The sequence below is a fragment of the Amblyomma americanum genome, chromosome 1, assembly GCF_052857255.1.
Source record: "Amblyomma americanum isolate KBUSLIRL-KWMA chromosome 1, ASM5285725v1, whole genome shotgun sequence".
Lineage (NCBI taxonomy): Eukaryota > Metazoa > Arthropoda > Arachnida > Ixodida > Ixodidae > Amblyomma > Amblyomma americanum.
Genome location: NC_135497.1, coordinates 460,243,769 through 460,315,857, shown reverse-complemented (window position 1 = coordinate 460,315,857; position 72,089 = coordinate 460,243,769).

Below are 72,089 nucleotides of genomic sequence, written 5' to 3'. Positions count from 1 at the left end.
GACTAATGGCAGCGCCTGTCAGGTTGCAGTAACGAAAGCTGCATTATTCTATAGGACGGTATCTGCCGTCGTCTTCCGACAAGGGCAGCCAGTTCTCGAGCAACTGCGTGAGCCCACAGCACCGCGTCAACTCCGAGCATCGGCTCCGAAACCGACGAACAAACTAGCGCCGAGGGCCGGGAGACGCCGCGCAGGTGCAGACAGCCAGACGAAAAGCCGCCGGCGCTTTCTCTCGACAGCGAGAGAGAGAAATACTTTACTGCTGCATTTCACGTCGGAACCGCGTATGTGCGCGAGCGTATTCGGCGCGACTTGCGCCCCGAAGGTAGCGGAGAACGGCGGGCCCATGGGCGGGCCGAAGTCCGCCTGTCCCAGAAATAGAATCTTGCGCAGCGCGCCGGAGCGCTCGTTAAACACGTCCGTCCGCCGCGAGCGCTCTGGAAGCCACTGCCTCTTTTTTTAGAGGCTCTTTTTCTTCGCTTATTATCCGCTTATAGCATGCGCTGAAATAAACGCTCCGTATGTGTGTATAATGATGAATGGAATTGCTTTCCATTATCTTTATGAACCACAGTTGAGCAGTGAGCAGTTCGCGGCCGCACGCCGCTGGGAAAAACTCTGAATTCTAGCGACATTCAAAGCGGGCATGCATGTGCAATTTTTATTTCTAGCAAGACCATGAAAACGCCTCTTCACGTCGGTACTGAAGTACCGTACACGTATAGCGTACAGCGACGTTAGTTCAAATGCGCAGTGCCCCCGACGAACCCATTGATGAAAAGTTCACCTGCAGTTTTCTACAGAGCACCAAAAAACGCATAAGCGCAATCAACAGAAGTGTTGAGACGCGGAGACTTCACACAACCTCGGTACGCATTCCGCCAAAGCTGCAAGACAGGCGCTGCGCTACATCGGAGCACGGACGTTCACTAAAAAGCACCACGATCCAAGCTGCTTGGCAGTCTGGTAACTGTGGAGGGCCTATTTCCCAAGAGTCAGTGCGCGAAATGGCCCTCTGCAGCGGCGTCACAGGAGGATGGCTTGCAGAGGCTGAGCGCGTGACGTCATGCTCCCTCCTAGTTTTTTACTTCCTCCATGCTCACTCCATAGATCGCCATATTGCAGTTCAAGCTGATCCAGTCAGTCGGTGAGCGATGTTATCCACATTTTCACATAACGCAGAGTACTGCACAAAATAGTCAAATATTAACAATTTTAAACAAAATCGCAATACCTAATTTTAAAAATGTATTAAAAAATTTTGTTGCTGTTAATCACTTTTAAAAAGTTTTACTCTCGGAAAATAAATTGATTCCTCAGTTTCGTATCACCACAATTGTGTTTGTGTCATGGCGCGCGCAGTCAGCGTGGTCGGCGTGGTCGTGGTGGCGTGGTTCTTGCGCTGCAGTACAGTGCTCTAGGTGTAGTACTAGGATACCTGTTTGCGCGATGTCTTCGAGTGCGCCTGATTTTGCGTACGTAAGGTATAAAGACAATATAAGCTGTGTGGTGGTGCCCATCACGGATGTGAAGGACTTTGCACCTGAAAATGCCCAAGAGTTTTGATTCGCGAATCTATCATCAGGTGATGTGGAAAGATGCCGAAGGAGAAGCAGACTTTTATCCGGCCCGCATTTTCATGCTTGGAGCTAATTACTTGCACTTTTCACTGTTAACTTTGTGTGATATGTGTGTGCCTGATGCAAATGTTAAGCATTAATTGTGAAGCTGTTATAGAGCCTACGTCCGCGATCTATGCTTGGAAGCAGAGCACGTGGTAACATCTTTGTGCGCAAAGCAATTAATGAACGAACGTAGTTTTATAATGGGAATAGGTAAAATGATTCATTCTTTTTTCTGCTCGTGGAGGATGACTGCAGCTTACGCACTTTTTCAGCGTTGATGATCTGGATAATAAAAATCTTCAGGAGTATACATTTATAAAAGTGCTGTATTCGCAGCGCAGTACATGACTCCTAGAATGCAGTATATTGCATTTTGCTATTAATTTGATCGCATTGCGTAATTACGAAATCAAACATAGCAAGTTCCTGTGATGCTTTATGAATCGCCAACAACTGAACAAAAACAAGCATTCCCATGTTGCAGTTTTCATGACGCACAAATTATTGTTTCTGTTGTGACTGCTTGTATCCAAACTCGCGCAGTTACTGCATTGAATGCTCATCCATAACTTGATTCCACAATGAGCATCTTAGTGTGCAGCTTAATGGATTTCGTTTGTTTGTTCACACATTAAATCTTATTCCTTGTTATTTGCTTTTCGATCTGTAGATTCTCTGCAGTAATGCAATCTGTGTCGTGCTTCTATTTGATTGCAGGGATCCCGCAAAAGAAATGGAGCCTTCCAGCTAGGAACTGCAACAAGATTTGTTTCAGGACTATTTATTTATTTATTCTTATACCTACATGCCCATGGGGCATTATTGTAGGGAAAGTATTTTCATGCAAATACCAATAATAAACTGCTACAGTTAATAGGCTGCTTGCCTCCTGACTGTTTAATAGCCATCTGGTGCCCGACAATCAGAGCAGCCCAGTGAGAATCGGCCATAGAGTGGACCAGTTGGTGTCTACCATTTCGAATAGTCCAATTGGTTTCGGCCAACTGGAATAGTCCAATTGGTTTCGGCCAATTGGAATAGTCCGATTGGTATTTTCCAATGGTGTCGAAAACACATTTGGAAATTTCCAATTGGTAATTTCCAATTGGAATCCAATGGTTTTTTTTGACTGGGAAGGGAAAAATCCCACTAAGCACAACCTCCCCTAAATAAACTGTTCAAACAGTAGTCATTATTAATATTGCATCCACTGCTCTGTGTCTAATCTGAGCTCGATGTGGCATCCACATGTCTTCTGCAATCTATGATCTGGTAGGTCCTAAACATAAGTGATATTGCTTCTGAAAGTGCAAGCTTCTCTCACTTATGGTGACTTCCAATCGCAGAATTGGAGCACTTCTGGAGCAAAGTTTCCTGCTCTTTTCGGAGCAACTGCATTCCAAACGCAGATCTGAGGCACGGATCGCGTCTTCCAATCGTAGACAGGGAGCGGTTGCCGCGCCGAGATTGCTCCGTGGAGCAGTCGGGACTGCTCCGCCGAAATCGGCGGATCCGGCCGGAAGTTTGCGTGACGTTCTTTTTCAGCGGCGCTAGCGGCACCCTACATGCTCTGGCCTGCATGCTCTGGCCAGAGCAAGTGTACTCCAATCGCAATTTCAGGTCGCGCGCTCTCCGCCGGATTCAGGCGCTCTGTCACAGAGAGTGCAGACCGCTCCGGGCCTGCGATTGGAATTCACCATTAGAGACCTGCTTTCCATGCGTGGTTTATGTGCTTGCTCCTTTTATCCAATGCATAATGACTCTTTTGATGTTGTGTAGTGAGCCCACTTTGATGGCTTGGAGCTTATCTAGTGTCCTCAGAATAAAAAAAAGGCGGCTACTTCTCTGAACATCAATATATTTTTTCAATAGTTACTTGCACCACCCCATAGCATCCAAGGAGTTAAAAATGTTGAATAAGAAAACAGTCTACTCATTGAAATTATGGAAGAAAGCACCATTGGATAATATATGAACAGTACTTGACACTGAGCTGTTCTACTCAAGGATAGGAATGGAAAACATCTCCGTTTAAGGAAAGCTCTTTTACCTTGAAATTCTTGAATATGTAATTAAGTTGTTGGTTGAGTATATTTCTCACAGTTTACAGCAGTTTTAGCAAGTAAATATTGTAGAAAGATTTTAATCAAAGATTTTCCCCGTGGTCGTTCTGCTGCTGTTTCTATTTCAGTTTGAATTTGCTCTGTCATTCTGAGTTGCTATCTTTAATTTCCCGGTGGAAATCAAGCAGCACTGTTGTGAATTTTTTCAATTTACTTATAAGTGGCCATGTATGCAAGTCCCAACAAACACATCCATACTCAAGCATAGGTCAGACTTGACTATCAGCTGTATTCTGAAATCACTTTGCAAATGACCGAATCTCTACTGTAATAAACCCGGAGCTGATGGCTGCCTCGTTCCAAATGCAATTCACATGCTTAATCCAAAGCCTGAGATAAAAAGCGCTCCTAAACATAAATTTCTTGCTTGTTCTTAAAGTAATAAGATTAACTCTGTACTTATCGAAGTGATTACAACACTTTCTTGTAAAGGTGATGTGAACAGTTTGCAAAGCTTTTAGCAAAGTAGGTGAATCATACACAATTTGTGAATTACACTGGCGGAATATCATCAGGACCAAATACCTTGGCCCAATTAACATATTGGAATAATATACCAATCTCGTTAACTCAAAATCTGACCTTCAGCATGCGGTCTAGCTTTGCAGGCGGTGTGAATCTAACAGTATGTGAGCAAGGCGGCATGCAGATGACGAATAACCACTGCAAAGTTTTGTTTGACATAAATTATTGTTTATTCAAAAACTAGTGCAGGCATGAGGTAAATAAATTAGTAGAGGAGGAGGCCCTGAGTAGAAACTGTCAGGGGGACCTCCTGTTATTAATTGTATATATGACACATATTAAAGGGACACTGAGGAGAAATTGAAGATGGCTTGTATCGATAGAATACCAGCTCCTGATCACAAAAACGTCGCTCTTACTGAAAACAAAGCTCTAGTAAGGTCGAAAATAGCAAGAACTAAAATACAAGTATCGCCGCTACAGGCCAATCTCGCAAGTACAAGCGTGGTGAGGGCATAGGACAAGAGGCGCCACCTTGGAGTAATTTTCCTTCCAACAACACCGCGTATCTCTGAGGCTGCCAAGGGAAGGTTGCGCGGTTCAATATTGAAGTAAGTTTTGTTTTAAAACCGATAGTGCACTTTTATCACGCAAGAAAGGCAGACAAAAGACAACATGAATGTTGGAAGCAAAGAAAACCGATGCTTGGCGGCGCCACAGGCGGCCAGGAGAGCTTCGATTTTTTATGACGCTTCGCGTCTATGAGCTTTGCGTGCCCCGCGGTTTTGTTCTTGACGCGCCTCGATTTACAAGCGCCGAACAGCAGAGGAACTCCAAGTGCCGCTTCAAGTGCTAGTTAACCTTTGAAGGGGCCTGTTAAGGCTTGTCAGATGATCGCCACGGTCGATGAAAAACTATGATGGCACGATGTTCGGTGATCGTACAAGGCAGCACTTGTGTCTTCGCATGCTCGCCCGACGAAACGTTCGCGGCTGTGCCAGTCAACTTCAAACCACTTAACGGAAATCGTTTATTAGGGACGGGAGACAAGGTACAAGGCAGTTCAGAAAAAAAGATGATGGCCTAGCTCTGTTACCCATGATTTACATAGCGAAATCACGGAGATTTCTGCATCGGAAGGGTGCATTCACTAGATGCGCCTTTATGGACGGCTGTAACTTGAGCCGTCGTGGCAGAGTGGTAGCGTCACCGCCTCGAACGCCAAAAAAATTCTGCACAGGACTTTTTTTTTATTCAGTTAGTGAGTGGGCGGGGGGTTTCAGTGGCTCCCGTAGATGCCGCCACCGAATACGTTTGTTAGCGGTTAAGCGCAGGCTGTAAAGGCGCATTTATGCTCCGGCGTAACGCGCGCGCGCGCGCGCGCTGCACGGCGACGTCACGTCGCCCAAAGCGAGACCCTCTATGCTCTAACTGCGCTTGACCGCCGACGCGTTCAGCGGCTTCGGCGCACTCTGACCGCACTGGCAGGGAGACTTGGAGCATGTCTCTATTTCGCGCCGAGTGCGCCAGCCGGCCTGACTGATTCGGCTCCGCGGCGAGGTGCGCGTTGTGACGTAATTCAATGGCTTTGGCAGATGGGCGGAGCTGTTCTTTTCGAGCTCTCGGCTAATTTAACCCATTCACATTACATATCTGAAGGTACATGCAAGTGGGCGAGAGAGCCCGATCTAGTGGACCCGTTGGATCTAGCGGAAGCCGTTGAAGCGTCGTGCGCCGGCTTTGGTTTCAAGCAGCCAACTTTAAACGCGACCGCCCTTGAGCACCCATCCGTTTTTTGTGGCAAAAAATAAATAAATAACTTGGCCCTTGCAACCGTGGGAGACCGCGACGCCACTTGCTGCACCGTGAAACCGCGCCGTTCAAGGAATCACAATCCTCCGGCCCCAAAGCCCCGGCCAGCCTCCGGTGGGCGCAAGGCGCCGACCTTGTCCTGGCCCCTCGCGACTCCCCGCACTGGTGTTATGATATTTAGTTTGCAACGGCTGCTCACTGAGGAAGGGGGAAACAACCCGCCGCAGCCTAAACTAACCTTGCTCCCTCAAAAGCATCGCACGCTCTGTGGGGCTGAGGTCGCTGAAATGCAGGCCGGAGTTTTGGCGAGAACTACGTCGTCGGGTTCGGGAACGGGATCCATCGTACCGCTGGCAAGACGCCGGTGCAAACGTAAATGAAGCGACCCCCGATAGATGCCTTCAACGTGCGGCGGCGGCAGCTTTCATTTCGGCTGCTGCTAGACCGCACCGCAAGCCCTCAGAAATCACGGAGTCTCCGTTTACGTCACGTTTCACGTCACTACGTGCTGTGGCGTCATAAGAGTTCTCCGTGACGTCATAAGAGTTCTCGAGTTTGAATCGGAGCGGCGGGAATAACTTTTTCAACTTCGAATTCAATTTTCTTTAAATAAATGCATTGTTCGCTCCCGGACAAGCGGCAACAAAGCCATGAAATGCCGAACCATTACATTTTGCTAAAAAAAAAAAATTGATAGTGTCCTCCTCAGTGTCCCTTTAAACATATGCCAAATAGCAACTGCATATCGGAAAACAGGTGCAGCAGGAATTAACAATCACAACAAAAAATTAGATTAAGCATGCTCAATTTTACAAACTCATTAAGTAACATGGCAAAAAGAGAACACAATGCTATACAAAAGCACTCAAGCAATAAAAGCCATACACAATAAATACAGGGTTCATTGGCATGGCAAATGAAGGTAATTAAAAAGTACACACTTTTTCAACCCTTTATGGAATGATGCTTCTGTACTAGATGATGTGATGATTGCTAGTAGAGAGTTGCAGACAGTGATTGCTGAGAACAATGAATAAAAACGAAACTCTAGAATATCATCACTTTTCAAGCCAGGTATAGAGCTGTTGTCCGCACCAAAAAAAAAAAAAATTCCGGGCGTAGTGTACAGTGTACCGTGCAGAGACTGTAAAACCATGTGCATGTGGGTGAAAGTGGATACTTCGTTGAAAGGTTGAAACAACACCAGTATGATGTTGCAAACAAGAAAGCTTCGTCAAATGCACTCGTCGAAAATTCTGAAAGCAAGCAGCATCATTTAGATTGAGCAACGCGTGCATTTTGAAAACAGAAAAGAATCTCCAGAGCTGTCTATATCTAGAATCCTTGATGATTCAGACAACCAAACACACTCTTAATCGCACTGACGGGGCACTTCCTAGTGCATACGCCCGCTGCCTAGGGCACATTTTCAAGCTTAAATAGCCATCCTTACACGTCTGCCCCTGTTTGTGAACAAGGCTCTCGTGTGGGAGCTGAAACTTCATTTAGGAGTTCATTTTATTTTGCTCGGTGTTCTGCCTTCTCCACGTACAGCCCCGACCAGACAGGTTTCCGTCCAACCCTCGACTTCATGCAGCAAGCATATAGTTTCTAGAAAGCCCAACAGGGAACCTAAACTCAAACGTCAGCATGTGTTAGTTCATGCTCTAGGTCATCCTGCTAGGATTGCAGCCACGGCAAAAAATGTGAAGTTGCTTCCCTGCATGTTTCACAAAGCATTATCTAACATTGTCTCTAATCCTAAGTTTCAGTGTACTCCAAAAATGCAGAAAGATGACCCTGAGAAACTGCCAGAAAGCACATGTTAGGTCCAACTGGTTTGCAGCATAAGAATCCAGTTGTCTAAAAGCTTCCTGCTACATTTTATTCCATTGCAAGGAAAGTAACTTCAAACACTCTGTGGACTGCAGTTACTAGCCTGCTAAATATACCTATTAACTGAAACAGGTGCAATCAGACTCCACAGCCTTGGCAAAAGAAAAATAGGAAATTGGAAAGGGGTAGGTAATGCAGGCAGCACTGCAGCAAAAACCCTCTTATAACCAAAGAGTAGACATGAAGGTTCATCGTGAGAGGCACTGAATGGAACTGTAAAGTGAGAGTGCGATTGATTTTTGTCCTAAGTCTGTGTACACAATGCTGTATCAAAAATATCGTTACAATAGGATGCATATATTCTTAAATACTGTATAGAAAATTCCTGTTGACAGTGTCAGCATGGAGCCTCTTGTTTTGTTTTGAGTTTCAGATTGCTAACTGTTTTAGGGCAAGGATAATATTGGGGAATGGAAGATGCTCTTGGAATGCATATTCAGAATGTAGTCCAAAGTGTTTAAGGGAAACACTAGAGGTGAAATTCATTTCAATTAGGCTGTAATTACTCATGAGTTTCTACTTGATCGCAGTTATACGGTTGCAGAGCAAAGCTAGACAGCTTTCTCAGAAGCTTTGCAGCTGAAGGAAAATTCTTCTTAGTCTGGGAATAAAACCAGAGACCACTGCTTGCCTAGGCAGTCACTCTACATTTAAGCTAACCAGGATGCCTAGCAGATGTCATGGTGAGGTCAAATTGATCAACAACCTGAAGCAAGAACGGTGTTAGTCTCGCTCTGAGCTGTCGATCAGTTAGCTCTCTTTACCTAAATGGTTTGAAGCTTCTGACACCATGAGACACTAGGCAGGAAATAGTTCGGGATAGCCCTTGGCCTTTTGCTTCTGACAGCCTATGCAAAAGTTCTCGAGGCAGCATGGTCCCATTGCATTAAGTGTATGTCTCCTCAGTCTTCTTTACGTGCTTGAAATTAATCCGGAGCCGTCCACTAAGGCGATCCTTGTAGCCGGCGGGTTGTTTTTGGATGTTAAACCCTACAATTTACAAATTTTCCACGTGCGGTACGCTGGTGCTGTAGATGGGGCAGAGAGAAAGTCAAGAAGAGAGGCAATTCAGTGATCTTTACGCTGCTCAGAAGTCATGTCGCAGGTATTGAACAAAGGCGCAGCGGATTCGAGGGCAGAGAGGCTGGCAAGCTCGGCCAGTAGCGGGGAGCGGGATAAGGCATCAGCATCATGGTGCTTGCGGCCCGACCGATATACGACACGTATGTTATATTCTTGTAGATGGAGAGTCCATCGAGCCATGGCAGGCGACCGGAGGGATCTTTTAGCGAAGAAAGCCTACATAGGGCGTGGTGGTTGGTGACCACGTCAAAAGGACGGCCATTATGATAAAGTCGAAACTTGTCAAGGGCCAGACAATGGCCAAGCTAGGCCACCTTAGCCAAGCACTCTTTAGTATACTTCATACATTATCTGGCGACTGACTAGCGAGGTGGAGCTGCAATAAACGTTTTTCCAAGAACTCTCGTCCCGCAAACTTTTGTGTCCGATAGTACATATGTGAATAATGGCGTGTCGCGTCCGCGAAATATACGGTGCGGCACTGCTGTATTCTTGTAAACGCGGCTTTTCTCAGCCTGCAATCTTTACGCGTCCAATTGTGAAACGAGATATGACGCCTCGAGAAAAGGGGTTGAGACTGCATAATTATAATAGCTTCGCCATATCTTTCATGTACCTCCATGAATGCCAGCACCTCCGTTCAGCCGCTGCTGTAGTTATTGTGCTCGGCTCCTGACCCGAAATACGCGGGTTCGATCCCGCGGCGGCTGTCGCATTTCGATGGAGGCGTTAATGCTAGAGGCCCGTGTACTGTCCGATGGCAGTGCACGCTATTGAACCGAAACCAATGTTGTTTCGGTTACGAGAGAGCATTTGATTCGCGAAAGAGTATCTAGACCTACGGTGTACATATGTAGCTTGTAAATTTCTGCTTGAAATACTTCTCATGCCTGGCAAATCTGCCGCTGCCGTGACGCAGGCGCTGTCGCGACTCTGACAGGAAAAAAATGGTGCCGGTTTTATGAATAACATTTTCACGCCTCAAAATTGAGACTCAAGTTGGTGCAGCTGTAGGTCCACGCGCTTCGATGACAAAAAAAAAATGGTGAAGTTGCCTTCCGAGTGCATTCCTTGCAGAGTTTCGGGTTTGATTTTACGGTTGGCAGTTTAGTCTAAAATCTGTACTTTCGTTATTTTTGCTGTCAGCTTTCATTGTTTTTATGGTGCTATTGTGGTGTCATTTCTTTAAAATTGTGAGCCATGTTTCCAGCGCATTTCGTATCAGTTGCAGAAAAAGTTCATTTCGTAGGTAGCGTTGTAGCGCCATCTGCCTGGGACGACCTGCCTATCGACATCAGCATCATCCTGCGTGCCACGGGTCGTTTGTATCTGTGGCTGGATTGGTGCTGTTCTTGCGTTTGTTGTAACGCTGAGTGCATCTTTAAGCGCAAGGAAAAAAGTTATGCTGCAGTGTTCAAGTATGACACGTTGGAGCCAGTTCAGGTGAGCTTTCCGTGCTGCGCGGCTACCTACCCGGCCTTCGTTAGTACTGTACTAATTTTTGGGAAAACAGCAGTTGAGGCACCTTATGGTCACTTTTCTTTTCCGAGGCTTTTACTGCTGCGTAATCCTATCGGACAGAGTCGAGTTCATACCGCGTAAATGTATGTACCACCAGCAGCAAAAGTTATTGGGCTGCGTGTTCTCGGGGAAGAAAAGTTATTGTGGGGCTTCCTCACAACCTAGTGCTTTAAAAATGCTACCAGCGTGTGGCGAATGCAAGTCCCCTCGTTCAGACACTTCGAGCGATTGGCTTAGGTGGCGATTGGCTACTGTGCCGGAGCTCCCGGGTTCGAACCCGACTGCGGCGACCGCGTTATCGATGGAGGCCAAACGCAAGGTATTGAATGTTTTCACTCCAGCACCCAAGGTCTTCTACCGGTATGTCGACGACTGTTTTTGCATATTAAGGAAAGAGGACGCGTCGCGGTTTCTACATGAACTAAACAGTGTCGAACCAAGCTTGAAGTTCACGGCCGAGTTTGAGCAAGAAAACCGCCTTCCCTTCTTGGATGTCCTGGTCGAGTGGAGGGACAATCGCCTTTCGTTCTCTGTGTACAGAAAGCCTACGCACACAGCCCAGTACTTAAATTTTCATTCAAATCATCCAGTTGCGCACAAAGCCTCCGTCGTCACATCACTGACCAAACGTGCGACACGTGTCTGCAAAAGCCGAGAAGATCAAGAAAAGGAGTTAAAAAGAGTGCACGAAGAACTGTCAGCCAACGGTTATCCGAGCCGCTTCATATCAAAGCTACAAGAACGAGCTGCACATCCAGCTACCACTGATTGTAGGACGTATCGAACACGAGCAGGCATTCCATACATGCCTGGTATCAGCGAAGCGTTGTCTCGTGTGTTCTCAAAATACGACTTACGCGTGGCCCACATGCCTGTCAGCAAGCTGCGGAATCAGCTAATGAATGTGAAAGACCGACTACCAAATGAGCAGTTTCCAGGAGTCGTCTACAAAATACCATGCCTGAACTGCAATCATGCCTACATCGGTGAGACAGGGAAGTTCTCAAGACGCATAAAGGACCACCAACGTGATGTGAAAAACAAAAAGCATGCCACAAATGCGCTGGCGGGTCATGCACACGACACTGGCCACCAGATTGACTGGGGCAATGCCTCCATCTTATCTAAGGAAAGAAACCTGACGACGCGCCTTCTGCTGGAATCGCTATTCATCCAAACATCACAAGCAACATTAAACAAGAACGCTGGCCCCATGCCAGGCATCTACGCCCGATCTTTACGTCACATTCTCCGGATATAAATTCGCCACCGCTCTTGTCCTGCTCACTGTGAACAAGAAACCCGTACGGGTTTCGAAACGTCTTTCTTTTTTCGACTATGGTCAGTGACTGCTACTTCACTTCATTGCATCACCATGCCTGACCAGGCGGATTTCCGTCGAACTCGTGACTACATGAACTTTCGGAGCATTTACGGACAAGACGTGGTCACCATGATTCGTCGCTTTGTTTCACTAACTTCAAGAGTCGCAGCCTTCAAGACCCATCTAGACTTCAACCTGACATGCAGGTGGGAGAACCTGGTACCCAAGTCTCTCCGTCTCAAAACTCCCGTCCACTCCGTCTGGGGCCACCAGATCATTCAACACGCCGAAAGAAAACTGGTACTTGCACGTGTTCAGGAATGCCGGCAGAAGATAAAGCGCCTCGAGACCGACTCGTTTTTCGCGCGGAGACAACTCGAATACATTGTCCAAGAGCGCTTTCCGGACGTACAACTGCACGCCAACTACACGGCAGCAGTAAGAGAACGGCATTGCAAGGCGTCGCATGAGAAGAAGATTGATGCTCTTCGGATTCCAAGGAAAGAGAACAAAAGACAGGTTGTGGTGAACCTCTCCTCCTACAAGCCAAGCGCAGCTGAAACCTCTGTCCTCTGCCGCGGTTTGAGCTTTAATACAGATCGCCCACCAGAAAAGAAAAAGGTAATCTGTGCGGTTGAGCGTGCGGTAAGCCTGCTACCTATGAACGTCCGAGATGAAGCCCGCACTCGCGCCATTGGCGTTCTCTCGAAGTGGCGGCATAAGCCCCTCTTCTCTGTGGCTGAGAAACGAGCCATACGCGACCTCAGAAGGAACCCGGAGATTGCCATCTTACCGGCAGACAAAGGGAATGCTACCGTCCTGCTCAACCGCAGTGAATACAATGCCAAGATGATCGGTTTACTGAACGACGGCACCTACTTGTCTGTACCACGCGATCCTACGGCCAGATTGCAAACAAAAAATTGCAAGAACTGCTGGCGGGCCTATTTAAGCTCGTGCCCCCGGATAACAAGAAACTTTACTACCGCCTCCTATGCACAAATGGTTCGGCTCCTGCTATATACGGTCTACCGAAGATCCACAAGCCTGCAGTCCCCCTACGCCCGATAGTGGACTTCACAAGGTCTCCACTGTATCGACTTTCGGGGTACCTCCACGAAGTGTTCAGCCCTTTATCCGGAAAGACTAGGACGTACATCGGGAACTCTTCAAATTTTGTTCAGAAACTGCATGACTTGGAATTGGACGCAGAGGACGTAATGGACTCCTTCGACGTCACGGCACTCTTCACCAGTGTCCCGGTTGACCTAGCCGTTTCCACGTGCAAGGAAGCGTTGGAGAATGACCGCAATCTGGCAAGTCGTACGCCCTTCGACGTTCCAGAGCTGAGCACACTGCTACGGTTCTGCCTAAGCAATACGTATTTTTCCTTTAATTCAAAGTTCTACAGACAGACCCAAGGCACTGCGATGGGCGCTTCCATATCGGTCACCACAGCAAACCTCGTCATGGAAGCACTAGAGGACAAGGTATTGAATGCTTTCACTCCAGCACCCAAGGTCTTCTACCGGTTTGTCGACGACTGTTTTTGCATATTAAGGAAAGAGGACGCGTCGCGGTTTCTACATGAACTAAACAGTGTCGAACCAAGCTTGAAGTTCACGGCCGAGTTTGAGCAAGAAAAGCGCCTTCCCTTCTTGGATGTCCTGGTCGAGCGGAGGGACAATCGCCTTTCGTTCTCTGTGTACAGAAAGCCTACGCACACAGCCCAGTACTTAAATTTTCATTCAAATCATCCAGTTGCGCACAAAGCCTCCGTCGTCACATCACTGACCAAACGTGCGACACGTGTCTGCAAAAGCCGAGAAGATCAAGAAAAGGAGTTAAAAAGAGTGCACGAAGAACTGTCAGCCAACGGTTATCCGAGCCGCTTCATATCAAAGCTACAAGAACGAGCTGCACATCCAGCTACCACTGATTGTAGGACGTATCGAACACGAGCAGGCATTCCATACATGCCTGGTATCAGCGAAGCGTTGTCTCGTGTGTTCTCAAAATACGACTTACGCGTGGCCCACATGCCTGTCAGCAAGCTGCGGAATCAGCTAATGAATGTGAAAGACCGACTACCAAATGAGCAGTTTCCAGGAGTCGTCTACAAAATACCATGCCTGAACTGCAATCATGCCTACATCGGTGAGACAGGGAAGTTCTCAAGACGCATAAAGGACCACCAACGTGATGTGAAAAACAAAAAGCATGCCACAAATGCGCTGGCGGGTCATGCACACGACACTGGCCACCAGATTGACTGGGGCAATGCCTCCATCTTATCTATGGAAAGAAACCTGACGAAGCGCCTTCTGCTGGAATCACTATTCATCCAAACATCACAAGCAACATTAAACAAGAACGCTGGCCCCATGCCAGGCATCTACGCCCGATCTTTACGTCACATTCTCCGGATATAAATTCGCCACCGCTCTTGTCCTGCTCACTGTGAACAAGAAACCCGTACGGGTTTCGAAACGTCTTTCTTTTTTCGACTATGGTCAGTGACTGCTACTTCACTTCATTGCATCACCATGCCTGAGCAGACGGATTTCCGTCGAACTCTTGACTACTTGATGGAAGACGACGACATGCAATGCACAGCGCGAGCTTGTGTTTCAGTTTAACGCGAGCCGGGGTCGTCTGCGGCAGCAGCATAGTGCTCTCGTGCACAGGCTAGCGAAATTGATCTGCTCGCGCCGCCGCGGGTTCGAATCCCAGTTGCGGCAATATTTATTTTATTATGTTTACCAAGGTCATCCTCAAGGTCAAGCTTCACACTAACTCTGTGAGCCAGTTAGACCTCGTGAAGTAGTACTTTCACACTAAAATATTAGCCCTCCTGAGCCAAAATGACAGTGACAACGTTTACAATTGCTGTACAGTTGATGCCTTCATAACCGTATAAAGACGCTCCATAAGCACGTTTCTGACCAGTCCTGCTCGATTCAGCACCTCAAATGAGTGTGAACGCGGCTACCAGTTCAGTTTGACATAACTGGTGTGAACAGAGGTCATCAACATGCTTCATCAAAGCATCTGTATTCGATAGCCTCTTCTCTCTCTTTTTTTTTTACTGCAAGCGTTTTTCACTACCACTGCCTGCTCATAATGACAAATGCTACAACTGGTTACCATGTCTTGTATTTGGCAACAGCATGGCAAGACAGCCTAATACATTTGTAGCGAAGTCTGCCAAACAAGTTGTGGTACTATGTATTGCTGAACTTGGCATCACCGTATGCTGATATTGTGAAATAACATTGAGTGGCCGTTATGTCTTGCGTTTTTCTCAGATCTGTCTGCTGTAGGTCAAAGTTTGGGCACATGAGCGCAAAACAGATTTGTTGAAAATACTTTTCATGAAAACAGTTATTTATGGTACTGAGTACTGTGTAACGAGAAAGTATCTGCTGAGACTATGTTCAACTGTAAAAAATGTCTGAACAGTGAAAAGTAAATCATTCATAGTGTCGTGGCGCAGGGGTTCACTCGAACCCGGGCTCCGTTGGGTAACGTGTCCGCGCCTTCGGGTTGAAGAAATATGGAACTTCAAGCTTGGGAAAACGAAAAACAAACGGGTTTACTGGCACTTTTCATGAAACTTGATTACATAATTTAAAAGGAAACCGAAAGAGCAAACAGTCAAGAATTAAAAGTTCATAGCGTCGAGCAACTGGATGAGCCTTGTCGTCAGGGCCCAGAGCGATCGTTCGAACTCAGGACACTCGTTAAATACACTGAGGTTCCGCCGCTTTCACCACACGATTGACAGATCGGAAGAGTCGCCGCACATAGCACGCTGAGCCCTGTGGGAATGGGCGAGGAGGATACGGAGGTCCGCTGCTCCTTCGTCCTCGGGAATGCGCTTCTCCCCGCTTCCTTTCGTCATCTTGTCCATCGTCGGTCGCGTCTCACGGTCCGACACAAAGGGAGCGTGCGTGGGAGATTCCACGGATAGTTTCCCCGATACATCTTTTTTCGTTTTCGTAAGGTCAACGAGGGGTCAAACAACGCGTCCCTAGCAGGGTTGTAACAATAGTTAACAGCAAATTGAGAATAATTAAAGGAGCATTACAAAAAACCTGTTTACTTATAAGAACAGATACCACAGTGTCCCCAAAAATATTTGGGAGGAATGTATGCAAAAGGACATAGCAAATATGTTTGAAGTTTTCTGCCAGCACCTCGCCTCCCCCCTCTTCCCCCCCCCCCCAAAAAAAAAAAAAACTTGAAGCATGTTAAGAGTAATTCAAGAATGAGTAGAAGTGTATAAATTCATTCTAAATATAGGTTTTTTAAAGTATTTGCAAGATATCAAGTTATCATGAGAAGTACTGAATATAGAATATTCAATCTGTGGTAGAAGAAGCACCAAAAGATATTGACAGAAGAACTAGGGGGCTGTGCTGATCCTGTGCCATTGTCTTGTGGTGCTGCTGTTGCCATGGTATACCAACAACTCACCAATGTACGGTTCTCCTCTGTTGTATGCTAGCTATGTGCATGTTTGACAGAGTTTTCCATTGCCACTTTTGTTAAATCCTATCATCAGGAAATCTTGAGTCATAGTCATGACCTTGTGCTGCACTGCTATCTTCTGTTTTGTCAGCCTCAAAGGTTTGCAGAATGTGGCTGTGTAGGAAAAACTTCATTGGTGTGCTGGTGCCTTGTGTACCAGTTGCCTGGCATTATGCTAGTGAATGGAGCGTGCATGTTCCCTCATGATTGCCTTGGAAATGTTGCTATGGGTTACGGTGCATGTATATGTGTTTTTCTGCGCATCCAAATTTCGTTGAGTTTTGTCAGGATCATACATGTCAGAAGGGCTAGTAGTTATTATATCAGAGCAGTGTGAATTTGAAAAAAACATACTGCAGTGGGTAAATGAAAACTAAAAAGACTGTTACGATGTAAAGCTGCTGAAACCGCTCACCAGTTCTTGAAAAAGTGAACATATCACCACTAAATTAAAGCTTCTGTTTGGGCGAGTTTGTAATGATCAATTTGCTTCAGTGGTTGTGTTGCTTGTCTTCCTTTCATGTGTCCCGTCTTCCTGCACTCTTTAATAATCACATCACTACTACGCTTCACAATTTTTTACCTAATGTGTTCGTCTTGGGTGGTTTGCAAACATGGCTCAAGCTTGCAGATCTGCAATGTCAACAGGCCGGCATATCAATGTCCACAGAATGTCAAAGTACGGAATAACTTGGACGGTGATCTGCGTGCATTGCTAAATAATCGATTTCAAAAAGAACTGCCTAACTATGTTATTGACATTGTTGTAATGAAATGCCGTGTAGTCCATTCCTGTTATGCCTCTAAGAGAAGAGACAGCAGCATGTGTAAATAAATAAAAAATACTTGAATGCTTCCTTCCCAAAAATTGATGCCATGCAACGACAACATTTCTTAGACATCAACTGATAATCCTTATCGCATGCTTTGTAGCATTTCCAGCCTTTGTAGCGTTTCCAGCAGTTAGCCTGTCTGTAAAGGCGTTTTTGTTATTGTTTCAGCGATGTAGGTGCCGATTAAACCAAGGTGCAGTGTTAGTGCATGAATCTGTCAATAAAAAGAGCATGTTTATTACTGTTTATCAACGTGTACTGTACGCGTTAAGTGGCATATGAACCAAGTCACTCACACATGGATAATCTAGTCCGCAGAAAATGTTGCTAATTTCGCACGAAACGCTACCACAGAATGGAAAAAGCCAATTCAGCAGCGAGAAGAGGTAATTGATGTGTTGCGGGTGTGAAAAATGAGATCTATGCATGGGGACAGAATGCTGAAAAAAACTCCGGACCATAATCAGCTCGGCATTCTTTCCGGCTTTCCTCAGCAGCGCCTCGCGGAAAGTCAACTTCACGCGGCCGCATGTTCCCTTTAACAGTGTACCATACTGTACAGAAAACTAACATCCACATCAGTGTGACGCTGCATGTGACCGAAGGTGTGGTTTGACTGCCTATTTATGAGGACTGGAAGGAATACATCACTCGTCTGACATCCGCACTGTGCAGAAAGTTGTGTGGACTCTGTTGTGCAGCTCCTTAACTTATGTTTCGAACAGAAAACTCGCAGTGCCTTGGTGCGAAGTACACTGTAGGAAATGGCTTGTTTGATGAGAAGGGGCCTGGTCTTGCAGCGTCAGTAATCGTAATTTCTATTTTTGGTTAAGTACACAGACAATGAATACAGGGGAAAGGATGATGCACTGCTGCTTGCCATTTACTGTTCGCACTCTTGCACAGACTTATGCAGTAAAGGATGCTGGCACTGTGAATAAATAAGAATCACCATCATGACGGCAGGTTTCTGCAGTAAAATGTCGGCCGGAGTAGATGTGCAGTTTTCTCTTTTCCGACTATGAATTATTGCTGTTCAGACAATTTCTCAGGTTATCAGATATGCTTCTTCCCGTTACAATATGTCAAAGATATGTTGGCATCTGCATACTCTGCAATGAAAGCTGAGGAAACCACCATTCTCTGACTTACATTTTTACAATGCTCATGAAAACAATCATTCAAATGTACCCCAGTCTGCCGTTAAAGAAACCATACCTAAGACAGCGGGATCGAATGTACAATGAATCCTGTGCACTGAAAAAATCCGATGTTTTGTTTGTTTTTTTCGCATTCTATTCGTGCAAGAAATGGTTGGCATAGTCATCTGGCGCAACGATTGCAGCTCGTTTGGCACAGAAAACCACTTTGACATTGAATCATTGAATCGCTGTACGATTTTCTCTTGGCTATATATATGGCAGTTTGGTTGCTCTGAAGAGCAATGAGGAGACAGTGCCTTTGTTAGAGGACTGCTTCCATACAATTCATTCCACCGTAAACTTGTCAAGACAGCTACCGTGAAGACATCTCTTCAATGTCATGTTCACACCATGTTGGCATCAGGTCCTCAAAGAATGCACACTTAGCAGAAGCACAGTATGTCAACTATGTTTTGGCACATGTTGCTGAAAGGTTATGGGGGCTTAACGTCCCAAAGCGACTCAGGCTATGAGGGATGCCGTAGTGAAGGGCTCCGGAAATTTCGACCACCTAGGGTTCTTTACCGTGCACTGACATCGCACAGTATACTTGCCTCTAGAATTTCGCCTCCATCGAAATTCAGCCGCCACGGCCGGGATTGAACCCGCGTCTTTCGGGCCAGCAGCCGAGCGCCATAACCACTGAGCCACCGCGGCGGGTGTTGCTGAAGGGTTCATGGTATAGTCTGCAGGGCATTTCAGCTGTTGCATAGCTTGAAAATCAGGCAGCAAACTAATGTAAGTGTTTTTTTTTCTGCACAGCACATGTTGCATTACATTGTAAGATGAGGGCAACCACTTCTGGGAAAAAAGTGTACAAAGAAATATGTAAGGAAAAAATTTCGCTGCACAATATTCAGTGTATTAGACCCTGCTGTCATCGGGCAGGTGTTCAGATGGGTACACTGGGGTACATATGTTTTCCGCTCCTCACGCCACAGTTTCACCTGAGGCTGCAGGTTGTGAAAATAAATATATTTTCAAATGACCAACTCCATAAGCATTTCAACATTGTAAAGAAAAGAATGAAAGCTTCGTCAACCTTTGTTGCGCCAAACTGCGCCTGCAAAGAGAACAAAGCCACTCAAAAAGTAATGAAAACAAAGCTGTTCACTTGCATTGTGATGACCACTCGGGAAAAAAAAGCACACAAGAAAAACAGTTGCGGTGAAAATTAAGCGGTATTTGGTCTTGACATATGACTGCGGTTAAGTGCAGAGGAACTGAGCTTAACAGCAGTTCAAAGCTCTAAATTTACAAGTATAAGCAGCAAGAACAATTGAATTTAGTCCAACCAGTGAGGAATGAAACCGAAATTAAACTTTCGGAGTTAGACAGGTTCAACACTTTACCCCAGCTTTGACGCACAGACTCTAGCATCGATACTGCCAGACTCGGGAACGGCTCAACTCAGCAGTGCAGTGTCTGCCATTGTGCAGACATCCTGCACAAGAATTGGAATTTCGTTAGGGAACATGCAAATGGTGCTAACATGAACACAGAAACATATGCAAACAGATAGGTGAACCAGAGAACCTATAACTCCAGTACAAAATGTGCAAACGCACACAGATACCTGGAAGGATTCTGCATAGCCAACAAAGCCCACATATACATTGGCTCACCATCGTTGATACAGAGCAGCCAAGAAACCGCATTCCTTACAGGGAGGTCACAGGCAAATGAATGTGCGCATCAATGACATCCTCCTCGTGAGTCTTCAGGAATGCCTGCAGCTGATGCAGTAGACCAGGAAGTGATGAAGAACTGGTGAACAAGCAAGTCGTCTACAGGGCATCAGGTCCTCAAAGAATGCACACTTAGCAGAAGCACAGTATGTCAACTATGTTTTGGCACATGTTGCTGAAAGGTTATGGGGGCTTAACGTCCCAAAGCGACTCAGGCTATGAGGGATGCCGTAGTGAAGGGCTCCGGAAATTTCGACCACCTAGGGTTCTTTACCGTGCACTGACATCGCACAGTATACTTGCCTCTAGAATTTCGCCTCCATCGAAATTCAGCCGCCACGGCCGGGATTGAACCCGCGTCTTTCGGGCCAGCAGCCGAGCGCCATAACCCAGTGCGAATCTTGCCATCATGTCTCTCACGGCCTGTGAGGCACTTCGCACCGCAGTACAACTTTTGCGACCGGGAAAATGTTCAAGTTTCTAAGATTATAATTTGCTATTCACTCACTGCCTGTTGTTATGCACAAAAGCATACTGTAATCCCATTGTATATATCTGAATAAATGTCTTCTTTTTATTTTGCTTCCCAATTTGTTATGGACAGTTTTGACGGGGACGAAAGTACCATATTAACGAGGCATGCCTCTATAACCATGCAGTATTCGAAAAACACCACCTGGTTTCGCATGATATGCATGGCCTTCCTAAAGAACGTCCCTCATCCCTGCTATGACAAAAAAAATACAGAAATGGTAGGGCAGTAAGTTGAGCACACAGTAACGGTATTATGCAAAATTTTCTGAAGTAAACAGCAGCCAGCCAAACAAGCTTCAGTGTTCATTTTGAGAGTCCTTTCAATGTTCCTGTTATGAGGAAGGCCACTAGCTTTGCATGCATCTTCTAATGTGGCTGCATCAAAGGACGAACAGCATGATAAACACTGCCACTATAGTGGGAGTGATGCATAGGGAGACTCTTCGGATACAAATGATGGCAGGGGGTCACCTTTATCTCGGCCATGGAAGAACAGATGTGCTAACTTGCAGACAGTGGCGACATACAGAGTGCTACAACGTGGAGTTTCGGGAGTGCACCCATGGCAATAAACAGTCTCACAGTAAAGTATTCCTGCATCATGGTCGGCTGCTGAAGTGTCAAGGAAGAGTGATTTCTGCATATTTCCAACCAGTCTGCTGGCACTTAGTGATTGCCAAATGGCCATTACTTCAAACATTTCTGGTCATGTGCCACTCTGTGTCAAAAAGAGGTGGCACCTTGCCCATTTTCAAAGTTCACTCGCACTTGACAAGGAAATGCGAGAACCAGTCAGAAAGGCATTGCAGCAAGCAATACAGCACTTGATGTAAACAATAGGATTCCAAGTCAGCATGATATGTCCGGCAGTCTGCCCCACACCTCCATTTCAGAAGGGACGCAAGTTTCAACAAAATTTAGTTTATTTCTAGCTGTATTTACATGACATTTTTTGAGCAATTTAAAAATAATTTTATGACTGCTCTCATGAAATGTCACTGTTTTATGTGCAGAACAATATTTTCCGATATATATTTTTCTTGAAACCTGCAAAGCTAAGAAAATATGGCAGAAGGCTAGTTCAACATTCATTGTTCTTACAGGGTGAAGTCATTCTTGTAATTCTTTTTGTTTTGCAAAGCTCAAGTTTTTGTTTTGAATTTTTGAGATTCAGTGTTCGTTGACATATTAGAGTGAGAAGACAATGTCATACAAGAAGTTTAAAATTCATAAATTTAAGAAAAAACTTTTCTAGACCGGCGCTGCGGTCCTAGGAGTGCAACGAAAGAAGTGGTCCAGAAAACATAAAACTGTTGGGGACAAGTATGCTCCATAAGGCATGTATCTAGGCAGAAAACCTTAACAGAGAATATTGCCCGTTTCTTGAATGTTTCGTCACTATTCACAGCCGCCGGGGTTCATGAAACATTTTTTTTACAGAACTTCCCAGTCGATTTAAAGAATTAAATTTGGGGACAGGAGAGTCATTCCACGCGAAAGGAGATGCACCGAATTCTTGGTATTTTAGATTTTGCTGAGAAAATTCATGGAAGACCAGCCCAACAGAAGTGTAGAGACCTTCTTTCAAAGAAAAAAATTTTTGTTCCATATATCATGCTCCAAAGTGTACGACATCACCTTCATCTGGGCATTTTGCAAGAATTATTGTTCAGGAACTGGTCCTTGTTGGCAAAGTTTATCTCCGCATGTAGTCAGGTATCGAGGTGCCCTGTCATGCCTCAAAAAATAAACTGTGGATGATGCCATTTTGGTTTAAAATGGAAGTGCTTAACAGGAGAAAAATTTGAAGATTTCCGCATTTTTTAAACTAAACTTGGAGTCTAAATTTAAGCAAACTTTTTTGGAGTTTTGCCTGAAACCTTGATCTAGCACTGTTTGAATTAAACTTGAACCTTGTGTTGTTCTGTAATTTAATAAAAAGTACATAGATTTCAGCGGAAACGGCCACATTGAGGACCAGAAAATGCTATGTGGGCAACGGTGCTAGACAAAAAAATTTGCCAAATGGTCAACCCATTTAGTTTCGCATATTAAAAAAAAACTAGAAAAATATTTTTGTTGGAGAGAAATAAATTTTTATAAAGGAGTTCCAGCGATGTGGTGCCAAAACCTGTTATGGTCCGTCCGGTAAAACGCTGCTTTTATTTCCGGCCTTGCTAAACTCTAGCAATTGCCATTATCATTGGACATATTGTGAGAAGATGGCGCAACGGAGCCATTTCAGTGTTTTCATTTATTCTTAAAGAATATGTTTGGGTGAAATACTCAAGGTATACAGTGTGTACCATGTTATTCCCTATAGATACGCCCTAAACGCAGGATTTAAAAAGCCAATCTGAAAGTGTTAGTTGTATAAGCATTTATTATTTACATTGCACTTGAGTGAGGCATCAGCCTCGCCGATTATTCACCTTCCAAAGCTGTGGTGTACATCAAATGCAATGTTTAATAAACCATTTGTATTGAATTAAATCGGACACCTTGTATATGCACAAAATATGAAGGGAGACTGCATACTACAGCAAAAAAGGGCTATAACATCATGTGGCCTGAATTGGGAACAGCTGGGGATAAGAGGTAATGGAGAATACCTAAATAATCTGTGATTTGATGATGACATTGCCTTGCTGAGTCACTCACGAGATGAATTGCAAAGCATGATCATTGATTTAGGCAGGCAGAGCAGAACGGTGGGTCTAAAAATTAACATGCAGAAAGCCAAAATATTGTTCAATAGCCTAGCAAGGGAACATCAGTTCACAATTGGAAGCGAGATGCTGAAAGTGGTAACGGAATATGTCTACTTAGGGCAGGCAGAGACTTGATCCGGATCATGAGAGGGATATAACTAGAAGGATAAGAAGGGTGGAGCGTATATGGCAGGTTCTCTCAGATCATGAATAGCAGTTTACCAATATCCCTCAACAGAAAAGTGTACATCAGCTGTATCTTGCCGGTACTCGCCTATGGGGCAGAAACGTAAAGGCTAATGAAAAGGGTTCAGTTTAAGTTAAGGACAAAACATCGAGCCATGGAAATAAAAATGTTAGGTGTAACGTTATGAGACCGGAAGCGGGCAGAGTGGGTGAGGGAACAAACACGGGTTAATGGCATCCTAGTCGAAATTAAGATGAAGAAATGGGCTTGGGCAGGGCATGTAATGCGAAGGCAAAACAACCATTAACGGGGTAACGGAGTGGATTCCAAGAGAAGGCAACAGTAGCAGGGGACGGCAGAAAGTTAAGTGGGCGGATGAGATTAGGAAGTTTACGGGGATACGGTGGCTGCAGCTGGCAAAGGACAGGGTTAATGGGAGGGACGTGGGAGAGGCCTTTGCCCTGCAGTGGGCGCAGTTATGCTGATGATGATAATGATGAAGATAGATGGCGTGCTCGTATACTTTTGTCGGCATTCTTAGCGATGTGAAAGCCTCAGTTACCTTCCTTTCAGCTTTACCTCTTGTCTTTGCAAAGAACACTGTGTTTTCAAGGGCAGGGCAGCAGCCATGTTTCTTGCATTTACTACAGTGCATTGCCAAATGGACATACTCCCACATGGTAGGCGAATCTCGGCCTGTATTCCAATTTGTGTCCCTGTTGAAAACGTCCCTTTCAGCGACACCTAATTGGCCAAAATGCCAGAAGCAGATGTGCATCTACTTCCGCTATTTGGGGCAGTCAGGTGTCACCGAATGGAATTTTGAAAAAAGGCTGCGCAAAACCAACAACACAGGAGAAAGACAGACGAAACGTCTGCAACTCTGCAACCGTGTATTCACTTGGTAAGCGAGTGAATAGATCAGCAAAAAGGCAAGACCAGGCTTCAACAAGCTGGCTATCCTACTCTGCTCAGTTTCCAAAGTGTTACTGAAAAAGGTTAAAAAAAAGAAAAGTGTAATAACAGAGCAAAAAACGATGTTGCCAAACAGAAAACTAAACCTGTGATAATCCCTTATATTCATAAGATGGCACACAATCTGAAACATGTTGAGGCAAAGTTTAAAGTTCGTGTAGTTTTTCCACCCCCAAGAAGCTGTTCTCCTTGTGTGGCAAAATAGATTCAAACAAACCGAAAAAAGCAGAATGCCAGAAAAAGCATGTGACGCCATTTGTGAAATGTGCAGTGGGCGTAGTTTATCAGATCCCGCTGACGTGTGGGAAATCTTACATTCACCAAACGTGCTGATGTATTAATGATAGCCTTGCTGACCATAATCACGCATTAAAGAACGGCACGGGTTCTTTCTTACCACATTACTGTAAAGCCTGCAGAGAAAAAGAAGAAAAAATGTCAGGCGAAGCTGAAGGAAACAAAAATCCTAAGCAGGGGCAAAGATACTACAGTCCGTAAACTTATAAAGGCGTTCTACATCAACAAAGGCGGAAGAGATTATGTAAGTACACCCTCGCTTACAATTGACAGAAAAGAAAGTGTCTTTTTAGATATGTGCTCAGACACATTTTTTTTCTATAGCCGTTTGTTACCTTATTGTTTATGCTTGTGCGCATATGTAGGTCCCTCTCTGCTCTTGCCCTTTTGTCTATATATTCACTTGCTTCAATAGGTGAATAAACAGTTGCACTTGTTTCGTCTGTCTTCCCCCAGCGTTGTCTGCTTTGCGCGTCTGTTTTCAAAACCATGCACAAACTTAGCCCCCCAGAGAGTATTACCGAATGGGATGTTTTTGAATGAGCCGCAAGTTGGAATAAAGGGCCGTGTTGATGGCCCTGAGGCGCACTGTGTTTGCTTATGTCTTTTTTGTTAACTCTTTCAGCTCTTAATCTTTTGCTCAACCTTGGGTACACCTTGGCAAGCTTACGAGAGGAGGTCTAAAATTTGTGGCCGTTAGTTGATAGAACGAAATACAAAGGTTGTACCAAAAGAGTCTATTCATTCAAACATCTCTCAACATATTTGCCATTGATGTCAGTGTGTTTCTTGTTGTGGCAGATTTGTTTTTCCTAATATGGTTTGAAATTATTCCTTTGTAGCTTTTGCAATTCACTGTTCCGAGTGGCAGTGGTCTCATTTCTGGAAATAAACAGTGGTCCTAGATGAATCTTCATTAACAAAATGCTGTTGGAATTCAACAAATCAATAGGTGGGCCTGAGCTCAAAGTGAAAATGGTGCAGTATCCTTGTTCATTTTTGTTCTTTCAAGAATGTCGCCGTTGTCTTTGCATCATCTCTACTTTTCTCTCATATTTATAGTCAGTATGTGTATTTGGAAAAGCACCATGAAGCAGTTATGCCTCTAAAACGACATAGGAACCCCACTCTAAGCTTGACAAGACAGAACATTCATGCAGCAAAATGTATTGCCAAAGTCCACAAAAATTTGGAGCTCCTCGCATAAATGGCACCAAAAACATAGGCTTACTCGTTACCTGCCTCCAGCTTTCTTGACGTGAGGAACATAATGCAGGTAAGGCAAGGAACACACTCGCTACCTCTCTTCATTGCTCTTCAAATTTTGTGTGCGTGTGTAGTTCTCAGTCCTCCTCCTTCCTTTCTTGCTTTTTCACTTTTTTTACAGGACTATACCCACACCAAATCTTTGCTTGCGTGTTTTCTTGTTTGAAACTATGCGTTAGACATTACTATATATGAATCACCCCATACACATCAGTGGCTAAATAATTTACAATCGAATTTCCTCATGATTCTGTTTTGATTCCAGCAGCTAGGAGATGGTTGTGATATCAAAGGTCGGTGTATGCCACATGCGGCATAAAATAAACTGCAATATAACTGCTCCTTCTTTGTTTTCATTAACTGCAATGCTAAAACCAGCCTGTCTCAAGAGTGAGAATGACTACAAATGAAGAAGCAGTGACCTATACTGACCTTTGATGTCATAGCCATTGTCCGGCTGTCTGAACCGAAACAGCACGAGAAAATAAATTGAATTTTAAATCACATAGCAGGCCTAGCTAAATACCATGTGGTGATCCATGTATTCTAATATCTTATGCTTCACTACAGAGAAGACAAGATGTAACTAAAATTAGGTGTCATTTTCGAAAGTGAGTGACAGTATGACATACTGTGGCCTCCCTTTATTCTTGTTTAACCATGTTCACAATACATCCACCTTTTCATGTAGTTCAGATTATAGTAACTGCATGAAGCTTACCCATGTAATAAAGTACACTACTTGCGCAATGTATGAAAGAACTCTGACTGGCACCTACAAAATGTGCCAACTTTCTTCTTCTGTCATGAGCATGTTTGCAATTCGTAACGGTTGGAGAAAGCTTAGCTAGCAGCACAAGCGGCCATCTCAGCAAGAATGAAACTATAATTGACCTCACTGACACCATGTCTGGCCTCTTTTTTTAAATGCATATAATTTCATACATGCAGAATTGCAAGGGAAATTAGCACAGCTCAAAACGGGACTAAGCCTTTGCAAGTTTGTTCAGTGTTACACTATGTGTATGACCCTTTCAAATGTTGAGAACTGGAAGTGATTGCCTCACTAAATTCCCTTCAGATATAGTTTCATGCACCTACATTTCGAGCAATCTATCTCGAGTCAACATACACTGAAGCTGGGTGCAACACTAATGAGGTGTATATTTCAGTGTTTGCCGTTCATAAACTTTGTACGCCACAGCTCTCTGGAAAATAAAATTGCGCATATGAAAGATCTGTTTTTAGATGGACCAGCTTATTATTAGTCATTATACAACCTCACTTACACAGCTTTAGACCCGATATCTAAAAGCAATCTTTGTACAATGTACAGTTATGAGCAGGTTTTATTGCTCTCTCAGTGCATAGCAATCGTGAACCTCATGTTAACTAAATTATTTAAGGATGAAGTGCACTTTTGAGAGTAATTTTAAAGTTCTCTGAGAAACTTCAGCCCCCAAATGAATGCTGCATAACTACACACAACATAAGCTTCAGTTATGACTGGGCACAAATCAAACAAAACTTAAAAGAACATTGAGGATAAATTAAAGTTGACCTGCTACTCGACAGATTATGATATTCTAATGTCAAAGGAACGGCTGTCACCGAAAACTGAGCTTTAATAAGACGGAAAACACCAAAAGGTGAACTACAGGTGTTATCACCAGCTGATTTTGCAAGTAAACTGCGTGCGTGCGTAGGCACCAAATTTTGGGCATATCCAAAAAAAGCCAGAAAATACCAGGAGCTTCTAAAACATTTGCATGATGAAAAAGATGAAAATATCCCAAGTTGTGGAAAATTTCTAACAAAAAAAAGCATTACCTAGAATATTTACTTGTACCATTCACGGCTTTTAAAGCCAGAAAATACCAGGAGGTTCTAAAACATTTGCTTGATTGAACAAGATGAAAATAGCCCAAGTTGTGACAAATTTCTAATAAAAAAAGAGCATTACCTAGAATATTTACCTGTACCATTCACGGTACCTTGTTCTTCACAACTCCTTTCTGTTCCTCTCTAAGAAGAAAGTTCACAGGGTAAACTGTTCTGTGGTCGTGGAACGCAGCCATTTGCACATACATTGAATTAAGCTTGCCCAAACGGCACTTTTTTACGCCATGTATTCATGCAGTCTCTTACGCACTAAAAAAAAAAACTGGGACAGCCCAATGTCCCAGATAAATTGGCCAAACGGCACTCTTTTACGCAATGTATTCATTTAGTCTCTTACGCGCTAAAAAAAAAACTGGGACAGCACAGTTGTTCCAGATAAATTGCTCACCTTCATTAAACTTATCCCATACCACCCCTACGACAGACATCGTTGCTTCACCGCCTCAACGGCGTCGGTGCAAAGAATGAAAGCGAGCAAAATACCCACCTTCCATTAAGCTTGTCCAAACGGCACTCTCATAGTCTGATAGTCGCCGCAAGCGGCAGTCAACATTGCTGTCATCGAAAAGCACGAACACCCAGAGGCATCAGGGCGCCGCCATTTGCAATAACCGGCGTCGCGTCTATTTTCCACACTTTGCATGGGAACAGCTGCTCCGCGTGCGCGTTGGCGTAGGCAACCGTGGCATGTACATACTTGTCATGGCAACAGCTGCTCAGCGCGCGCGTTGGCGTGGGCAGCATTGGGCTTGTCTGCAGCGGCTAGCAAACGGAAATACGCGGCCGGGCAGTGTGCCGCCCGAGGCAATCACTTCGCGCGACTCTCCTGGACACCACGGGGGGTCCGCGCGCCCGCTCTGGTGTCTCGGACACGGCCTTGGAAGACATTGTCCCCCTGCAGGCAGCTAACCGTGCGTCTCAGTGCGTTTTACTTTAACTAAACATTCGAACAAGTCCAGGGAGGGGGTCGCACAACGCCTGCTTACAAAGAGTCAGAGGGAAAACGGCTCTGGCACATGTCGGGGTGTGAGCCCCTCTAATGGCTCCCCGCACAGCAGCGAGCACAAAGACAGCAACAGTCGCGCCGCGGAGGGAAGAACACATTCAGCTTGCGAGAAAAACTGGCGCGCGAAACCTGCGAAGCTCGCTACGCTACAATATTGTTGCATAAGGTGTAAAGCCCGACTTTCCGACGTACTTCCCAGCGCTGGTTCTTGCCATTTCCAGGCAAAGCCAAACTTCATGCGCATCAGTTATAGTTAATACTATTCCCGTTGACTAAACAATAGGAAAGCAGCTAAATTTTGGAGCAGCCGAGACAGTGCGGCGGTTGTGGCTTGGATTTTTGAAGTCTACTGATGAAATTCAGGGAAGCTTCGCCGGTATTAAGAAGGCAGGAGTAGGAACCGACGCTCGACGCAGACCATGCAGGAGCGTCTCGGAGAACAAGACACATACAAGTACCTTCCACGCGTCACCGTCATACAACTTTGACACCATGAAGAGCCACGCGACCTATGCTCACACAGTAGATTTTACTGACACTGCGGGGTGCACAGAAACCGCAAGAAGCTCAGCCTCTAAGTCGTTAGAGACCTATTGCGACGGAATAAAAATTGAAACACCGTGTGCATACTTCGAATAGGGGCGTGCGAGCGACTTCTACTTCTCGGTCTAACGCTCGTTTCGCTGGCATGGCGGTTGAACTACAACTTTGGCCAGCCACTCTGTCCTGACTGCACACAAAGGCAGCTGCTTCGAGGAGCGCAGTTGCGGCCCGCCTCTTACCGCTGAGGACGTAGCTCGTCGAGGCCAGGTCGACCGAGTCAGGCCATGCACATTGTATACGCAGCCTTCTCCACTCTTCCTCGCTATCGCAGCTTTCGCCGCGGCGACGTCTCTCGCTTCTCAATCTGCACGTCTCATCTGCCTTGAATCACGGGGCTCCCACGATAGCGCAGCCACCCTTGCCGGCTTTCCTAGGTGCCTTCTCGCCACCTCTGCGTCAGCTTACGATGTTCATGCTTTTTATTTCTTCATCAGACCCTTTCCCCCTTTTCTCTACCTCCGTGGCCATCGTTTGCCGTAGCAGCGTCTTCTCCACCCTTCCCTCTTACTGCCTCGCCCCTTTCCAAGTCCCGGATTAGTAACGCGAACACACGCGCGTACGCTGGGCTTCCTCGCCACGAACTATTTTTTGGCGTAGAAGAAATAAAACGGTTCGCATCAGTCCCTTGGTCAGAGCTCAATGGGAACTATGCACTGATAGACACTGCCTTGCGGTTGCCCCTCACACAGCGCAAGCGCGGGTAGTGGTATAGCGGATCAACAAACTAAATCAGCCGAAAAACAAAAAAATATCAAAGCGATTTTTCAACATGCAGCTAAGACACGAGATGTAAAAACTATGGAACGCAACAATGAAGAATTGCACACCACTGATTCACAACGGGATCATTAATATTTACACTATCTCATCACACTTTACGGCAATTACTGCACTAGTCAACATGGCAGGTTCGTGTCTACGGAAAGAAATTCACAAGAAGCGTCATCCCTTCTTTCGATAAAACCACTTCGCGTCTTGTTATAAACGGCATTTGTTTGGATGACAATCCTAATGTGTAAACTTATTAAAATCCTCGGAGGGTTGAAATACGAGAATACATTATAGAAGCGAATAATGAAGTAAAACCGCAAGAGTAACAAATACTGGAATATATTATCCATATACAGTGTGTTAAAAATCACACTTTAGTGATTTTTAAAAAAACGTCAAACGCCGTGCGCTAATGCGCTTTTGCACGTTGGGAATACGGCCAGGCGGACACAAATTGGGGTAATAATTGTCCCCGTACATTCAGTAATTAACTAAAATTCATTAATTAACATCTTATTGGCTGAAGTTAGCGTGCATGTTTATATTGAGAACATGGGGGCAGTTAATTTTGAGGGCTATTCCACTTTGTACAATTTTAGTGACACGTCTATGTCCTGAGATGCGCACGTCTAAAATTTCGTTCGTCCCAGTTCGTCGAATTATGCATGCGAGAGAGCGGCTCTCGGCGTGACGCACCTCCTTCGCGTGACGCAGCTGTTGCGTATGGCTCTTCGCCTTACAAGAGTGTGCAGCGAGCGGCGACGCGGACGCCTTTTCGTTCTGGACCAGCATTTTCCTTCTTGACGATCGAAACCGTGAACCGCTGTTGAGTCGGCGATAAGGGAGAGCTATTTCTTTAAGCGATCGCATCTACAGCCGGTCGAAAGATGCAATGCTTCTCGCCTCGCTGCGCACTCATGCAAGACGGAGTGCCATACGCAACTGCTGCGTCACACGAGGAAGGTGGTTCACGCTGAGAGCCGCCGTCTGGCATGCGTAATTAGACGAACTGGGACGACATTTGAGACGTGCACCTCTTAGGACAGAGGGTCGTTACTAAAATTGTACAAAACGGAATAGCACTCGAAAGCAACTGCCTCTAAGTTCTTAATATAATCACTCATGCTAACTTCAGCCAATAAAAAGTTAATTAATTCGAGTTAATTACTGAATTTACGGGGACAATGATTACCCCAATTTGTGTCCGCCTCGCCGCATCACCAACGAGCAAAAGCGACATTAGCGTACGGCATTTCACATATAAACAAAAATAAATAAAATCTAATTTTGAACACGCTGTAGGTGTAATAGGCCGAACCTAGGCGAAGTGATTGGCAAATAGGACCCCAAGCTGCCGTAGGGACCCATTAAAGCTATCGCATCGTATCGTTAAGGCGGAGCTTAAGTGCCCCATCAAGTTCTTATTAACAGCCATCAGTAAACCATTAGTCTAGGTTGAACGAACAAGCATCCGTCGTGACTGGGTGCCGTAAGCCCTGCTGAGAGCCGAGCGGACAAAAACAAACCAAACTAGAGACCATTTCTCACTGACGCATGATAAACCGGATTAAGTCCGCCTCGTTTTCTTCGCGTAAGTTAGGGTTACGTGCGATTGCTGCTCTTCAAGTGAGCCGTATACGGGCGAGTTGCGTCTTTAGAGGGCGATGACTGAGCGCCATAATTTGGTCCATGGCGTAATTGACGTACAGTGGTGAGCAAAAGTGGAGACGCCACCTCTGCGTGCGCGGGATCGGCTGCGGGGCCGCACCGCGGCGCTGCTATCTCGCGCCGCATAGGGTGTCTCAATGCGGCGCTGGCATTGATAAAACCCTCTATTGAGGGGCTTTAGGCATTGAGGCACCCTAGCGCCGCATGCTTGCTGCGAGAGTGCCCCGAGTGACGACAAACTTCACCCTCGCTCTCGCACTGGTGCTCGTCACGCTTGATAAATTTCTAGTGGTGGTGGTGGTGGTAAAAACATTTATTAATTATAGAGAGAGGTGTTGGGGTCCGTGACCTGAAGGGTCACGCCCTTACAACCACTAGGTGGGGATGCCTAGTCAGGCACCCCATTGGCGGTTGCCGCAGCCCGGGCACGCTGCGTTAAGGCCCTTTGGGCCTGGAAGGTGCAGCAGCCGGACAGGGTCGCCTCCCAGTCCTCTCGGGTGGGGTTTGAGATAGGGGGTAGGGATGGGTTCTGCTGGCAGGCCCACACCATGTGGTAGGTGTCCGACACCTCCTCACAGTGTGAGCACCGCCCGTCGAATTGAGGATTGAAATGCGAAATGCTTTAGAGTTGCCGGGCACAGCACCGTGTTAGTGAGCAGGCGCAGGAGTACCCGCTCGTTGGCCTTCCCCAGCCCTTTGCAAGGAGTGGGAAGAGTTTGGTGGATGGATTTGTAGTAATCGCATATTTCCTTAAAAGTGTAAACCGGATTGAAATCTGAGTCCTGGTCATCGTCGGGTCCCGAGGGAAACGCCCGGAGAGAGAGCGCGCGGGCGGCGGCGTCGGCTGCTGCGTTTCCTTGGAGGCCTTGGTGACCTGGAGCCCAAATAATAGATCGGTGTGCAGGATCGGAGTCTCGGCTACAATTTTGATAGATGCGATAAGCCAGGGGAGTAGCGCACCCTTGCTCGACGTTTCGACAAGCCCGTCGCGAGTCGGTGATTATGTATTTGGAGGAGGAGTAGGAGGCTGCCAGGGCGATGGCGACCTCTTCTGCGTGAATTGCTGACTGGGCCTTGAAAGTAAGGGCGTCTACTGTTTTGCCCTCGTGGACGACCGCGGCCGTGTACCATCCCTTGTGGTCTGGGCCGGAGGCGTCCACGTAGAAGACTCCTGGTTTATTCCCAAAATGGCGGTCCAAGGCTTCCGCCCGCGCCTGGCGCCTGCTATTATGGTCCTCTTTGGACATGTTGGTGGGGAGAGGCCGCACGTGGAGGGCGCGCGCACATCACAAAGTGCCTGAGTTCTCTGAAGGTAAAGTAGGGCGAACTGCTCCCATCCTCCTTCGTTTTCGGCGCGCCAAGACGGTTACGCGTCCATGCCGTGTCTGCACGCGCGGCTTCCCTTCCACTCCCGAAACACTAGGCCGAGACGAATACATTGAGGCGTAAAATGCAAGGCACGGAGCATCGTCATTTAGAATAACCCTTTCAAATAAGTATTAAAATTGTTTGGCATTCAGAGGCTCTATGTTGCCGTAATAAATAAAGAATATGTACGTAACATTCGTCCAATACTTGGCGAAATTACCATCAACGGCAATTACATCAGCAGCTCGTAGGAAACGGAGGTAGAGCATCTGTAGAACGCGGAGTTGTCACAGATACACATCATGAAGCAACTCGATCGCCCCGCTGACTTTAATTGCGCGATGATGCGGTATGGTGGACAACAAATTCGGTGTTGCCGTTTTTATAATTACAGCGTTAGGACCGAGAAATCACCATTGAAGATTATAGCATGACTTAAAACTATTCGCCATTAAATGAGGTGCGTTGCTGGTGATTTTGAATGTAGGTGTAGCTGCAGCAACTCGACAGCAGCTAATAGAAATGCGCTATAAAAAATTCTCCAATGCAGAGCCTGCATTGGAGAAATGCGAAAGCATTAGTGTTTGCCGCGACGTTGGTGGCACCTAGTCGACACCTTTTTACACCTACTCACCCACTCCGTTAAGATCCGACCACCACTGTTCGATCTCCGATGCTACCAATCAACGATATGTACTTTTTTGTTGCTGTACTCTGATTGGTTGCAGGCGTTACATCATCGGCGTACGGATGAGGTCACAGTCCTATTAAGCCACATGGTATCACTTAGCAACATTAATTAGGTCAAGTATCCTCCCTAATTATCGCCACTGATTAATATCGTTATCTAGGGTCATTAATGGCTACTGTTAATGACCGATTAATACTAATACACAAATCTTATACCAAGTGTCACACTCATTCGGTAATGACTGCTGATGCCATCAGCTGATGACGTCACATCAGGTGAGACAATTTGCTTCCACATTTTGCGCTCACTTTTTGCGAACACGTCAGCTGCCCACATAGGCTAGTAATGCTTTCGCATTAATAGGCTTATAGTAGTAGTATTAAATAAGTCGTAGTAGAATGAAATGTCGCCTTCATCAGGGGCCAGTTGTCATTTGTACAATTTCGCTGCTAATGCCTTGCAACTGCTTTCGAATGTGCACTAAATTTGGACAACGAGAATTCTGAGCCGTGCATAACTGCGGAGAAGATGCGTTATGTTCTGGTCGAGTTTTAAACACGGCCCAAAGTCGCTTTAACGGTACAGCCAAGTTACAGATGCGAGCATTTTGATAACGAGACAGGGCTTTAGTGAAACAAGGCGTGGTTGTTTTATCAATCGATCTTTATCGTGAGCAGCTGTCACGGTGAACCTTTGCGCACAATTTCTGCACTGTCTGAATGATCGCGCGGCTTCCACTCACCGCTGCTCTTTGCCACGTAATCATCTCTCAATTTGAAGGCTATATTAGCCTTTGGCCCATGCCGAGCTACGTCTTTTGCGAAATTGCAGCCGCCGGTGCCAATTGACGAAAGAATAGTTGAGCTGGATCTTCAGTGCAAATCTCAACGTGCAATTTCCGCGATTACTGGGCGTTCGCGTAATGCCGTTAATCGCATTATTCATGCATACCGAGATCAATGTGGACGACTTGCCGACGCGGAGCGCAATGGTCGACCAAGGCTCACGGATGACGAAACTGATAGGCTCATCGTCGCCGCAGTTGTGGCAGACCCATTCCTCAATGCATGGGAAATACGTGACCTCTTGGGCCTTGAGGTACCACCATCTACCGTGCGACGACGTCTTAACGAAGCAGGTCTCAGGAACTGCATCGCGGCTCAGAAGCCATATTTATCACCAGGCAGCGCATTCAGCGCTTCAACTTTGCGCAAGCGGTGCAGCACTGGAAGCAACCGACTGGAGGGAGGTCGTATTCTCTGTCGAGAGTACTTTCTCTCGATGAGAGGAAATTCCTATCCATGCAATAATGTAAGGTGAATGTTCAGTTGTTAACGTTTAAGTAACAACCTTTGGTGATGAACGCGATCAAATGCTTAAGAAAAATCGAAAAATATTGCTTCAACTTGACAACCAGCGTCAGTCAGTGCATGTATGTCGTTAATAAAACCGGCAAGTTTGGTGTCGCATGAGTAGCCCTTGCTAAAACTGCGCTGATGATCGAAGATAATGCTATGATCTTCAAGGTAGTTTATGACCCAGTATGTATGATATTTACTGTATTTACTTGTCATTTTACTTGAGGGGATGATTGTAGCGCGACAAAAAAACAGACAAGAGACAGAAGACGAACGGGATAGGTGCTACTCTAAACTAGTTTTATTGAAAGATCGATGGCACACATTTCTACAATTTCCTTTTTCTTTCAAGAACACAATCACCAGAACACTCATGCGAATGACCCGCAGATTTTACACGCTTGCATCAGATAAGGCTATCTAAAAACTTATACTCGTTAGGGTACATCTTCACCGATGGGCTGTTGACGCAAGTCCTACCTTTTCATTTTGATATTGAACGCCTCTATCAGTTCCCGCGTTAGCGCGTATTTGCTTCGACCAATGACCTCTGTCTTATTTCGGAATGGTGTGCATTTGCAAGCCTTGCCGTGAAATACTAAATTCGTTAAACTCCCATTCTCGAGGCATTTTTCATGCTCGCGCTAACACCGGAACTGATAGTGGCGTTCCATATCAAAAAGAAAGGGTCGGAGTGCGTCAGCAGCCCTTCGGTGAAGATGTACTCTAACGAGCCTAAGTTTTTAGATAGCCTGATAAGATGCAATCATGCATCTTATCAGATGCATCGGGCGCGTCTTTCAACCGGCTGTAGAAGCGATCGCTTAAACAAATAGCTCTCCTTTATCGCCAACTCAACAGTGGTTCATCGGTTTCGATCGCCAAGGAAAACGCTGGTCCAGAACGAAAAGTCATCCGCGTCGCCGGATGACTTTGCCCCCATCTTCATGATAATCATTGTTTCTTGATTTATACTAGGATGTGATTAACTCTCGTTTGTTTCCTGACCCACAATGCTCCCTTCCTGTCTCAACATTATATCTACCATTTTCCTTTCCATATCTCGTTGCATTGTCCGAAATTTAACTTGAAGCCTTTTCGTTAGCCTCCACGTTTCTGCCCCGTAGGTGAGTACCGGTAAGATACAATTGTTATACAGGGTGTCCCCGCTAACTTTAGCCAGGTTTAAAAATATGCCGCGGCACTCTAAGGCGATGCGACCAAATGAACGTTGCGGGCTATTGTACGGAGCAACTCACACTATTTTTGTATTGTGCTTTATTGCATATTTAGTCGAGACTAATTAACCAACTTCGCAAGCAACGAAGATAGGCGAGAAAGTCCGATGAGACAGTTGTAGAAGGGCCCGCGAAACTTCCAACTGAATTGTTTCTAACTTTCCATCTATTACGTATCGGCTTCTTTTCGCTCTCTCGCACAGCCAGCGCCGTCGCAAACAGCACAGCCAGAGCCTTTGTAGCAACCCTGTCACCGTTTTAAGCAGCAGCACATCGGGTTAAATGATCAGTTCGTTCCTACGCAGAACGTTTGAAAGCACGGCAATTCCGTCGCCGCTTAAGTGGGCATGTCACGGGGTATTTTTTTTTGTATTTCGCGGGCATCTGCAGAGAGCGAAAAAAGCCGATTCGTAATAGATAGAAAGTATGGTTTGGTTTATTGAGGTTTAACGACCAAAAGTGACTCAGGCTATGAGGGACGCCGTAGTGAAGGGCGCCGGAAATTTCGACCAACTGGGATTCCTTAACGTGCACTGACATCGTACAGTACACGGGCCACGAGAATTTCGCCTCCATCGAAATCCCACCGCCGCGGCCGGGGTCGAACCTGGGTATTTCGGGTCAGCAGCCGAATTCCATAACCACTGATATACCGGGGTGGCTATTTATTTGATTTTATTTTAATGGCTTCAATCACTTTCCTAGTTAGTTGTTCAGCGTGGCGTTCTATGACTCTGCATGTTCAAATTCCGGTTGAGAAGCGCTGCAGTTTTTCATATGGGCTGATATGTGTCCTTTATCACCCTTTTGCACGTCTTTGTTATGTTCACGCAAGCGGTCATACATCCATCTGCCCGTTTTCTGATGTATTTGCCACCGCATGTTAAGGGGATTGAATATGTCACTTCCTTTTCACATGCGACCAATTGTTTTTTTATGATTGGCCCTGATATGTTCTTGATATATGATTGGTCTTGATGATGTTCTTGTTGTCTTGGGAGGAGGGTTAACACGATTGCAAACATTTGCCAACCTTTCTGGTGCGTAAAACACCACCTTTACTTTTGCCCGATTCATGATGTTTTTGAGATTATGGGACGGAGTGTGGCCGTATAGAATGACTGCGACTTTTTGTTTCTTTCTATCTTTATTTTCATGAGCTTCTTCACATTACCTGCCTTGTTTTTGCATGTGCTTTCGAAGCTTCTGGGAGTTGAAATTAAAAGGTGTGTATTGTAGCCTGCTTCTTATAACCTACTGCACTCTTTTTCAAAGCAGGAAAGCATAGTGCGTGGGCATGATTTTTTGAGCGCATTAGGCATGCACGGACAAGCAATGACTCGCTTCACCAATTTTAAATGACCTGAATGATACGGAACAACTGGTTCCTTATTTAGTGGTTCGTGTGTCCAACATGTGTGGTGGCCTTGTAATTTCAGCTTGATGTCTAGAAATGTGATTGTGCGACATTCAGACAACTCGTGTGTTAAGACTAGGGGCGACATGATCGAAGTGGAAACATTCATAACCTTCTGTATGGCTGAGTGGAACGTCTGGCTGTGACTACCTATGACCACTAGATAATCATCGGTGTATCTAAACCTCCGTACCACTGACACGCTGGGAAGGATGGAAGCCAAGGTCCTTTCAATGGAAGCCAGAAAAATGTCACTTAGGATGAGTGCTATACATTACCCTATGGGTATTCCTGATTTTAGAAGATAAATGAGTTCGCTCCATGTACGAAATGGTGAGGAGAGGTACATAGAAAATAACTCGAGAAAGCCCTCTGCTGGCATACCAGAAGCGTTCTGGGAAGCAATATATCCATGGTGAACGATGCACTCTTCTACTGCCTCAAGCATTTTTTCTTTCGGTACAGAATAATCAAGATCTTTTATGTCGATGGAGAAAGCAATAGTTTCCTCCCCTTTTGACTTTTCAGGAACTCTAGTGCTTCATTGGAACTGTTTATCATAAAGGGATCATTCACTTGCAGGATTTTCAAATGTGCTTTCAGAAACATGGAAACTGATTTTTTCCATGTACCGTTTTCAGATGTTATAACACAAAGCGGGCATTCATCCTTATGTGTTTTTGCAGCAAATAATATTTACCAGGTGTTGTTATCACTGTCATAATAAGGCTTAGGAGACCGTTTAAGTTGGGCTTAGAGCATATCTGTCTTACTTTTTTCTTCGCTGAGGTCAGAGATTTTTCAATCTTTTGAAAGAAATCTGAGTTAATGTCTTTGAGTGCTTTACCTGCAAAGATGGCTTTTGGGAGCACAGCGAAACCCTCCATCTTTGTCCGCTAACAGCACACGTAGGTGTTTTTCTTTCAAATACGAGACAGTTCGACTTAGAGGAATGTTGCAGTTTCACGGCTCATAACGAATTACAGCGTCTATGCCTTCTGATATACTTCTTTGCTTTTCAGATTCCACCAATAGTCAGGAATTATGATGAACCATTGCTGCTACTTCCGTAGTTGTTTTCTTTGGTGGAGCAGCGAACGTAGGGGCCAGCTCGAGCACACGGCGCACATCATGCGGAATGGAAACGCCACCATGTTACATTAACCGCTTCATAGCCATCCATTGTGCTTTGTTCACTTTTATCCTCTTTAGAGATTTCATTGTGTCTTAGCCTTACCACCCTTTTACTTTTTTTATCGCTTTTATGACCATTTACACCTTCTGACGTCGACTGCTTGTGATTGCATCTTCCACTTCGTTCCTATATAATGTGCACGCTTTGCTCAATAGAGTTCAGTTGTAAGTCAGCGCTCGTGTTGTACGTTTCCGTCGTCCTTCTCCAGTTTGCGCTGTTTTAGAATGAGTACCTACCAACTCGCTCAAGCTTATACTTTAAATATTTCCTCTCACCACTTCCAACTCTTCGCTGCCTAACGTAATTTGATGTTCACTTCCGAGACTGCTGGAAGTGACTAGTTTTATGCATATCAATTTTCGTCCCACTGTTCTGATTTGACCGTCTCGGTCTCGATCATGCTCTGCGATTGGTACGCCGAGTAATTTTGCAAGGAAATGTCATGGCCGAATCGAAGAGTACTGAGGTATTATTCATTAACGCTTGTCCCCAACTAATTCCAATCCAATTTTCTTAATATCTCCTTAAACACACGGTGAAAATTTTATAGAGAGCTGGCCGCCAACAAATATTTTACCAGCACAGCCCGTCCACTTAAAGTACTCATCAATAACTACACTCGTTTTATATGGGAGGGTCGAAGAGGATTCCGCACTAGTGGAAGGATTTGCGTTGCTCATCACGTTGCTGACCACGCCACGTATACGTCAGGCCATTTGGATGCATAGGAATCCACTCAAGAACCCGCTGACCCCAGAGGACACGGGATTGGTGCTGTCATAGCCCGAGACAACAGCTGAACCATGAACGGTCGTTACCTAAGCCAGCCGCTTTCCCTCATCCGGCGAGCGAAATTACTCCATCACTGAACGTGGTTATTCGACGCTTGTGTGAACCGTTGCGAAATTGCGCCCCTACTTGCTCGCTAAGGCTCTCAGTTGGGTTTGTTGGTTGTAAGCACACATTTTACTATCGCATACAAACAGATATAGACAAGAGAGTGAACAAGACGCTCGCTAGGGTGCGTCTTGTCCACTCTCTTGTCTATGTCTGTTTGTATGCGGTAGTAAAATGCGTGCTTACCTGTTCGGTTGAAATTTCGGAGTCATGATCGACTACCATGTTTTTCGCCGGTTTGCTTGGCTAAAAGACCCTATGCGTCAACTTAGTCGTGAGGTTTCGAGCCTTCATTAGTATTTGTTCAATCACGTATACAAATCCGTGAGTGTGCACCATAACACGAACTGCTTGTCTCGTCACCCTGTGAGCCACCTGACTTTGATGAGACCGACATACAGCTTGCCTTTTCAACATTTAAACTACATCAACATCGCCAACGAACAACACAGCGACCCCTCATTACGATCACTCATTGAACGTCTTTGTACTCTACAAACCCAAATGAGCTCCCTACGACTGTTTATTCTCCGCGACGGCATTCTGTGTCGCCTTAATGCGCACTCTTGAGGGCCCGGGCAGGCACTTGTGGTGCCCCGGCGGCTGTGTTCGGCGTACAGAATTAACTCACTGACCTGCATAACTCTGGCCATCATGGCGAGATCACCGAGTATGCCGCCATTTCTTTCAGCCGCGACCGCTGTTGCTTTCTGCGGTACTGCGAACTGTTTGAGCGTATGAAAAAGCCTTCTGCTTTGCCTACTGGTACCCTCTCAACCTGCCGTCATTTACGGGCAGGGACACTTTATTCATCATTCTTTTTTGAGTCCCACAATAATTTTTGCCATTATCCACGAACCTTTTCGATCATGCTGGTCTCTACGTTCCTGGCGTTTCTCTGACGGGCCGCGCAGAGAATAATTAGATTGTCGTTGCCACTGCTTATGCGACCACGTGGCGTAATGCGTCTGTACGTTAACCACATTTCGCACTACAGATGTTTCAGAATTTGTTCTGCAAAACCATCGTGATCTGCTACAATTACTGCCGACCGATGCCACTATTTACGGTCAAAAGTCGTCGATCCTATTCTCTGCACATTTGCCACAAACTGAGCACAGCCTAGCGTCACAATACCAGTTGCCTTATACTGATCACATCAAAGAAGCATTGACCGATATGCTATCTGTACAGAGGTGAACATCCTTGTCTAGAGCGCTCTAGCAGCGTGCTGCGGAACAAATGCGGTGAAATCTTATAGCAGCTGCTTTGCTAGAGGCAAGACGCTTGCGCCGGCGTGGTTTGTATCCGGATGCGCTGGAGAACAGGCGTATGTTTAATCTGTGAAACTCGCTACCTGCCTCAAAATCTAGCTTTCTTTCCCCCGTAGAGCAACGCGGACACGTGTGCTCACCTCTGTGCCTCTCTGCCGACCACAGTGATTGGGACAGTGCTGCACCTTACCCTACGTCCGCTTAAAATTATTTCCGCCGCGACAGCGCCGGCATTTCACCGTTTTGTTTTCAGTTTGGCAGACACCCTACATTGCCCTTAGACACAGCCCGCTGCAGCCTCAATTACAGTGTAAGTACGCACGAGACGACACCCAACAACCCGAAATGGCGTGCCAACTTGTCCGCGCCTGCATATATTACCGTCACAAGCATTTGAAGTCGGTTTATGACAGCCGACATCGCGAGGTCTAGTTTCCTCAGTGCTAGCTCTTCAGTTGCGATCTCGCCGCTCTGTAAATCCCTGCTCATACACTGGCCCTCGCCGCGTCCTTAGTGGCGCATACGAAATTGCCCCGCTCAGTTATTCGACGTCGTCCACCACACCGCGGCTGAAGTTCACGTTATTCGGCTAAGCCGCACCACGCACCTGGTCCGCTTCAAGCATAGCCCCAGAAGGTGCCTCTACAGCCGGATAGTAGTAATGCCACCGAAGGCACACCAGCTTCATATGCGTCATGAATTAAACAAACGGCGTCTGTATTTGCTTCTTTATAAATGCCAGCGACACCATTTTATAATTGTGTAACGCCGGAAAGCCAACTCAACAAGCTTTCAAATGCGTTTTTTTTTTACGTTTGATATTTCGAACCAGATTGCCAATGAAGAAAAAAAATAAATGGGCTCACCGTCGATGTCGATGACCTTTAATTTCGCAGTGTAATCTTGGCTCGTAAAATAAAAAAATCAAAAGGACGCTTCGTTAATTTCAGTTAATTAATGATTACTGAGCTCTATCAGCTACATATTATCCGCCTGAACAGACCGCACCGATGTAGCTCTCATAGATTTTAAAATATCTGTAATCCTTTAAAAAAATCGCCCACTATACTGCTTTCTTGTAAATGCATCTTCATGTAACGTTATTTTTAATAAGTAGGTTTTCGGTAGATGTTTAAGTGAAATATGTATCGTACAGTAAAGCGCCAGCTCGGTAGTGAAGCAGGACGTCAGAATGTAGCGGGGGGGGGGGGGGAGGGGGAGGGGAGATGCATTCGGTTACCGCACCAGATACGGCCCACCCTAGTGGCGCCACTGTTTCCATGCTGTAACCGAAAATTGAATTAATTAGACCCACTTGGTCCCTACAACAGTTTGAAAGATCCCCCACATTTCGCTGGGTTATTTTGCAGTATCTATTTAATTAAGCCTACCTGTTCTTCAGGATTAATAAATGTCAAGCGCAGGAATTTCCCAAGTATTACTCGTCGGACGTGTATGTGTTTTCTCTTCCACGCTTCTCTTCGTATATGAAGGAGGAGCGACATGTTAAAAAAGTTGGCCGCCATTCCCGCCTGAAGGTACGAGTTAAAAAAAATAAAACCTAAGGATACAGTTTCGAGCTTTACTCAGTCAGAATGCGATTCTTAATGGAGATAGCAAGGAGCATGAGCTCGTATCTCGTACCATCAGCGTCAGATGAGGTGCACACACAAGAACACAAAAATATTAGGTTCTGCAGAAGAAATGATATCAGAACCATCCAAGTGAAAATCAAATACACTAGTACTTGTTCTCCTTCAGCTAAAGCCTCGTTTTGCTGCCACCATTTTCACCGACTTGTTCGCGTTTTATTTGGCGCTGACTGCAAGTGATACTCTGGCTTTCTCAGGCTTTCTTACGCACAACATGCTGCTTAGTCGTAAAGATCCGATTAAGTTCTGCCCGCACATTTGGCTCTATATTGAAAAAGCCTTAATTTCCTTTGGAATTTTTTGTGTAAAGCAGTAAGTGCTACCTAGCGTTGCCTGCATTTACATGATATGCTGCCTTTTGCTTCCTGTGTTTTTTTTTGTCTTCGTAGTTTGTGCTACATAGCGTTGCCTGCATTTATATGACCTGCTGCCTTTTGCTTCCTGTGTTTTTTTTGTCTGGGCAGTTAGTGCTACCTAGCGTTGCCTGCATTTACATCACATGCTGCCTTTTGCTTCCTGTGTTTTTTTTTTCTGCACAGTTAGTGCTACCTAGCGTTACCTGCATTTACATGACATGCTGCCTTTTGCTTCTTGTGTTTCTTTTTTGTGTGTGCGCAGTTAGTGCTACCTAGCCTTGCCTGCATTTACATGACCTGTCACCTTTTGCTTCCCGTGTTTTTTTGTCTGCGCAGTTGTGCTACCTAGCGTTGCCTGCATTTACATTACATGCCACCTTTTGCTTCCTGTGTTTTTTTGTCTGCGCAGTTAGTGCTACCTAGCGTTGCCTGCATTTACATCACATGCTGCCTTTTGCTTCCTGTGTTTCCTTTTTGTGTGTGCGCAGTTAGTGCTACCTAGCGTTGCCTGCATTTACATGACTTGTCACCTTTTGCTTCCCGTGTTTTTTTTTATCTGCGCAGTTAGTGCTACCTAGCGTTGCCTGCGTTTACATGATATGCTGCCTTTTGCTTCCTGTGTTTTTTTTGTGTGTGCGCAGTTAGTGCTACCAAGCGTTGCCTGCGTTTACATGACATGCTGCCTTTTGCTTCTTGTGTTTCTTTTTTGTGTGTGCGCAGATAGTGCTACCTTGCGTTGCCTGCATTTAAATGACTTGTCACCTTTTGCTTCCCGTGTTTTTTTTTTTTTTTGCCTGCGCAGTTAGTGCTACCTAGCGTTGCCTGCATTTACATGACTTGTCGCCTTTTGCTTGCCGTGTTTTTTGTGTGTGCGCAGTTAGTGTTACCCAGCGTTGCCTGCATTTACATGACATGCTGCGTTTTGCTTCCTGCGTTTCTTTTTTGTGTGTGAGCAGTTACTGCTACCAAGCGTTGCCTGCGTTTACATGACTTGTCACCTTCTGCTTCCCGTGTTTTTTTTTTTATCTGCGCAGTTAGTGTTACCCAGCGTTGCCTGCATTTACATGACATGCTGCGTTTTGCTTCCTGTGTTTCTTTTTTGTGTGTGCGCAGTTAGTGCTACCAAGCGTTGCCTGCGTTTACATGACATGCTGCCTTTTGCTTCTTGTGTTTCTTTTTGTGTGTGCGCAGTTAGTGCTACCTTGCGTTGCCTGCATTTAAATGACTTGTCACATTTTGGTTCCCGTGTTCTTTTTTTGTCTGCGCAGTTAGTGCTACCTAGCGTTGCCTGCATATACATGACTTGTCGCCTTTTGCTTTCCGTGTTTCTTTTTTGTGTACGCAGGTTTTACCATAAGCAGAACTTCGCTGTCCCCACTCAGTAACGTAAGCCTGGACCAACATGACGACGCCCATCGTGGCTCCAGACATGGACCATTGGTGCGCTCCGCCTGAAGGCGCTTCTCCAGCATCACCAACATCAGCGCAGACGAATGGAAGTCCTGGGCCGTACCCGAGCTCGCCAACGGGTTTTCCAGGTGCTACCTCTAACGGGTGTTTGAGGACGCCAATGGTTCCTGGACGGTGCACAGAAACCAGACACTTCCATGCGATCGCTGGGAGTACGACACGTCCTTCTACCGGAGCACAATTGTTAACGAGGTGAGCCATCGACGTCTGCGACATCCCGCATATCATGCGCCACATGCCTCAGACGCTATATACGCTCTGGGTAGAGTTGTTTTGTACGAATTGTATGAACAAGTTCTTCCCCATTTTCCGGAGCTCTTCGTGGCGTCACGTATTGCAATAGAGCCTAGAATGGCTTTTGATGATTGCACAGGAGAACTGTTCTTGCGAGATACGGCCGGAACTCAAATTATGGTCTAAAAAGATTGTTCAGAAACTTAATGAGGCTTGTGTGCTAAAACGTCTGCATCATCACGCAGAATTTTACTATTTGAAGATCGCAGAAATATTTTAAATGGAAGTTTAAGAACAATATCAGGTTTCCTGGCAAGTGCGTTCCTGTTTCTGTCGGGGCACTATTCGGGTCACCTAAAGGATTCGCGTGTCGTTTCCGCTTCCCAAAAGGGATGAGAGAAAACGAAAATCACGTAGGCTGTTTGCGGCAAGGCAAAGAACATGAACTAACTATAACAGAAAGGAGATTAACAGAGAGGAGATCATGCATCGGCCCTCAGCCCAGTCGACGCCGAATTTTCGGCACGTGAGTGGCATGGCCAAGGCAGAAAAAGTTAGGACGAGCGATATCAATGGAGTTTCGTAAAGACGAGAGAATTAAGTTACACCACGAATCGATGTAACATCACCTGAAGGCACATAGAGTGGTGAAGCAGGGCGGCGCACAAGCGTCGATAAAAATGAACGCTCTCTAACCGCAAGGGCCCGACGGACGATGACCGCGAGCTGGTTGGCGTAATGATTAACACAATGGCGCTTTAGGGCACATCGATTTTTTATATTTAAGTCATGGGCCGGCTAGGCTGACTGCTCTGCGGTGTCAGAAATGCGCAGGAACGGACTGGCGGTTCGTGCAGTACGGCGTGTGCGCGGGCAGCGTCCCGACTGCTTCCTTTATACCTATGTTCCACCCGCTACACGTTTGCGGGCTCTGGCCTCCCGCACACGTGCAGCGTTCCGAGCACACCATTCCCCTCGGCTACATTCACAGTTTTATTTTTATTTTTTTGTCGCCAAACCGGTAGTTTAGCAAAAAGAGGCTCCGCCCAACCGTAGTTATGTGCTAGTGTCGTTGCTTGCGGTTTTATCCCCACCAAATGAGGGCATTTGACGTCAAAGACCTCGATCTCACTTTGACTTCAAATAAAATTTGGCACCTCACTCAGCCTCAACGTGATCAGCTGAGGTCGTGTTTTCCACAGTCGCCCTCGTCTTACTTTTCCAGAGGCCGCTGGCGACTCACTAAGCCTCACCACAGCCTCATATTGTGAGGTTGAGGTAGGGTTGATGTTTATCAGATGTCGATGTTTTGTTACCCTCGGTCGACCATGAAAATGAGAAGGAAAACAGAAATTGAGAAAAATAATTATTCTCCAAAAATAATTAACATCCCATTCTCTGCGTATCTAGTGGGATAGGTAAGTCAAAATGATGACGGTACCGCTGTCACAGTCTAGTTATAACAATAATGGCATTTAGTGGGGTATTATTCTTCAAATTATCGTGTGCATGTAGTAATAAATGCGCACTAAACAAGAAAAACATATATTCTCGCATTAGAGCTCGCAGAGTTTGTTTATTATCTGCACGAGGAAGACCCAACATCTCCTGCAGGCCAGGCTGTGCCGTGCGCGACGGCCACCAGTGCTTCGCGGTGTACTTTTGCGATTACGTTTGCTTCCGCCCAAATATCTGCAGGCGCATCAGCTTTAACGTTCGGCAACCTGTTTCGCATATACTTGCTTGTATCGGACTATTTTCTCGTCTACAGAATAAGTCACACTCGGCTGACGCGGACCTTCCGCCGTATAGAGTAGATATTGCAGGTATGGAGGTGGGAAGCGATATACAATACGATTTTTAGATTAAAGAATAGGTGGAGAGGGCAGCGTAATTGGTTGTCGACGTATTGCCAATCTGATACGCTCAAAAATATTAACGGTACATTTCTATTTTTCAGCTCTATTCGGCATGGTGATTCGAGGCAGCGTAGATGAAAGCTTTATCCACCTTTTAAGTCATCTGTATGCCTCCTTTAATAACTATTGACCAGCTGTGACCATAACGCGTGGACCGAGGAGTGTTGCGTTTATTTCTTTGCTTAACTAAGCGGCTTTATTTTTACTGTTCTGCTGTTACTTCTTTTTTCTTCAACTCGTCCAATGCGCGTCTCTTCGAAGAAAATTTAAATGACTAACCGATCTGTGTTGCCTAATTCGAAGCGCCGGTGGCGAACCGCACAGTCACATAGGAGACACATAAGTATAAGAGATTAAGAAACACACCTTGCAAGATGTGCGTCATGGAACTGATGAGGAGCATGGTATACGTAAAAATGTGAGGCTTTTCGGAAATGTGTAATCTCATCAACCTCGCACAGTGTTGTGGTTTGATTTGGTTTATGGGGGTTTAACGTCCCAAAGCGACTCAGGCCATGAGGGACGTCGTAGTGAATGTCTCCGGAAATTTCGACCACCTGGGGTTCTTTAACGTGCACTGACATCACCACAAAGTATACGGGCCTCTAGAATTTCGCCTCCATCGAAATTCGACCCTCGCGGCCGGGATCGAACCCGCGTGTTTCGGGCCAGCAGCCGGGCACCGTAACCACTCAGCCAACGCGGTGGCTCAAAGTTTTGTGTCTATTGATTTTACAAAATTTTCACTTTCTCCTAGGAAGTTGGAAAATGAGGCTTGAACTGCGTAAACTGCAACTATTGTAACATACTGAGTGTGTCTCCAAAATAAACACCTGCGTGTCGCAGTGGAACCTGGTGTGTGGCCGCACCTATCACCGATCCGTCGCGCAGAGCGTCGTCATGGCGGGTGCCCTCGTCGGAGTGCTCCTCTTCGGTGAAATGTCGGACCGGCAAGTCCCGCCCTCGCGCTGTGACAGCGACCGAGCGGTTGGCCTGCGCGCTGCCGCTAAAAGAACCATGCCCGTTTCTAGTTCGCCATAGCACGAAAGGCCACTTAAAAATGCATTATTGGCCCCCCCACGCGTCTATGCTTGTGCGTTTTCCGTATTTCAAGACGTTACGAAGAAATCCAAGCGCAAGCATCGCGACGGTTCGATAGATGGGGGGCAGTCGCGGTTTGCGTAAGGTGCTTGGTTCCGGCGCACCGTCTCGGTAAGCCACTGCATGTTCGCGCGATGGCGATTGCCCAGCTGGGGCAGATGTAAACGCAGGAAAAACTGGGGCAAAATGCGACATTTTTAGCACTTGGCGCCACCCAGCTTTTTAACAGGCGATAGAATCAGATATTTCGCTCGCATAATCAGTCACATGTTCTCTGTTATTGCACTTCAGTCCGACAAGGTTGGTCTTTTCCAAGCAAAAAAAAAATTGCGATGGGAGCCTTGAAGACCACGGAAGCGGTCAAAAAGCCGCGAATTTTTGCACGGCACATTTTTCACTGCTGTATAGCTCAGCCGACCAAGCGTCCTAGACTTACTTAGGTATATATTTATTACAAATTGTAGGTCGGTTGCTACGCAAAATTTAAGAATGCTTGCGTCTAGTGTCCTTCGGAGTGAATGATTTTAGCAGCAGGCTGCACATGGAACAAAAAGCAACATGTCGGTGATCTGCATGACCTAAACTATAGATTATTATCTCATTGCTTGCCTAGAAGATTTGTATCGCTTTATCGCTCTCTCGGACAACTTTCAGAATGAAAACGCTGATTGCAGTTTGACGCTAAGAAGACGAGAATAAAGCTGTGGATAGCATCAAGCTGCGCTCGTGCCGTCAAGTGTCAGTGTCAGGTGTCCTTAAAGACGCCCCCAACGGAGCAGTAAAACAGCTGGGGAATATGAACGACAGCGGCTGCACAGAGCTGCTTTGTAACCTAATGGGCAAATTCTTTCAGGGGAGCAAGAAAAGTTTCTTGCACAACACGTTCTGACAATGCAGCAAGTTCTGTTCGGTGTGGCCTACAATCCAGAGCAAAATATCGGGTTCACGCCATACGAATCGAAGCAAATCTTATGCACATTCGATAGGAATTGAGCGAAAGAGCAACAGAAGTGAAACAGAAACGGCAAAAACAGCAGCGAATAAGACAGGAAATTCAAAAAGTATCGGCAAACAGTGCATACACGAAAGCCTGGCTGCAGAATAGTCTTGTCTCTATAGCGCGCCACGGAACAAAACGGTGCCCGCTTTTGTCTGGATGCAGTGTTTACCATGCGGATAGGCTAACAAAGAATGTGCGCCCCATGGTTTGGGCAAGCTACGACGCTTTGAACTTTGCAGTATGGTAAAATTTCCGTGTGTCCCGCTTAAGCTAGCGTGTTCGTATTAACTGAGCGCAATGCCAAAGCAGTAGTAAATAATCCTTTAATATTAGCTTTTAAAACTTCTGAATAATTAAAACTATGATTTGCGAATTTGGGTCGCTGCTTGCCCCACTCTTCCCGAATTACTTTATTTATTTATTTATTTATTTTTTAATTTACATTACCCTCATGCCGTGGCGTTACAGAGCGGGCGTGGCAAATATACAAAGGACAGAGAGAAACAGAGTTAGTGACATGAATGATAAATAGCATCTGAATAAACAATGTTAGCTAGCGCTACGTGGAACTGCTCATAGTTTTCAATGCCAGCAACTTCTGCAGGAAGATGGTTCCAGTCACGTGAGGTTCGCGGCAGGAATGGCTGCGAGAAGCATTTCGTGTTGCATGACACAATCCCGACTGTGTGATTATGATCAATGTGGCGCGATACATAAATTGGCTGGGGGATGAGGTGATCACGAAGAGCGGGATGATGATACAGCTTGTGAAACAGGGCGAAGCGAAACACTTTTTTACGCGATGTCAGTGTTGGGAGTCAGAGATTCGAGTTCATAGCAGTTGTACACGCTCTGCGGTTGCAGTTAGCGGGGATGAAACGCAGAGAGTTAATTTGCACCATATCAAGATCATTAATTAAGCTGTCATAGCAGGGTCCCATACAGGTGTTGCATACTCGAGCTTGGACCGTATTAGTGTTTTATAAAGCAATAGTTTCAAGTTCGAAGGAACATTAAAAAAGTTGCGACGTAAGTAGCCTAGCATGAGATTAGCATTTTTAATGATGTTCTCGGCATGAGGAGACCAGTTAAGATTAGAAGTACTGTGAACGCCGAGGTACTGATGTGACGAGACTGATTCCCACGAAATGTTATCGATGTAGTAGTGAGGTGGGGCGGAAGTTTTTCTAGATGTACACAAGACTTTGAATTTGTTAATATTTAGCTGCCTTTACCAATCTTCGCACCAATTCCATATTGTGTTGAGGCCTGATTGAAGTAATGTCCTTAGCGTTGGTTATATCCCTAAAAATTACGCAATCATCAGCGAATAGGTGAACATGAGAGTTGACAAGAGAGGGGAGATCCTTAATGTAAATTAGAATGAGCATGGGTGCAAGAACTGAACCTTGCGGAACCCCGGAAGACACCTCGGTAAAACTGGAATTACAACGGTTAGCAAAAACAAATTCCGAGCGATTAAGCAGGAAACATTCAATTCATTTCAGTAAGTTACAATCAATATTCAGTTGTTTTAGTTTGTGAAGTAAACGTTTGTGACATACCTTGTCGAAAGACTGAAAAATTTAGAAATATACACTCAGATAGGGGTGATAGGTCCAGAATACGATGCAATGCATGTGTAAACGACATTAACTGTGTTTCGCAAGAGTCAGGTTTTTGATAACCATGCTTTGCTGACGTAAAAAAATTAGTTCGATTCAAGGAAGTTAACATGGTTGGCGAATATTATATGTTCAAGCATTTTGCAACAAGTGCTGGCAAGAGGTATGGTACGATAATTACTAGGGTATGCTTTGCTGCGGGATTTGTAGACTAGAATCACCTTTCCGATTTTACACTCAGTAGGCAGCGTTTATTAGTCAAGTGATTGCTGGAAAAGTTTAGTTAGTATAATAGAAGAATAAGCTGGAGGTGATTTTTAAGAACTCTGGGTTATAACCCAGTTATGCAGTCATAACGCAGAGCGAAATCAACACTGAGTCCAGCAATAAGCTTAATGATACCAGGAGTATCAACAGCTAGAGGTGGCATGGAAGCATTGTTGAAGTCGTCAGTTGTACGTATATGTACATCACACATGGCTGTAAAGTTGTGAGTGAATGCGCGGTTAAGAATCGTGGCGCAAACGTCCGGAGGACTGGGGTCACCTGATGGGTCAGATAAGGCGATGCTATAATCGGTGGAAGGATTAATGACACGACAAAATTTTTCACAATAGTGTTTAGCATAGAGGGCAGTACATGTGAGTGGCAGCTCTGTGTAGCGTCTTTGAACACCTCAACATACGTGTTGGAAGCCAGTGTATAAGAAGCCCATCGCTCACTAGTTGGCGAGAGCTTTGCGATGCAGTTGAGGCGTTTCTTTTTGTTAGATAAACGCTTAATATAATTAATGTCCCCTGTAGCGTTTGAGTGGGTGGTAACCGTGCATTGAGGAATGTATTGCTCAGTGAGTTGGGTGACATTAGCTGTGAACATGCTCCAGGTAGTTTTAACACTGCGGTTATCGAAGCTATGAAGGAAAACGTCGATGAAAGAAGAGCCCCGCCGCGGTGGCTCAGTGGTTAGGCCGCTCGACTACAGATCCGGAGTTCCCGGGTTCGAACCCGACCGCGGCGGCTGCGTTTTTATGGAGAAAAAACGCTAAGGCGCCCGTGTGCGGTGCGATGTCAGTGCACGTTAAAGATCCCAAGGTGGTCGAAATTATTCCGGAGCCCTCCACTACGGCACCTCTCTCTTCCTTTCTTCGTTCACTCCCTCCTTTACCCTTCCCTTACGGCGCGGTTCAGGTGTCCAACGATATATGAGACAGATACTGCGCCATTTCCTTTCCCCCAAAAAACCAATTATTATTATTATGAAAGAAGATATAGCTCATTAACACCTGTTGAAGTCTCGTATAATTTTTTCGTTTCATTATTCTTCGCAGGGACTAGATTCATCTCAAAGTGCATTAGCAAGTGGTCCCTGATGCCCGGCAGGCATGTAATTGGTGAGCCTATGTCAGATCGATTTTTCAAGACTGAATCTAGTGTATTCGCCGCGTTGTCTGTTATTCTAGCTGCATGTGTGCACAATTGCGAGAATACTGAACACACAACTAAAAATTGGCGACCTTGAGACGAGAACGGGGATATTAAAGGGGAGTAGGTCTTCCATGGTATGTTAGAAAAATTGAAATCGCTAAATAAGAATAGTTGGGATGAAGGAAAGCGTGTAGCGACGATATTGATAGCAAATTCATTCCTAAACGTAGGCGACGAGAAAGGCAGGCGGTAGCATACACCTATTAATACTGTCTGGTGATTAAGAGGGATCGCAGACCATATTATTTCTATATTAGACTGGACATGTATACATGATGATGATGTATGGATGATTATTGTATGGACTTGCTTCGGTATTTATTTCGTAAAGGCTGCAGGCCCTAGTAGGGCCCACGCTGGGGAGGCGTACAGTTATCAGAAAAAGTCCATGTAATAGAAAATAAATAAATATGAAGAAAAGAAAAGTTCGTGAAAACAATAAATTAAAAAGGATTCTCACAGTGCACAATATAATAATAATTGGCTTTTTTGGGGGAAAGGAAATGCCGCAGTATCTGTCTCATATATCGTTGGACACCTGAACCGCGCCGTATTGGAAGGGATAAGGGAGGGAGTGAAAGAAGAAAGGAAAAAATAGGTGCCGTAGTGGAGGGCTCCGGAATAATTTCGACCACCTGGGGATCTTTAACGTGCACTGACATCGCACAGCACACGGGCGCCTTAGCGTTTTTCCTCCATAAAAACGCAGCCGCCGCGGTCGTGTTCGAACCCGGTGCACAATATCCCAATAGAAGATAGAAGCATAAAAAGCATAAATCTCGCTAGCAATTAATTAAATAAAGAAACGGCAAAATTAACTGCAGCAAAGAAAGTACCCAGCAAAACCCAGTGGACAGCAATGTTTCCTGAGCCATCACTCGAACAACTACTGTTGAGATAGTTGCTGCGAGGCCAGCTGTTTCGAAAACATCCCCATGTACCGCTGCTACAAAATCTCATCTGTGAACATAAAATAATAATAATAATAATAATAGTAATAATAATGGCTGTTTTCTTCGGTTTCTCTGAAATTAGAGGGTTCTTTAAGAAGTGCTCGCATTTCTCGGGTATATCTTGCTTATTCCTTCGACATAACAGCAGACATTACACGAGAGCAACTAAAAAAACAGAAAAAAAGGGCGAAAAACACGGCTTATTGCAGTGTAAAATACACAGAAGCTACAGCAGGCGCAGCTGGCACCGCATTTCTGGGACATGCGGCCCACCTTCCGGCGTCTCCACTTGTGCCCGCTTCGGAAAGCGGGAATTCGGCATCCAGCCACGAAGTGGAGATAAGTGGCTTCAGAGGCTGCACGGTTGCGCCATCCGGCGAACTGCGAACTGAACTATTTTCCCTGCGTGGAGCTGGGGTAGGTCTCGGAGCACCTAGATGGCGCAGCATGTCAAATGTGGTGCTCCGCTCGCTACGACGAAAAATCTGAGCGCAGACGACTGCAGTTATTCGCCGATTCCCGACAATCGAGGCAAGTTCCTTCCTCTCTTCCTCTCACCTCCCCTCTTTCAATTCGTTTCTCCATTCTGCCTGCTATCCTTTATTTCCTCTGCCCCAGCTCAGGTGCTTCAGTATCGATGGCAGATGCCGGGGCTAGCAAAATCTTTTCCTTCCTTTTTGCTATTATTTTAATAATAAAAAAAACCACTACCACCACCGAGGCAAGTTCCAGTATTGAATTATTTATCAACAAAAACGCAGGCTATCGTAAGCAACCTTCTAGTAAGTGGTTGTTCGCGACAAGTATTTTGCGCAGGAGAATTTTTTTTTACAATCCGGACACAGAAATACGGAACACACGGTTTGTATCGCGCATGTGTGGTGGCCGGAGCGCGCAGATCTCGCCTCCTTTGAAAATTGAAAATTGGTTTGGTTTTTGGGGAAAGGAAATGGCGCAGTGTCTCTCTCACACCTCGGCCGACACCTGAAACGCGCCGTAAGGGAAGAGAGAAAGGAGGGTCTTAAACGTGCACCAGCTGCTCATTCCAGACGTATGATGTGGTGGAACGTGTGCAAGGGCTCTTTAAAGGCGAAATGTATGCGTGCGTGTATAACATTGATAAAAGTTCTTTGCGCACATTCTAGCACAATGCAACTTCTGCTTCCGAAAGAATCTTGTCGCGTTAGTGAACCAAGCTCTTGCACAAAACTTGTCAAAATGTTGAGCAAGCCGGCGGGTTTGAAAATCGGCCATGCTGGCAGCTTTCAGCCATCCTTCTGGAGGAATCACCAGTTTGCTACGGGAGGCTTGTGTGATAGCAATGAAACCACAATAAATAATGGGTATACAATGTATACATGCAGTTACTAATTGAAGCGTTACCATGTCGCACCGCACGCCGAATTCTAGAACCACCTTCACCCCCAAACGTAACAAATTCCATTTGGGACGTATCTTGAGGGGGTGTAACTCGGCAACGGGTATACGTGCATCGTAATTTCTCTCACAGGTGGTGCTAGGCGTCGATCGTTCCGCTAGAAGGCATGCGTGCGCACGTAGCCGAGCATGGTGGCAATCCACCCTGTTTTAAAAGGGGGCGCTCTTATGTTCCATCCATCCATCCATCCGTAATGAGCTGTCTCCCTCGGGAGCTTCCCTCAGATGCGCTCGTTTAGCCGATACGTTCACTACCACAGTGTGACTTTGAGAAGCACATGGATCATCCTAAACCATCGACATCTTACGCCGTGGCGGAAGAAGATATGGGAAATAAGTCAAAGCGATCAGACATACACGGACACTTCCCAGAACGCCGGGCGGCCAAATTCGTAATTCCTTTCGTGTGCTTTCCTTTAATGTCGTTCATATCATTTCCAGTAAACGAAACAGCTAACGCTCGTTACTTCAACGTCTTCCGGACGGTGGCCGCCATCTTGGATTCGAGAAACCAAAACTATGCCTCCATTTCTTCCCCTGACGTCATACTCACATAGTTCCACGTCTATGCACCGTATTGGAACCTAACGTCATCATTTGCACGCGGCAGGTTGTTGTTTCTACAATGCTATTGTAGTTGGCGCTAAAAGTCTTAGTGCGATATGTGCTGGTTTCTAGCTGCTGCCACAGATGGCGCTGTGATATCAGGGTGGTAGCAGACCCCCAGAAATATCGAAACGTGAACGCTCTTAAATATAACCGAATGGGGCATCTGATACAAAATCCAGAAAAACAATGCACACACGAGGAGAGGAGGAGGAAGAGGCCCAAACGTAGCGGTGATGAACCATCAAAATAAACTTTTCAAGACGAACCAGTACCGACTCGCCCAGCTAGCCATTTTTGAAGATAAGCAAGGCCTAACTTCGGTCGAAAAAGAGTGGGCCATCACCGCGTCCTCCGCAAAGAACGTTGTAAAACTGGAGTGCTGCACTATATGCGAATTTTAGTAGTTAAACCACCTTTGCCCGCACAGCGCTACTTGAAAGAACATATGCCATTGATCTTTTCCGTCTAGCCAGCTTGCGTTGGTTTCGGACACCGGTTCAAGACACGCGGCCCAGCCTGTGGTGGTGGAGATAGCGAGAATGGCGGAGTAATGTAATTATTGTACGTGTGGAAGAGAAAATTGGGACAACCACTGCATAGAAAAACTTAGTTTTACCTCAGTGACAAATTTACAAAAAATGAGGAGAAGAAATGGCAGCGGCTTAGCTCGGCCAAGCCTCGTTATGCAAGTGAAAGCCTTGTTATACGTGGCTTTGCCGTGTTGCTAAGATATCTTAGACTCAACCTCTTCTTCCGTCGCCGAAGACGAAGTCGCGGCGGAGGCAGAAGCAGCAGCGGCTGCTTCCAAAGCACTTCGCTGCCGCCTTTCGGCATCCTTCACCGCCATACGACGCTCCCGTTCTTCGTCGGTCTCTGCCGCTAGCTTGGCACGTCGAACTTCACTACCTCTAGCTATACACTTAGCATGACAGGACACGTCAGCCGGATGATCAGACTCAACCGGTCGTCTACGAGACCGTCTCTACGGCGCAGACGGTCCCGGCCGACTTTCTTCATCCATAGCGAGAAGCTGCGAGGCGGTGGTGTGTATGCACGCAAGAGTGAACGGTGAATAGCGACTCACGCGGATAGTCACGTGAACGCACACACAGAGAGAAACGACTTTATTGCCAAGGATTTGTAGTTCATGGGCGAGTGTACCTCACTATGACCCTCATACAGAGTTGACCTGTATTGTCTTCTCCTGCTAGAGCAGCATATGATTCCAGCTCTCTTCGAAGGGAGTTGGCAGGAGCTTGCGGAGTAGAGACTTGACCTCACATCCCCGTAATTTACGGTCTTTGGTTGCCAACTGAGGGCATTTTATGCAGGCGGACAGCTGGCGAGGCGGCAGCGGCGCGCGAGATCACCTGCGGCGAGTCACGTGGTACGTCACGTGGATGACACACCCCCACTCCTACACTTGAAGGTCAAATGTACCGCGCCGATGACCTTGACTCGACGTGGCTAGTAAAGCTTTCGCTTTTAAAAATGGACCATGCGCAATGTTAAACTGGGTGGTGGTAAGATAAAGAGAGCCCCTGCGTGTTTACGCTCTGTTTCCTAATGCCCCCGACGCGGCTCACTCTTGGCCGCTGCCCGACGTTCTTCACTTGCGTGCTGATTACCCTGGTGTTCGGGTCCCTCTCCTCGCTGGCACCGGGCACCGGCTGGTACAACGCGGGCGCATCGTTGTCGCCATGGTCGTGGCCTGATGGCAGGCGACCACCGTATCGCTGCGTAAGTGGCCACCCTTCTTGTGTCTGTGCCGGGGATGGGCTCGGGAAAGGTCATCTGTGCGCGGCACTGAGCTGCTCAGCTGGTGCTCAAGGTCGCAAGCTGTGTTACGTTTGACTCATTCACGCTTCTGACAGCGTGAAAGTATATTGGAGTAAGATAGCTGAACTTCGTGATGCAAATGTTGCCTATAATACATTTGTCGATTGCTTTAAACAGATATATCACGACTGCTTTCCTCTTGTAACACGTGTGAAAAGTCGCAGAATCCGCAAGCCATGGGTAACGCCAGAGCTTCGCAGAGAAATACAAATGAAAGACAAGCTGTATAGAAAATTTTTGAGCAGCCGGAAGGTTGAGGACCTTGCGGTATTTAAGAAATATAGGAACAAATTGACTAAAAAACTGAGGTCTGCACGAACAGCCTATCACGTGTCACTTCTAGATGTTAAGAATGCTCGAAATAGTGTACTATGGTCGAGATTAAATACACTTCTGCAGCGGGACAGTTCGCGCACTGCATTAACAAAATTAAATATTGATGGAAAGGAAGTTTCTGGCATTGAACTGGCTAATGTATTCAATACTTTTTTAACGAGCTTGGCTACCTGTGCTGTAACACGTGCTGCCGGATCTGACGCTTGCAAATATGTTCGAATTCGGAATGATGAAACAATTTTTCTGCATCCAGTCACGGTAGACGAAGTAGTGTCGGTGATAACAAATCTTAACAATAGCAGTAGCCGTGATATTGATGATATCCAAATACGGCCAGTCAAGCATGTAGTTGACATAATTGCTCCCATACTTGCTCACATCTTTAACATCTGTTTAGAAACTGCAGTTTTTCCGGAAAAAATGCAATTAGCAAAAGTTGTTGTTCTTTACAAAAAAGGAGACCGCAACGCCCTCGCCAACTACAGACCAATCTCTATTTTGCCAGTGTTTTCAAAAGCATTTGAGAAAATGCTCCATCTAAGAATGTCAAATTTCATCCATAAATTTAACTTGCTAACACCATTTCAGTTTGGCTTCTGCAAAAGCAAATCAACTGAACTTGCATTACTCCAACAAAAGGAATATATAATAAAGCAACTTGAAAACAAAGCTATTGTCATTGGTGTATTTGTGGACTTCTCAAAGGCTTTTGACCTGGTAAATCATAAAATCTTACTAAACAAATTGCACTACTATGGTATCCGAGGAAAAGCACTCTCATTGTTAAGTTCTTATTTGTCGTTTAGACAGCAAGTGGTGTACATAAATGGTATACGGTCTGAACCGAAGCCGCTCTTCTGCGGTGTCCCCCAAGGCAGTACGCTAGGGCCTCTACTCTTCAATATTTACCTAAACGATATTGTCAACATTAGCGATAATACAAAGTTTTTCATCTATGCTGACGATACGAGCGTATTTTTTTCGGGTGAAAATGTTCATGAACTTATCAAACAATGTAATGCCACAATGAAAGCCCTTGAGGTCTGGTCTGCAGTTTACCTGATGCAAATAAACGAGAGTAAGACCAAAGCTGTCATATTTAGGCCGAAAAATAAAGTTATCCCACCGCACGATAATATTATATTAAACTTGCGGGCTGTAGAAATTGTTGAGCAGTTTAAATGCCTTGGGGTCATATTTTCTGCCAGTATGTCATGGGATTATCATGTCAATTATATCTTGAAAAAAATAGCTCAAATCACTGGTGTTATAGGCCATCTAAAATACATACTTCCCACAAAAACTAAGATGCTGGTATACAATTCAATATTCAACTCGCATTTAAACTATTGCCAGTTGGTGTGGGGCACTACAACATTCACTAACCGTGAACGTATTCATTTAATGCAAAAAAGATATCTCCGAAATGCATATAATTTACCGTTCGACATCCAAGTGCAGCTTTCTTTAGTCATTCCAGAGTTATTAAAGCACATAATCTTTATAAATATCGCCTCAGTGTTACGTTTAAAACAGAAATCAAGAAGAATGTAACAAATCTTAAAAATTTAGCAGAACTAAGGAAAAAAGAATCAGTCTATCCAACAAGACGTGGCGAAGAATGGACAGTGCCAACACCTCGGCTAAATCTTGGTAGGGAATGCCTTCAGTACACACTTCCATCTCCTCTAAATAAGTATATCCACATTAACCTCGATTTGTTTCCTTTTCACGTCATGAACTACATAATTTGTTTTTGAATAACATTGTTTAAGTTTCATTATGTATACATATTGCTGTTTCGTGTATTCTCCGGTGGTTCCTTGATGTGCTTGTTTTTTTTTTTAAATTGTATAAACTCTTGTGTTGCCTCCCTGTCAATAATTAGGATTGTAGACTCGTCAAGCTGCCCAAGGGCAGCTTTTTTCTACGATTCCTCCATCTGTAGTGCTAGATGGGAAATAAACTTTGATTTGATTTGATTTGATTTGACAGCACAGAAGGCGAAAGACTTGAGGGAACATGAGTGGCTCTGACCCTCGCATCTGTTTTTAGTCGCAAACACGAGCAAGAATACTTTACATGCTATTTACTTTACCACTAGCAATTGTCAAAAGAAAGTCAAGATGCCCAAACAGCTGATGAAAAGTTAGAAGCCCGAAGAAGACTGGAGAATACGTTAGTCAGCGTGACGTTCCTCTTCCCGCACTCCAACCTACAGATCTACACCACGTGTTCATTTTTCTGGAAGTGGGATGGACGGCTGTCTGGTGCACTTACCACGTGTGTGTGTGTGTGTGTGTGTGTGTGTGTGTGTGTGTGTGTGTGTGTGTGTGTGTGTGTGTGTGTGTGTGTGTGTGTGTGTGTGTGCGCGTGTGTGTGTGTGGGTGTGTGTGTGTGTGTGTGTGTGTGTGTGTGTGGGTGTGGGTGTGTGTGTGGGTGTGGGTGTGTGTGTGTGAGTGTGGGTGGGTGTGGGTGTGTGGGTGGGTGTGTGGGTGTGGGTGTGTGTGGGTGGGTGGGTGTGTGTGTGTGTGTGTGTGTGTGTGTGTGTGTGTGTGTGTGTGTGTGTGTGTGTGTGTGTGTGTGTGTGTGTGTGTGTGTGTGTGTGTGTGTGTGTGTGTGTGTGTGTGTGTGTGCGTGTGTGTGTGTGTGCAAAGTTGAGAAACGCTTCATTTAGACAGGTTTATTTTGAGTCGACGTTTCGGACAGAGCCTGTCCTTTCTCAAGACTGAAGTTACAGCGATCTTCCTCCCCTTCTTAAGGAGTTGGAATTGGCACACATGTCCGCCACATGAACGGAGCAACAAACAATGAGGTGCTGAAAAGAAGATGGGCACAAAAGAGAAATACTAGAAAAGGAAGAAAGAGAAATAGAGAGAGAAAAACGCGCTGTCGCCCCCTGTTTACCGAGCAGTCGCGTGGAGCGGCAGGAATTGTCGAAGTCGCAATTCTTCGCAAGTTCGCGTAACTGAGCAATATGAACCTCTGACAGGCTCACCAGGATTCTGTAAACATATCTTGAACCGCGGTGGCGTTCTGTCGTGGCTGAGAACAGGCGGTCGCAAGTGCTGAGCGCGGTTTGAAACGCATCTTCGCCTTTCGTAACTTCACTTAATTGAGGCCTCCTTCGTTTTAAAATTGCGCTCGTGGTGGAAGGCATTCCGGAACGGCACTGACCTTCGACGCCGCGCGAATGCAGAAGCATAGCTTTGCGCCGGGATGCAGCAAACTCAGGCGCCAGACGCCTCTAAGTAAGTAGAAAACAGTGCCTTTCACTGGTTCCATAGTATTGGTGGCTGGCCCGGTGTTCCCAGGAATGTACGAGGGGGCGTAAGATCCCGGGAAACTCATAGTAAAGGTTTACCTCGACGGCACGTTGTTGTATTGTAGATGCAAGATCGAACGACACACCGGAGCGAACGATGTCCTGCTGACGCCAAGTTTCCGCCAACCCCCCCCCCCCCCCCTTCTACTTTTCCTGCGCCACGTATACGTGGTGTCAAGCAACATGCATGTGACTGAAACTGAAACTCTGAAGAAGAGAAACTGAAAGTAAGAGAACTGAAACTGAAAATAAGAGAAGAGAAACTGAAACTGACGCACAGTTCATTACCTGATCGACAAAACGGTATCACGTATTACTTAACGTCTTAATAAAACCGCTGTTTGTTCTTCTATAAGATTAGTAGCATTAGTATATGTTTGCTATTTATGACAGCCAGGTAATAACATAATTTACCAACTTAAGTAGTGTTGGTTCTGGAGTAACACACGAATAATTTATAGGCATGCCTTTGTGTATACGTCAGAAATCAAATTGTGAAGCAAGCCTTGAAACTACCTGTGCATTTCTCATAAAAAAAGAAAAAAATTATCTTGTTTTCATAGCATGCGTGTCATCTATATCAGATGTGATTGTAATCTTGAGCTATAACTTGAAATGACCCGTACTAGCTGCCATCAAAAATCACGTTTTTAATTGTTCAACAAACCTAATAAGTCATTTCTGTCACGAAAGGAATGAAATGCTTCACTTCTGTCTCATTGCTTTGGTACAGTCATCGTTCATTATGCAATGTAAAATCTGATTTAGGAATATTTTTGTTACTTATGCACGGTCTGTTCCTGAAATTCAGCACATTCACCACTGTTGCGTTCCCGCGTGGTTTTAATTTTTGTTAATTGAGTACAGATGAATAGCCACCGGATTCTTCGCCGATCGCCCAGTGTGGGTTATGTGCCATCTTTTGATAGGCTGACAACAACAGCAACATTGGCCACGCTATCAGCTTCCGCAAGTTAGGTTCACGCAAGCTCCGCTTTAGGTTGATCTGATCTCCTTGCAGCGAGTTGCTGATACGCAGGCTGACCCCGTCTTCTATTACGACCATATTTACCCGTCCCATGCGAAACATATGCCCGCAAATATCCTAAACGGTCTTCTTTCTGAACACCCACAGAATTTTCTTCGTCATGCTGTTCTCTCCACTGATGCCTCCGGCAGCTGTGAGAAGGCGGCGATTGGGATATATTCGCAGGATCTGGCTTGGAGCTTATGGGGTCCCTCTGCGTCCAGCCGGCCGGGAAGTCGACCTTCCATGCAAGCTACACGCAGGCGTTATTCAAGTACGCAACACGTTTCCCCAACCCGTGGCGCAGAGGCGCAGCCACGGCAGGTCCGGACGAAATAGGCAACGGCAGGGCACGCTAGGAAATAGTTTATTTTCCTAACGCGAGGTAAAGCGCACTGCGGAAGAATGTTCTATCCGTAAAATAGATGTTCAGTAGCTCACCAAGTCGTTGACGTCGACCGGCGTTGGTGTTCGGGGGCCGGCGGGCAGCGGAAGGGGTCTGTGGGGCACTTAGGTAAGGTCCGGCAGAGAGAGTCGCTTCCCGCCGCGCGTTCCCCCGTTTTATCCCTTCGGGCATTGCCTCACTGGCAGCAAATCGTTGCCGTCAAGCATAGGCGTGCTACCCTCTCCGCAGAAGGCAGCGCGCTGCCGTGACGTCACGTCAGTGCTGGGGCGGAAATGAGCAGAGTCGCGGGGGTGCCTTCTCTCCACATTCCTGGTGGCCAGCGCGCCCCTGTAAGTCACGGTCGCCGCTGGCGCGGGGGACGAGGAGGGGATACCAGTGTATCCCACATCCTCCCCTTCTTAAGAAGCCTCCCGAACACAGAAACGAGGGCAACATTACTTGATCTTCTCCGCCATCCTGGGATCGATGTTCTTCAGCTCCGGCAGGTGCATCGGTTGACGGCCGCACCACGCCCCCGCGGATTAGCTGCTTCGCTCCGAGGGCTTGGCCTCCCGCACGATGACGCTTGGCATCTTGCTCCCTGTCACGGTCTTCCGAGTGCGCGCGGCTGCGCCGTTCCGGTTAATTCGGTCGACCGCCTCCTTGACGCCGGCTGCGATGGCTTGGAGGCCAGGTGCATGGCTGCGCCCCAGAGGTACTGGGTCAGGTGGCTTCAGGGGCCAGGGCTGTGGCGCTTTATGGTTGAGGCCGCGGTTGGGCTGCCCTGGCATACCTGGTCAGCAGGCGAGGGCCCAGGGTTGCGGTGGTAATGGGGCCCCGCAGGCGGTAGCGCACAGTAGGCGGGTGGGCAGCTCCGATGCGATGTGACAGGTAGCAGGGGTGGCCAGGGTGGCGACTGCAGGTCACGGGCGGGGCGTAGCGTCGGGCCTTGGCGCGGCGCGTTGCCGAAGCTGGATGGTGGCTGGTAGTTGGAAGTGGAACGGTGTCGTTCTGATGTGCCCTGCTTCTTTTCCATCTGCGCTGAAAAAGGTCAACACAGATGCAGCCAACTCCCGCAGCGCGTGCTGCGTGGCTGTTAGACCCTCACGATAGTCATGCGGGTTAACGCAAGTCAGTCTTGCGTGACACTGATCGGCATGAGCGGCCCGTACGTTCATGCATCTAACGAGACTGCCTGCCGGCTCGCGCCCTGGCTCTAGGCTGCGCAGGCAGATTCTATTTCTGCTTAGGGCGCAAGTTATAGCGGGACGCGGGGTTCGCCGGCTGATCGCAGCGCTCGTTATCCGACTGCGGCGCGGGTCGGGCTGTGTCCTCTACCCACTCATCTCGCTGCACGTAGCGTTTCAGGTCGCATACGTGCACCGGTCCGCCTGTCGGTTTCGACCGCAAGTCCTCGAGCCTGTAAACGAGCAAGGAAAGTTTCTGTCGCACGCGGAACGGCACGATCCATTTCGGCGCCAACGAGGCCGCAAACTGTTTGCTAGCGTTGCTGAGAATGTGCTGGCGTCGACGCACCAGATCGCCCACTTCGTAGTGAACATGCCGGTGCGAGCGGTCGTACTGTGCTTTCTGCTGCGCCCTAGCGGTGTTCACTTGCGTAAGGCCTCCGTCATCTTAGCGCGCAGCGGCGTCGCGTACTCAGCTCGGGCTGACGAAGCGACTGGCGTCTTCCTGCTGTCCAATAGAATCCGGTCCATCGGATTTAGCAGCTCTCTACCCAGATTGAGAGAAGACGCCGCATACCCAGTCGAGCGGTTAACGGTCGAACGCAAAGAAAACGCGATCTCCGGCAGATAGGAGTCCCAATCTTTGTGCCTCTCAGAGTACGCGACAAGCAAGTGCTTAACGTTGCGATTGACTCGTTCCGTGGGGTTCGACTGAGCATGATAGGTGGTCGTTTTCTTGTGCTTAATGCCAAGTGCAGCGCACGAATCAACGAATACCTTCGCAGTGAAGTAGGACGCGTTGTCCGTTATCAGCTGCTCTGGGAAACCGAACCTGGTGAATACGTCCATCAGCTTCTCCATGATCACTCGTGCCGTCAGCTTCCTAAGGGGGAAAAGTTCAACCCACTTGCTGAAGTGATCCGTGACCACCAGCAAGAACTTGTTCCTACTCGGTGTCATAGGATACGGTCCCATGATGTCACACGCCGCGATTTGCCAGGGAGTCTGGCTGTGAATCGGGTGCATGAGGCCGGGTGGTCGTCCGCCTCGGGGCTTCACACTTTGGCACACATGGCACGAGCGGGCGTAGCGTATTACGTCCCTTTCATGCCAAGCCAGGTAGCAAAACAACACAACTTAGTGTAAGTCTTGGGGCCGCTTGCATGCCCAACGATGCACGTGTCGTGAAAGTAGCGTAACAGTGCTGCTCTCAATACTCGCGGTATCACCACCTTGAACGCCTCGTTTGTGTCGTTCTCGGAGGGGATATACCTCAGCAGGACACCGTCGCAATCCAGCAGATACGAATCCATCGCGCTCACAGCACTACCAGCTGTTTCCGAGAGCTCCGCACCGACAGCAAAACCGTCTCCGTGTGCGCGGCGGCCCTGCCGCCCGGCTCCCGGAGCCCGTAGAACACCTTTCGACAAAACGGATCCTTCTGCTGAGCTTCGAGCAGCTCCTTTCTGCTGAACACGATCCCCACGGAACTCGCGTAGTCCACGTGGTTCACGTTCTCGCCCTGGATCAACAGTTGGTCCGCGTTCCTTACATGGGCTACGCCTCGGGTCTGCCCCTCACTCTCTCCGGCTGTCGGGCGGTCGGTCGCGTGACCTTCCTCGCACTGGACAGGCGCTCGCGAGAGTGCGTCAGCCACAGCGTTGTTTTTCCCTTTGCGGTAGCGCACGGTGAAGTCGCAACGCTGCAACAACAGGGACCAACGCGCTAGGCGGCCGCTCGGCTCACTGAGTCGTCTCAGCCAGGTGAGCGCCATGTGATCCGTCTCGATCACAAATGCCACCCCATCGACGTAGTAGTCGAACTTACGCAAAGCAAAAACTATCGCGAGACATTCCTTCTCTGTCACCGAGTAGTTTTTCTCTGCCGGCGTCAACGAACAGCTCGCGAAAGCTACCGGACGGAGAACGCCTTCATGCTCCTGAAGCAACACTCCTCCTAAGCCCAGGTCGCTTGCGTCGGTTTGAATCATAATCTCCCTGTTTAGGTCGGGTAGCTGCAACTCAGCCGTGTCAGCGAGCACTTTGGTGAGGTTGCGCAGTGCATCCTCTTGCTCGTGACCCCAACTCCAGCGCTCGCCTTTCTTCAAAAGCTTTGTCAAAGGCGCCTGCAGCGCTGCGCAATCTGGGATGAACTGGCGATAAAAGTTCGCCATTCCCAGGAAGCGCCTGAGACCGGCTATATCTGTGGGCGACGGAAACTTAAGCAGAGCCTTAAGCTTATCATCGCACGGCAGAATGCGGCCTCTGTCGATCGTGAACCCCAACAGTGTTATTCGGGTCGCGGCGATCTGTGCCTTCTTCGGGTTCAAAGTGATTCCCGCGGACCTCAGCCTCTCTAGGACGTCCCTCAAGTGGCGCAGGTGTTCCTCGAACGTTTTCGAGTACACCACGATGTCGTCTAGGTACGCGAGCGCATGTTGCCACTTCGCATCTCCCAGAACACGGTCCATTAGGCGCTGATAAGTAGCGGGTGCTCCTACCAAGCCAAAAGACATTCTCTTGAATTGGAAAAGGCCTCTGTGACAAGTGAAAGCAGTTTTCTCCTTGTCCCGCTCATTCATTTCAACCTGAAAGTATCCGCGGCTAGCATCGAGCGTCGTGAAGTACTTCGCCCCACCTAGGTTGGACACTAGGGAAGAAATGGTTGGTAAAGGGTACGCGTCTTTCCTCGTAACCTCATTCAGCTTGCGGTAGTCCACGCAAAGTCGATGTGCATCGTCTTTCTTTGGAACCAATACTACCGGGAAGCCCCAAGGGCTGTTAGACCTCTCAACAACGCCAGTGTCGATAAGTTCGTCTAAGGCGCTGTCCAGTGCTTTTCTCTTGGCCAAGCTAATTCGTCTAGGATTGCACTTCCAAGGCAGTGCGTCACCTGTGTCTATTCGGTGCCTGACTAGGGTAGTGAGGCCCGGGCGGTCAGTGAATGTCGCGTTGTACTCGTAGAGGAGCGATGACAAACGTGCCTTCTCCCTCTCTGTCACGCTGTTCACTTCCGACAACACGGGGTGCGCTGACCTTCCCTGCGCGGCAGAGCAGCTTTCTACCGCGGCAACCTTCTCCCTGCCCTCTCCCTCAGCGGCGATGGTCCGCTCGCCTCCTGGATCTCGGGCTGGCGGGGTGGATTTGTCGCGGTCTGCCCCCGCTCGCGCCGCGTTCGGAGTCTGAATGCTCTGCGACGCCGCGGGCGCTTTCGCGAAAGGCTTCAAGGCGCCTGACGTGCGCTCCCTGTAGCCTCCGCTGCTGATGTCTATCACAATACCTGTCTTGGCTATGAAGTCTCGTCCAAGAATTACAGGAACGGATAAACAGGGAAGATGAACGAGGCGTTGTCGCCGCACGCGTCTTTCCCAGCGAACCACTATCCTAGCTGCACCGCTTGATTGCGCTGTGCCGCTCGCGAGGCGAAAAGTGGTATCGCACTCTCTCAGCCGGATTTTGTTCTCGCGGAGATGGTTTAACACCTCGTCACCGAATAAAGAAGCGCTTGCTCCTGTATCTAGTAGCGCGGTGAATTTCTTTCGAGCTATCGTTAGCTCAATGAACGGCGCTGACAGGTCAAGAATTTCCTACGCGACATGCCAAAGGCGCTAGCAAACCAGGGTTTTCTGTGTACGCCGCGCGGGATCGAAGGTCGATCACCGGCGGCTTTGGCCGTTTCCCGACCGTGTTTGGTAACGGGCGGGAGGGCGGCCACACTCGCGGGCGAAGTGCCCCGGCTGGTCGCACCGGTTGCAACGGTTGCCCGGGCCACGGCGGGCTAGGCGCTGGTCGCCCCGTTCCGGTCGGTCATCTCGAACTCGCTGCGCGGATGGTGGGGGCCGCGTGTCGGCCTCGCGATCTCGCCTCGGTTCGTTCCGCTCTGCGGCAGCGTGAGCTGTTCGCAACGCGTAGCTGAAAGGGTCCAAAGCGCGGTCGGACAACTCTCAACCCATTGGGACACGCTCGTCAGCAAACTGTGCTGACGCTTCAGCTCTAGATGGACTGCGCGCTGAGCTGCCATTCCACGCGCAGCGCGGCTCAAGTGACAGCGATGCGGGTGGGGGCGGCCGATACGCTCGTGCAGAGAGGATGTCTCCCTGAATGCGCTTCGCCTCAGCTGCCAGCTCAACCAAATCTCTGAACCTGACTCCCCTCAGGTAAGCCGTGAAAGTCGGGTGCGCTTGTCTCGTGACACGCTCAACTTTCTCTGTGTTCGTGGCGCGAGGGCCAGCGAGGCGATAAAGTTCATCCATCGCTCGGACGTACTCTAACAGAGACTCGTCGGGGTGCTGGGTTCGGAGCTCCAGCTCCCTCCTCAAACGCCACTCATAGTTTGCGGGTAGGAATTCGTCGCGGAAGCTTGCGCAAAACTCCTCCATTGTCCTCGCTCGGTTGCCGGCTAGTCGGTACCAGCGGGCCGCTTGCTCCGTCAAAGAAACAGGCACAACACGCGCTAGCATTTCGGCGTCTGCGATTCCTGTCACTTGCTGATGATGCAGCAGACGGTCGAGGTACTCGTTTGCTCCCGTACTGTCGTGGTACCCCGTGTAGGTAGGCAAGTCTATCCTAACACGTGGTGACTGGGCCGGGGCTTGCAAATCGTTTTGCAAAATACCCGCTAGACTCTGCATAACCTGCATTGCGTTCTGCAAGAGTACCTCGGATGATTGCGGACTAACGCCCCCGGAGTTGGGCGCAGCCGCTGATGGCGTCGAATGATGAGGCCTAGGTGCCTCATTGTTCGCGCCGCGGAGCGGCGAGGCGCCCGATGTGGAGCCCCCCATGCCAGGCCTAAGTCCTACCAACTCGGCTACTCGGCTATTCCGCGTGGAACGCCCAAGATTCACAAATTCAAACCCTTCCAACGGCGCGTCAAGTAGGGAGCCCTGGTTATGTGCCGCTGGCTATGACATCATAAACAAAGACTGCAAGTCACTCCTGTCGGCTGCCATCCTTTGTTAGTGCGACGGTAGTCGTTCGCTCCAACAAAGGTCACTGCTCAATTTCCTAGTTCGCCCCACGTTCGGGCGCCAAGATATGGGGTCCCTCTGCGTCCAGCCGGCCGGGAAGGCGAGCTTCTGTGCAAGCTACACGCAGGCGTTATTCAAGTACGCAACACGTTTCCCCAACCCGTGGCGCAGAGTCGCAGCCACGGCAGGTCCGGACGAAATAGGCAACAGCAGGGCACGCTAGGAAATAGTTTATTATCCTAACGCGAGGTAAAGCACACTGCGGAAGAATGTTGTATCCATAAAATATATGTTCAGTAGCTCACCAAGTCGCTGACGTCAACCGGCGTTGGTGTTCGGGGGCCGGCGGGCAGCGGAAGGTGTCCGTGGGGCACTTAGGTAAGGTCCGGCAGCGAGAGTCGCTTCCCGCCGCGCGTTCTCCCCTTTTATCCCTTCGGGTATTGCCTCACTGGCAGCAAATCGTTGCCGTCAAGCTTAGGCGTGCTACCCTCTCCGCAGAAGGCAGCGCGCTGCCGTGACGTTACGTCAGTGCTGGAGCGGAAATGAGCAGAGTCACGGGGGTGCCTTCTCTCCACATTCCTGGTGGCCAGCGCGCCCGTGTAAGCCACGGTCGCCGCTGGCGCGGGGGACGAGGCGGGGATGCCAGTGTATCCCACAAGCTATTCCGTTCGTATCCCTGATGATACTTCTATATTCTTCGTAGAGTTTTTGGCTATTGGTTTGGTTCTTCTCAAAATTTCCAGACATGTAGCACGGGTTCTTATTCTTGCAGACTGCATTTCAGTTTTAGGCTCTCTCCAAAACTCCGGAAAATCATTATTGAATCGGCCGCTTAGGCTTTTGTTCCGTGCACAGTTCGTGAGATACGCTTTGTCCGAGTACCTGCAGGCATTCGGGTGTCTATTTTAACGAGGTGGCTGACTTATTGGCAAGGTCAGCTCTCAGGGCTCCTGTAATCTATCCTGTCCCTCACCTCATTCTGTTGGAACCTTCAGGTTTCCAGTGGTTCCAAGATATTTCAGCCAGCTTGAGTGATCCGTTGCTCAATACCGTGGATTTTCACCACTTAAAGTAACCATGAGATGTCCAGTGGTGTAAATCAAGGCATTTTGAGGTGTCAATGATACTTCTGCGATGCAGAATCCCTCACTTAAATTTGTACTTACGCAGATACAGGTTCCCTGCGACAAACCTTTGTGTCTCATGTGGGCAAGTTGAAACATTAGACCATTTTCTCCTCTCTTGCCGGCGGTTGTTCAAGGAAAGCAGTATTTGGAGGTTCCACTTTCGAGGTTAGGACTCCCTCTGTCTCTTCCAGTTCTTCTCTCGTTCGGTGCGAGCGCCAAGGAATTCCCGTTAAGTAGTGTTTGTGGCTACCTTCATGATTACACACGTGCAACTGATCGGCTACCTTGTTAGCTGTATACAAAATTCTGTCTCATGTCCAAAACGCTTGATTCTATTCCTGGTAATTCATATTTCTTAAATTTAATTGAATTTCCCTATTTTTATCATGATTCAGTCTTCTACGCCGCCGCCTCACGTCTTATTTTTTTCCCCAGTGCAAATACTTCATTGGCAATCTCCACTGTACCTTGGCCAATCCCCCCGCGTGGGTTTGTGCCATATTTACTGAGGTGAAGAAGAATGCGGACTATAAACACTATCTGTACTTGTGCTCTGTGTTTTTTTTGTCTGTTTGCATTGTAAGCCATTAATAGGTAGAAAGGCATGCACGTAATGGGCATACCCCGTGAACATGAATGCGGAAAGCTGGTCATGGCTGTCAAAGCATTGCCAACAAAGCAACGGGACCTTCAAGAAACAGGATATAGTTGTGACCCCTCACATGCAATGATTTTCACAGAATTTGAAAATGTGGCAAGTAATAGCAGTCCCGTGGTTATATTGCTGCAAACCAAGCTAGCTCATTTATACGGAAATATTTTTAGAGGCTGCCAAAAAGAAACATGTAAAAATATTACACATAGCATCCTGTTTCATTGATGATGTTTATACGTGTGGTAAACGATATGAACAAGCATCTCTGTGTTGGCTAAGTGCTCTGCAATCCAAGCACTGTCGTGCAGTACATACACAATCACAGTCCAGTGCCTGCAGAGCGGTCTGCAACCAGTAACTTGCAACTATACTATGCAGCAAGCTTCTTTGCACGGTATTTGTTACATTTATCGAACGATGAGATGGAATTGGTGTGGCTATTTCTACGCAGTGCATTTCCTAAAGACTCCTTTCTGCCATACTGTACTTTTTACCCAAAAAGCTTCCTACAGACTCATCTAAATTGCTACGTATAAAGATGTTTGTAGCAGGTGTGTGAGCCCGAACAAAAAAAAATGTGTTAATTTTTCTTAATTCTTCAGTATTCCTGATTATCACGACACGGGCATTTATATGTTGGTACAACTTTTTTCAGGCATCACAACTGGTGCACCGATGTGTTTGGTACTATAATTCATCTTCAGACATTTCATGTCTGTTGGGTAAAAAAAAATGCAAAATATTAGCTGGCTGCATTAGTTTTCACTGAGATAACTAGCATCACACAGCATGTTCTTGAAATTCCTCTAGCTGTCTGTATTTGGCTTCATTGTATAGCTTCATACTTGTTTCATTAAAACTCTGCACACTGCTCTTTTCACCGCACATGGCGACATGGCACGCGGAGCCCCGTGGGAATGGGCGAGGAGGATTAGGAGGTCAGCTGCTACTTCCCTGGAATCCAAACACAGCTATAGACACCTGCAAGTGACGGTTAATTTCGGAAAGGCAGCTTTGCCAGCTTCCTTTCGTCGTCTTGTCGTGCGTCGCGTGTCGCGGCGAACCCGACAAAGGGGAGGCCATCAACTCCCTTCCCCTCTCCTCCTGAAGCGGGGATAGATCCCGCAAACAGTTTCCTAGAGACGTCCTTTTTTTTCGTGGGGTCAACGAGGGGTCAAACGACAGGCCCAAGCAGTGAGAGGCAACGTTCTCTGTTCATTCTAGAGAGCAAGCTTACACTGCAAAATGAAACCTTGTTTTTCTCTTCCAAATGCAATTTCTTTTCATTTTTACAGAATGCAAGTTACATCCTAGAGAGATGCAAGGGCTAAAAACTACTAAAAAGCAGCTTGACTGGGCCCAAGCGCCTCTGAAATGGCAGTACACGACAAACACACTTCAAGCAAAAAAAAAACGTTTACATATACGTATAAAAAAGCATTAAAAAATGTTTACGTGCTCTTAACGCAGCGTTATGCACGTTCTTTTATTGATGACGCCATAAGCAGCGCTTCAAATCTGAACAGTAGTCAAATACTCCAGGGGCGCCGAAGAGATAATCGAAATGATTACACTACAAACCTTATTCTCACATTTAACAGTAACGCACCGAACATAAACAGAATTCTTAATAAGCACTTTACTATTCTCCAGCAAAGTCAACGACTATCGAAAATAATTACATGCGCACCACGCGTGATTTACAGGCGTGCCAAAAACATTCAGAACTATCTAGTCCACTCCAAGGAACACAAAACCCCAAAATATGGATGCCAGCCCAGTGGTAAAGGTCGGTGCAAAGTTTGCAAGGACATGAAGACTACGTGTTCCGCAATTAGTACGAGGTCAGTTTTCCAGCATTCAATCAACGGCAAGTTTGACTGCGACTCATCAAACATTATTTACCTCCTTTAATGTACCGTGTGTAATCAGCAAT